General features: G+C 35.1%; 2 long non-coding RNA genes across 2 annotated transcripts; one reads left to right on the top strand and one right to left on the bottom strand.

The window, feature by feature from the left end:
- The first annotated feature begins 46475 nt into the window (after positions 1 to 46475).
- Positions 46476 to 48154, top strand: LOC125662741 (uncharacterized). Its single transcript, XR_008800235.1, has 2 exons — positions 46476 to 46631; positions 47647 to 48154. It is a non-coding gene; the product is annotated as an uncharacterized LOC125662741 (long non-coding RNA).
- A 350-nt stretch (positions 48155 to 48504) lies between these two features.
- Positions 48505 to 50552, bottom strand: LOC125662742 (uncharacterized). The gene is made up of 3 exons (XR_008800236.1): positions 50308 to 50552; positions 49253 to 49356; positions 48505 to 48835 (listed from the first exon to the last, which is right to left on the bottom strand). It is a non-coding gene; the product is annotated as an uncharacterized LOC125662742 (long non-coding RNA).
- Between the last annotated feature and the right edge of the window lie 21440 nt (positions 50553 to 71992).

Genomic DNA, 71992 nt, shown 5'->3' with positions numbered 1-71992 from the left:
CAGGTGTTGTTGCACAAAACATGCCCTGAGCAGGTGCCCCCTTCTTGCTCTGATTTTCTGTCATTTGGGCTAAATCCGCACCACCCCCACACCATCACAATACCAAGCGAGGGGATATAGACGTTGTGCACAATCAATAACCCTGTCTGACCTTCTTAAAAATCTACCTGTTATATGGGGCCATCCACCTTCCCTCTGAGCTACCTACCTTTTCATGGACCCTAAGCACTCAGCTACATTTGAAATGTATCCTAAAATTATTCTACACATTTTTACACATGTAATATCACTTCAAATATGGGGTATCTCCATTTTTTAAGAAACTTGACCGGGCCTTTAATGCGAAACTGTCCCCTGCTACCTTGCTTTATAGTAACTTGGATAGTTAAGACAGACGAATATACAGAAAAAATAATGATAAAAAAATTCATATTTAACAAAACAACAAAATCTGCGAGACAGTCTCATTAGGCTATAAAACAGATATAGAACAACAGCTGTTTTGTTTGACCTCGAACCTGTTGCCGTCAATCTATATGACGTGTTAAGTGTATCTGCTGAAACGGCGTGCATTTAATCAGAAATTTATATAGTTTTGGAAATAACTCGTTAAAAATAAACTTCATTCCAGTACACTGTAACATAAGTAGGCTATACTATTAATGTTAGCCATTACTCCTTTCATACTTCCACCTGTTCACGCATGCGTAAATACGCAATGAATACAAATACAAATATTGCCACCACCATCGTACCGTCGTCAGCGTAGCATCGAGTAATCATCATTGTAGCGGTGATGGTACGATAGAGCACTTGACAGCCATATGATTCCATAGCAAAAGAATGAAAGCTGTGAATTTAACTCGATAGTATTTAAACTTATCTAACCGAACTGGAATGATTTCGTCCAAAATATTTGACAAAGATATCTATGGGAATTTTAGTTCACATATATAGCATTGATTTAAAATGAATATACGTGTGAAAATCAACAGGGGTACGATTTAAGGGGATATGATGCTGAGATGAAAGTAATTAGATTTTTCTGAAAATCATTTTATCACAGAAAGGAGGTCTCTCCTGTTTGAAAAATGACAATTTTTATACATGTCAATGAGTTCGTTTCCATGGAAACAACCCCTGAACCTAACAATGTTGAAAAAACACAAAAGGCCAAAATTTAGCAGTTGTAGATCCAAAAATATGTGCAACAAACAAACAGGCTGTGATATTGCTATATTTAATGGCCATCATACAAACAGTCTATGTGGAGACACTATTATGTGAAAATATTTTCCACGTAACGCAAAAACAAATTGCCCAAAATTCAGTCCGAATTTCCTCAGAGCCTCTAAAAAATATCTTTTTGAGGATAGTTTTTTAGGAAAATGGTCAAAAACATTTACTGAATGTAATTAGATTTTAATTATTTTACTATGCTGTAAAGATGGCATCCATAGCTATAGGACTAACCAAAATATTGGCATGTCAATGAATTGGATAAAAAGATATGATGAACTGAAGGTCATCTGAGGTCATTGAAAATTGCTACAAATATTTTTCTTTCTCTGAAACACATTTTTTTTAAACATCAAACAACGTTTAAATCTTATGTTCTTAAAAGTGGTTAATTTGTAAAAATATTTTAGTTGGTATAAAAACGAATTCAATGTGGAAAGAAAACAGTCTGAATTTCCTCTGTCCCCCCCCCTTTTTATTTGCATTTTGGGCGTAAATTGTTCAGATAAACGCCAAAAACTCATATCCTGTATGAATATATATAGAAGTTTTGAAATTTCATATAAAGAATGCATAAAGGTACCAAAACCAAACAAAAAACAACACTTAAAGCAATACAAACTGTAACTGACGGTATTTTTTCAACTATCCAATTATTCACCAAATAACACCTACCAATTTAACTAATATAATCCCCAAGATCTGAAGAAAAATTCTGCAAAATAAACAAGGGAATATTGTTTGAGAGCACACCTACAATGAGCGTTTCGTATAAACCGCCATTGTGTCATATACTCGGACATGGGAACGATGATTGCCGAACATAATCGGGTTGCTGAGACCGAGGCCATATACAAAGACGGAAACTGACGCGAGTAACTACACGCGTGTCGTTTGTTTTAGAATATTACGTTGTTTCATGAATGACTAGAAATACTATGCAAGTGTAAAAAGGTAATAATTACGCAAATGTGCCACTCAAATGAAATTTTGATTGTGAATTTTCTATGAAATTGGCATGTTAAACTGTTTACAAATCTAACACGTGCTCAGTGCCTCTCTTTCGCTTTTTCCGAACTGGTGACCTCCAAGGTCAATGCACATCGGAGGTTACGATCAGGAATTACTGACAGGATGACAATAATTCATGAATCTATATTTTCTGCTAATTTGACGGGTTTATTGCTTCCGAATCACTCTGATTCTATAAAGTTATATATATTCAATCACATATATGTTGACTATTTTTTCTTTTATTTTTTGATTTATTTTCCGTCAGTTACAGCTTGTATTGCTTTAAAATCATATCACCGACCAACCTAAATGTTCTGATCTCATTAAAACTTTAATACTTTAGTGAATCGTTAACCACAATAATCAAATGTTTGGCTCAAATTGTTTTGAACACAGTCTTATTTTGCTTTGAAAAAATAATTCAAACAAGTAGCAATCTGACATCCGATATTGATACCGTAATTGCACATTAGTATTTAATAATCAAAGATAGTCTTGTGCCATTAGTTGTAATTGAATCAGTGCATGTAATTCATTATAGTAAAAGTGTAAACTGTGAAAAATGCAATAGAATTGACATGAATCAACGGATGATGGACACATACTAATTAGATCATTAAAATGATTCAACTAGATACTCACGTAAAGAAATTACGTATCGCAGATCTACATTATGTACCCCTCTGCAAATATTGTTTTAGATGTATGTGTAAATTATTTTATTGCTATTGATTCTAACTATTCTAAAATTTCAACTGCTATATTCTGGTGAAACCTATTAATGTTTCGAAAAGGGAGGGGATGTAACAAGTTGGGCGCACTAAACATTTTCATAAAACTATTAATGAAAGTTGAAGAAAACGAACAGTGATCAATTTCATAACTCCTATAAGGAATACAAAATAAAGAGTTGGACAAACACGGATCCCTGGACATACCAGAAGTGAGACCAGATGCCTAGAGAGGGGGGGGGGGGGTGTACTTCATCTCCTCTAAATCCCCTACTTTATTATTTTAAAAATTTATACAAGAATTATAATCACATGTTTGGTTTTCTTTCTACGCAATCTGCGGAGGGGTCGGGATTGGGTCTATTCAAATATGGAATTTGCGTAACAAATATGCCCGTTTCAAAGTAGAGGAGAGGCAGTCTAGAACACTCGTTTAAGTCAAGCCCCCCCCCCCTCCCCCTGATCTGCAAATGAAAATTAGATGGGTAAAATACACGTACTATGTTAGATTTAAAGCATACAATCATTATTTGATGAGAGCAGCTACAGGATGATAAAGTAAGTTTTGATTTTGCCTATTCCGCATTTCCTCCGTTTTATGACGTCAAGGTGTTTCGACACGCATCGTCCGATCTAATTTCAAATCCAAACATCTAACTATATATAATTTTGATTCAAATAAGCAATTAAACTTACGTACATTTCAATAATTTTTGCAAAAAAATGCATCCACACCTCATTTGGACTTTCTTTGATGAGTAAATCCATCGGTAATTAAATTCCATCATGCATATGCAGAAACCAGTGCTAAATAATTCGTAGCCTGCTTTGTATATCTCTACTTATTATGGTACATGAGGTTACATGTATCATAGATGAACCAATGAATTGCATTAAATAATTCACAAGACGCAGACAGTGTATACATGTACCTATGTGCCGACAAAATATTTAGTCCTCGGGTAAATATATTTTTCAATTATTTTTATTATTTACGAAATCTCGAAATATAATACAAAATATTTATTATTACTCTGGCATGATAAAAAATTTGCAGAATTTTTAGCCCCAAGTTTATTGTCGTTCAATTTGGCTATATGTACTTTTAAAATTGTGCAGAGATTCTGTTCGACGTGTTGCGACTCCGTCTTTCATTTCTATTTTGAACAGAATACACAGGTCTAGAAATATATAATAACATGTGATACCACGACATCTGTCAAACTCTGTCTGTTGTCAACGTAAGCAACGTAAACATGGCGTCAAAAATCACGCGCTTGTGTCGTTACCTGATATTTTCTAAAAACACGTCATAACGGCATTCATACAAAATTATTTAATCAAAATAAGGCCCCAACTGTTATGATTTATGCTTTTGTATTTCGAGAATATGACTTTAGTCAAAGTCATAATCAATATATGTCACGACAATCAAGACCTACGTACGTTAGTTCGAGTTGCGCAGTGACTTCAAAAACGTTACAATGATATCTCTTTAACTGGTAATCTAATATGTCTGTGTCAACAAACGAAAGGAAATAAAAACCCACTGCTGTAAATCGAAGGAGTGGATTTGGAGTTTTATGGGATGTCCCATTTTTTCCAGAGAGTCATACCCATAGTTCTGCACTTGTATGTTACTTTCCTAAAGTAAGATGAGTCAGTTAAATGTGGAAACGCAAAACATCCATTCCACTAGCCCCAAAGAAACTGAAACAGTTTTTATTTGATTTAACGCCTAATTTTACACAAAGTATTCAATGGCGTTGTACATGTATAATATAAAAAGCTTTAAAAGAATAAACAATACATCATATACATGCAAACACATTCTACATTTACTAAACTAAAAACATGTACATTAAAACTGTCTAAACAAATGTGTTTTCAGTTTGGCTTTAAAAGCATGTAGAGATTTGGACTGTCTTATTTCAGCCGGTAAACTGTTCCACAGTCTCGGACCAATGGTTCCGAAACGTCTATCACTGAAAGTTTTACGCCTGTTAAAAGGAACAATGTAGCAACTCTCAGAAGATTGAGCGGAGTGCAACTTTTTATTTGGTACCTGTTTCGTTAAAAGTTCTGTTAAATACAATGGCGCTTCGTCCACATGACACTTATACATGAAGGTCAATAATTTAAATGATATTCTAGAATCGATAGGTAACCAATGTAGGTCAATGAGAGCATCCCTAGAGCTGTCAAATTTCTTACGATTTAATACCAGTTTCGCACCCATGTTTTGGATTCTTTGCATTTTACATATTTCAGTCTGTGCTATGCCGTATAAAATCACATTACGATAGTCCAAATGAGAAAATACTAAAAATAAAACCAAAATTTCTGTAGATTCCTTTGTCAAATATTTGCGAATACGTTTAATCCTAAGATAATTGATCATAGCTGTTCGGCATTTCCTTTTTATATGTTCCTTAAAATTTAGAGTTTTATCCATATATGTACCTAAGTATCTTATATAACGTTCTGGTTCAATTTCATCACCATTAATGTTAATAACTTTTGTGCTACATTTATCCAGTTGCCTCCTGTTGCCAAATAAATTGAATTCGGTCTTTGATGTGTTCATTTTCAGTTTATTTACATTCATCCAATCGTTAATGATTTCAGAACATTTTTCAAGTTCTCGGATGGCTTTGGTTTCGTTGTGAATGGAGGTAGGGTTAAACCGTTTATTTGTAGTATAATCATCCGCTAATCCATAGACTGAAATTGTCGGAGGAATAACGTCGAACAATGTACCCACATACGTAAGGTACAACCAAGGACCTAAGCAGCTCCCCTGCGGAACACCACACTGTAACTGACGCAGTGATGATGACGTAGAATTAATGCACACTCGGCAACTACGCGGCCGCACGTATGAATCGACCTAAGTCAAAGCCGAGTCAGTAACATCGTATTGTTTTTTGAGCACATCAATAAGTATTTGATGATCCACTGTATCAAACGCGGCGCTGAGATCGATCGCTATGAGAGCCGTAACTTCCCATTTCTCCATTGCATTTAACAAGTCATTCACGAGTCTCAACAGAGCGGATTCGCAAGAATGAAAACGGCGATATGCAGACTGGTTTTTTGGAAGGAGTTCATGGTCGTTAACATGCTGGTTTAGTCTGTAGAGCGCGGCTTTTTCAATAAGTTTTGACAGAAACGGCAAATTACTAACTGGTCTATAGTTCGCGTATTCCAGTTCAAGACCCACCTTCTTTAACAAAGGCCTAACGATAGCTTGTTTCCATTTTGACGGGAAAACACCCTGCCTCAGCGATAAATTCACAAGTTTAGTTATAGGTGGTAACAATTCCTGTAAATGCGATTTTAGAACTCTGGTTGGTAAAATGTCCGATTCGCATGATTTCGTATGTAGTTCACCAATCAGTTTCTTTATTTCGTCATCCGATACTTCCCGAAAGAATCGAGCGGTGGCACATCTTTAGTAAGAGGTTCAAAATTACTGAAATATTGTAATGACTGCCTAATTTTGTCAATTTTGTTTATGAAATAATCTGCGAATTTCTCCGCGAACACGCTATCGCTATTTTCATTGGACATAGGGTTGTCGGACTTAGTACCAGTAAGTTCAGCAACTAATTGATACAGTTGTTTCGAATCTCCTTTGCACTAGTTTGCAGTTTAGGACTTTTTCACTAAGGGTTTTATTTTTCTCACGATAAAGTTCATAATTGTATGTGTTCCGCACTGTTTTCATCGCTTCGTACTGATTAGGTTATTTGTATTTTCTCCAGACCCTCTCTGCTTTGCGTGAAGCGTGTTTAGATGGAGTATATTTTCGGTCAACCACGGTTTGGGTTCTCGGATGATCTTTGTTTTTTCCTTTATAGGAGCGTGCTTATCTAAGATTTAACCGATTGTCATTTCAAAATGCTCTACAAATCCATTCATATCTTCACATTCGATCGAGATTTCATTTAAATCCTGCCCAAACGCTGACTTGTCGATATCTTTAAAAATTCTCCGAGAAACCGTTTTACTTTTGATGCTTTCCTTTTTAACGTTTGTAATGATTTTGACTACACAATGATCTGAGATAAATATACCCGGTTGACAAGATCGTATTTCTTTACCACTGATTACTTCCGTGATGACCAGGTCAAGGGTGTTTCCACCGATATGCGTACTAAGGTTGACATGCTGCTCTAAACCCATTGCGAAAAGTGAATCCTTAAAATCTGAAATTACAGCGATTTCTTCATTTATATGCAAATTAAAATCACCCAGGATCAATAAATTTGAGTAGTTTGGTATAATTTCCTCCATAAAGAGACAGAATTCTGTAACAAATTGCCCTGTCGTCGGCATGGATGGGGGTCTATAAATTCCGACTATGTTTAATGTTATGTTCTTGAAAATTAGTTTCCATATACCGTATTCAAAATTCCATGTACCGTATTCAAAACAACGATTCACACCAGATTTCATCTTGCGCATATTCACACCGGTTCGACATGTTATCGCGATACCGCCACCGATTCTGTTTTACCGATTGGTTAAGCTGATTTTGTAACCGTTTTGATTTAAATCACACGTTTCAGATTGATGCTGCTTGTCATCGGAACACCATGTTTCAGTAAGTACAAAGTCCACTTTTTCCTCTCTTAACAACTGACCGATGATAACGTCCTTATTCACTAAAGATTGGCAATTGAGCGTAATTGCGCTTACCTTGTCTTTAAGATTGTTCAATGTATTGCATATGTTTGGATACGAAAGATTGCTAAAGTTTACACCTTTTTGACCCTTGTCTTTATGGTCTCTAGGGCGACCAGAACGTTTACTTCTGTATCTCAAAATTCTAAATCGTTTTAACCTGGCTAAAAGATCTTTGTCAGGTAAAGTTAATTGCCTGGGCACTGAGCGAAGACTCACCAGTTCCAAAGAACCGTTATTGGTCAAAATTCCGGAGCTTGAAGCGACGGGATATTATAGCTTTCGAACAGGACATTGGCGTAGCACTGTCACAGGCAATAGCCTATTCAGAAGCCCTCATTGTGACTAAAGCTGCCAAAATTTTAGATGAAAATGCTTGAGCATAAGATATCCTTTAATACAATTTTGATATAGAGTCCACTGAAGATTTCGTCCCTTCAATACTTTTAAACTTTGTTTGCATGTAACAACATGAGGCGGACCTAGAATCACAACTGAGATTTGGTTCATCAAAGACAGATTTTACAATGGCCCAACTGCTACAATTCAACTGCTATTCGAAGTTCAGATAAGGCTGTAAGATATCTAAACATTCAAGTGATTGTGAAACGCCTTTCCCTATCTGACTAGTTACATACCGATTGTTAGGCCATTCTTGGCACACTGATTTTGACTACGGAATATTCCTTTTAACCTGATCAAGATATAGGGTTCACGGCGGGTGTGACCGGTCGACAGGGGATGTTTACTTCTCCTAGGCATCTGTTCCTACCTCTGGTATATCCAGGGGTGTGTGTTTATCCAGCTCTGTGTGTTGTATTCCTTTATAGGCGTTGTGAGATTGATCTTTTTTGTTATCTTCTCCTTTTCCTATATATCTTGGTTTGTCACTTTATGATAAAACAATATTGATACGATTGGTAGAAATCCTCCACGAACATGGTCTAAGTATTTCTTATGACAGAGAACTGGAACTGTCCTCACAGCTAGGGGATGCAGCTGTTAATACATGTATGTATACGGCTGATGTTGTTCTATGTCCATCTGATTTACGAAAGGCTATATTCACAACAGCTCCAATGGAGAATATAGACTAAAACCCTTCATCAACAACAACTACGACCTCGTTGCATGGTACTAGTATATCGGTTTTCCACCATCCATCGTCGGAAAACGAAGGTCAACCACGGAAAATAGATCATGTCGTTAGAAAACCATTAAAAAAGTCCCATAACTTCCAGATTCTTATACTAATATACATCCTGACTTTTACTACGACAGTCAGAACCACCTTCAATGAACAATCCTATCATCCTCCAGCAGCTAAACTTAGAACCTGAATTTGATTGGTTGAGAAGAGTTAGCCTTGTTGATTCTGAAACTGACAAGATTGTGCAACAACTCAACTTTATGACAAACGTGATGATTTCAGATTCTCCATCGTCAACTTCTCATTATTAAGTAGCAATATTCCATTATCATCTGCATATGGTGTTTATATCTCTCAATTGATTCGATACGTAAGGGGTTGTTCTGCGTATGATCAGGTTTTAAATTGAGGCAGGCTACTGATAATCAATGCTTACTCCTCCTAAACACCTGATACCACCCCTGGTATATCCAGGGATCCGTGTTTGCCCAACTCTTTATTTTGTATTCGTTATAGGAGTTATTAGATGGATCACTGTTCGCTATCGTCACCATTCATACTGCTATAATGAGAGGCATTGATTTTGTAGCAAGTATAACGTCGTTTCTTCCATTACTCAGGGATGAATCACATTCCGTTGCTACCATACGACATGTTCTCCACAGAATAAAAGAAATTATGTTCAATCTAAATCCCGGACAAGTCCCTGTTACTGCTGATGATCATATATATGTATGCAACAGCAAAGTAGATACAATGGCGTTGGCCAGAAAGTTATGGTGAAGATAAGTTTATCATTATGTTTGGTGGACTTCACATTACGATGACAGTTTTAACGTAAACCCACCCTTTTGTGACGTCATAAGATTTCTCAAAGTCAATGATGTAATAAGATTTATGCATGACAGGAACATAAATTTTGTTGGAGTCTTTTTCAATAGTTATTGTAAAAATTCTTCTTGGCCATAAACTATTTCAATATTCTTAGTTATATATGAATAATCAATTATATGTTTCAAAATATTGAACCCAAAGGAAATAACTCTGTTTTCATTGAATTATTGATCAGATCCATTATGCAACATATTTCCTTTATTTTTCACAAACTTTTATATATGAATAATCAATTATATGTTTCAAAATATTGAACCCAAAGGAAATAACTCTGTTTTCATTGAATTATTGATCAGATCCATTATGCAACATATTTCCTTTATTTTTCACAAACTCTTTGCGTATTTTTTTAAGGAACAGTTTCATAATTGTTATGAATACTATTGTATTGATTTAATCAGATTCTGTAAAAATTTGATAATGCTGTTTAAGGAAAATTGCGATTTTCTGACGCTGATAACAGGTATATATGTGTGTTAATTGATAAAAAAAAAAAAATATTGATACCGCATCATACTTATTTTATCATTTCTATTTGTTACTAAGATATATTATTTGAAGAATCAAATATAAGATAGAACCTATTATTCTAGAGGGGTGGAATTACCTTAAGATCATTCGGTACTCTTGTTGATAGTGGGTGGACCGGTGCTTTAGTCGAGTCCGGTGTAGCAATCTTTTTGTCGGCGTCTAGTGTAACATGAACACGTCAAATGCACCAGGTAGCAGCTTGTTGCCTCTTTAAACTTCTACAAGATGCGTACAATGAACAGTCGATAGTTGGAAGAGACAGAAATCTCCCTCAACTTGAAATGAATATTATTTGAAACTGAACTGCTGAGTTACTGCTTTGATAACACTATATTGCTTTACATGTGTTATTTTTACATTAGCGACCATCTTTTAAAAGATTCATAATCTTAATTTTATTACTGCAGAGTTACTGTTTTGATATCATATTTTGTATTATTGAATATTCTCATCCTCTTCGTAGTCCGTTGTTGCGTTTATTATGACCAGACGTTTTTGGTTTTTATGCATTTCTGACACCAAAAAAAAAGCCTATTCAATCGAGATGGCCTATGTCAATTTCATGTCGGTAGCCATCTTGGATTTAAAATGACCGCCAATGTAAAATATTCCTGAGAGAGAGAGAGAGAGAGAGAGAGAGAGAGAGAGAGAGAGAGAGAGAGCATGTGTGCAAAGTTTCATGCTTCCATCATTAAGTGCAACATTTTTACAGATTCTGTCTAGTGTTGTATAATCGGAAAAAAAATCATAATCGATTATCGGATAATAATCGAATGTGTTCAATCGATCGATAAGCAGATTAATCGAAATCTTTACTTTCCAATGTTCTTTTAAATTTATTTATAGGAAATAAATGTAAAGGGTTTCCATCTTTTATTTTAACATGTAAACAAAACTACAGAATGCAGATGGGTCTGTAAAGTTGCTACTTGCAACTATAATAGAAACATGTCAATAAATGACAATAAAAGTCTTCATTAAACAGATTTGTTGTGTACTTTCCTGGAAGAAAAATAAAGTCTCCATGTTCAAACTCAAAGACTACACAGTATGTGACCAAACACATATTTTAGTGTTAACTAACTTCATCATCATTGCATTTGTTACATGCAACTACCAATATTTCAAATTCTTGTTCAAAAATATCAACAAGTCCACATGACTATGATGCAGCCTGTTTCATTTCTTGTTTACAATTTCACCTGCAAGACTGAATATCCTCTCACTAGACACAGAGGAAGCAGGAACACAGAGATATTTTTTGGCGATTAGAGCTATTCTGGGGAAGAAGATTTCATTCTTCTTCCACCACTCTAAAACATCTTCTTCAATAAATTTGCATCCAAAAAAAACCGCTCAACTTCCAAATATGCAGTATTCTCTGTGGGTTCCTTCGTTTCTCCTGCAATTACAATATCATCTAGCCAATCGTCAGTATCTGCAGATTTTAGTTTTAGAATTTCTGTCCCACTATATAAAAAGAATGCACTCTGTTTTGAAATATGAGTGACTTTTGGTCTCGTGTCGTGAAGATGACTGCCTGTCACGCTCTGTCCTCTCTCAGATTTTCTTACTCTTGCCCAAGTTTAGTCTCTTCAATCTGTACAAAACAGACACCACAATGAGTAACATTTTTTTTTAAATTTTACATATTACGACTGAAACCAAAGGAATGCAAATTGTCAAAGATACTAGTTTATATTTTTATTCCTGTATCATTAGAAATAGTGAATTTCGTAATTTCATACCTTTTAAATATATGATAACTTTATCAATAAAGTAAGTTTTTTTGTTGTTGACATATTACACTACTATAGCGAATTCTAATTAAGAAAGATAATAAATGGAGAAATAGGTTTTCACTTTCCCTGTTCGCTAAACACAAATCCACGGATCGAGTGTACAAACTTTAACAGTTTTATCGGAATTAATATATTTCGTTTCTGTAAATTATGTTTAAAGCATGACTTCCATCAGCCGATCACAAAAATATAATGATGGTTTTTAGTTTGAGAATCTCTGTTTTCCTGGGGGAGCGTTGTTCCTCGGGGGATATAATTGATCCTTGATGGAAATATTGACCAATATATAACAATATACATTAAGCTCAATTTTCCTCCCGTAAATAGTGCTAAACTTTTCAGCAGCAAAAATCACTTTCCTTTTATTTCCGTTCTTGACTTCTTGTAAATGAGTAAAACACACATTGGCGAAAGTTAATCGCGGATACTCGTCAGGGTCTGAGTGAAAATTCAACATTATGGATGTAGATCGTATCTTCAATGTTTTTATTTGCGGAATAAAACGGTGTTCAACTGATTCTACATAATTATTCTCCATTTAGGGTATTTAATGTTTTCTCACCAACTCCTTCCATATGCTCTCTTCAAAATTGATTTTTGAATTCTACCGTATTTACTTCTCCTATTCCTGGCCATTAACACACGACTGGCACATGCTATTTCTACCTGTCTCAATAGACCTTTCTACTTTTCCACAATGCCTTTCTACCTTTTCCACAATGCTTCGCTACAGCTATCTTCTCCAGAAAACCCTCCAATGTTTCAAAATTTATGTTTAACCCCCGCGAATTTGCTATCACTTTTAAGCTCGCCATCTCTCGCACAAGACCTTAAAGCTTACTATTTCTCCCATTAGACTTTCTGTGAAAGGCGAAAATAACGAACAGTGATCAATCTCATAACTCCTATTAAGGAATACATAATAGAGAGTTGGAAAAACACGGACTCCTGTATATACCAGAGGTGGGATTAGGTACCTAGGAGGAATAAACATCTCCTGTAGACCGGTCACACCCGCCGTGAGTCCCATATCTTGATCATGTAAACGGAGTTATCCGTAGTCAAAATCAACAGTGGCGGATTTAGAGGGGGCACAGCCGGCGCCCCCCCCTCCCCTAAAATTTTCAAATTTAAGGTAAATCGCGGTATCTTGTTTCGGAAAATGTACTAAACGATAAAAGAAGCAATAATTTCTTCCACTCCCGGAGAAATGAATGACAAAATCTTTTGATTTCTTGAATTACTTTATTGGGAGAACTTAATTTTTTTCCCAAAAAAACCCTTAAAATTTGGGTCATTTTATTAATTTCACCTTATTAAAATGATAGAAAATAGTACAAATGACTAAGTTGGAGAAATATTTCAAGCCCCATAAAATCTGTAAAATCCAGGAGCTTCTGGGGGCTTCGCCTTCTGGACCCACTGCCTCATAAAGTGGCGCCCCCCCCCCCCCCCCCCCCCCCCGCCCCGTAACCCCTGATCAATGTGCCAAGAATGGCCTAACAATCGGTATGAAACACGTCAAACAGCATTTGACCCAATGATAGGTTGTAGTGGCAAACTAGATCGTTATAAGGACCCTAGAATTTGCGAAATCTCTCCTATAATACGCCCCGATCTCTCTCACAAGACCTCTATATCTCTTCTACAAACTTCTCTATATCCCAATAAAACCTCTTTATCTCCCCCTTATAACTCTATCCCCCGTTAAAAAACTCTCTATCACCTTCACAAAGCACCCAAAAGACACCTCTGTCATAAAACATCTCTATATACTCCTCGGTTTTGTGTCTGGACTTAGTTTTGGGTCATTGGAAATCTTGGCTGTCTTGCTTCCTCTCGACGAACGTTCACCTTTCGTTACAATAGCACTGCTGCTTCCTTTACTGGCATCTTTTTGTCCTTTTTTTTTTTACTCTGTTCTGTGCATTCTATATGTATTTCCCAGGGAGACGTTGTGAAAGTTACGCGTATTCCGGCTGTGGTAGTTTGTTTCATAGATTGATACAGAAACAACAGGTATAGAGTGCCTGGGGTTTTCTCCCGTGTTTCCGGATCATTATACATATCTCATGTTTTACTCAAGCGAGTGTAGATTAATACAAATGACAATTTTTTGTAGATTTGATGTCGTCAAATTGATGTGCAACATGATTACTGGTATAAAGTAAATACAGCGCTCCAGCAGATAAATAAAGTGGTAAAACAGAACACACATCATAAAGCTTTTTATTCATTTGCTTCCAATACTACGGTCAGTTTTCTAGCTAATGGGAATAATTTTGCAAGTTTAGTAAATGTATATTTTGTTAACCACGGATGACAGATCAGCAGTCGACATGTAAACCTAATGAACTACCCAGCTAGGCGATTATATTTAAAAGGAATGTACATATATTGCTGATATTTATTATATAGTTGAAGTATTTTACAATCTTTGGGCAATGCACTTCCTCTCCTTTGTGATTGGTAGAAAATGCATGATACGAAAATTCTAATTTATTTCATTCGTTGAAATTCTGTTCAACACAAGGGAGATAATTTGCTGGTGATCTTATTTACGTACGACTTCACAATTTCACAAGATTTTCAATCTTAAATAAGAAAGAAAACGAAGCACAGAAAATTGCAATGTACTTTGATCTTATTCTTAGCAACTATCAAACACGTTTCTACAATTCAAGAGATAACAGAAATAATCTTTATGCAGGTAGTCTTTAAAATTTTTCTCGAGAAAAATGTGGCAATTATAAGCTAATCAGTGTATTTTATTTCTTATTGTGTACGTGAATTTATTTTAAAACACACTGAACATCTGCTTTTCACTTTTTTCCTTGCAGTTCAGAAAAACCCTATGCTCTCTATTTTTATTACAAATACCATGTCTGCTTCAAGGTCATACTTCAAAAAGTGTTATACAGTAGTTTCTAGTAGGTGTTTTTAAAAACCTTACTTTACATGAGATTTACCATTATAGAAAATTAATATTGTTAATAGATATATCTAAGTGTCAAATAGACACAACAAGAGATACTTCCTTCTCACGTAGGAGTTTTTGAATAAATTCTCCTTCATAAGATTATAAAAACAGGTCAGCTAACAAAGGAGCACTATTCGTGCACGTGATACATTTATATCAGTTTACAGTTTACTGTCGCAAACGTACTGTGCGACTACATATGCCGGAAGTGGTGTAAATCAAATGTGGATTCTAAAAAATTCTAAAGAACTTTAATTTTAGTAAACCTGAAATCAAAAAACTATTCTCAAATCAACAACATCAAAAGGTATGACTTTCCAACTCTTTACACGACCATTCTTCACGATAAATTAAAGACTAGACTTTTGGACATCATAGACAGTTGCTTCTTCGACAGAAATGGAAAACGCAAATATTCCTATCTAGTGATCAGTCATCGAAAAAATTTACTTTGTTAAACGCCACTCTGATTCCACGCACAAGTACTCTGAAGTTGAAATAAAAAATATACTGGATTTCCTCATTGACAATATCTTCAGAGGTTCCAACAGTTTCGTTTAAAATCAGCATTTCGCAAATTTTATGGTCGTTATAACGATCTAGTTTGCCAATACAACCTATCATTGGGTCAAATGCTGTCTGACGTGTTCCATGCCAATTGTTGGACCGTTCTTGGCACGCTGATTTTGACTACGGATAACGTTTACCCGATCAAGATATAGGGCTTACGGCGGGTGTGACCGATCAACAGAGGATGCTTACTTCTCCTAGGCACTTGATCTCCCCTCTGGTATATCCAGGGATCCGTGTTTGCCCAATTCTCTGTTTTGTATTGCTTATATGAGTTATGACATTGATCACTGTTCGTTATCTACGCCTTTCATAGAAACACAAGCTTAGTTAAAGCCATTATGACGATGTAATGTATAATAGAGATTCATCAAAGGGAAATAACTCTAAATATTATTACTCATGGGGAGCTACCTGTATAAAATACCAAGTGACAAAGGCAACCCATTATAATCTTTGATAGTGATTTTCTAAGTTTATAGAAATTATATGTCAGTGGCGTAGCTTCCATTAAGGCAACCGAGGCAGCTGCCTCGGTAAAAAAAAAACACAACACCTTTTACGTTGTTAAAATGTCGATAGCTTCTGGGGGGCACAGCCCCCCAGACTCCCTGCCTCGGTAATATTCGAACCCAAGCTACGCCTATGTATGTGATGTTTAGGCTGACATCAATACTTTTTTTTTTCAAAAATTGAAGCGCAGAAAAGTAATCTTTTCAGCACATACATGTAAGTTAGAATTTGTTTTGTACAATAGCAAACATATCTGTCCTCACTTCAATGATCAGATTGTGATATCTGACCTTGAAAGTGAAGGTCAAGGTGATACAATATCCTTTCTGAATCCACTTTAGAAAATAAATCGCCTATAAATACGAGGTCCGTTTTATTTTTAAAAACTTGCTCACAATATCGTCATCCCCGCTGTGGACTTAGTCATGTACTGATGGATCTCAGTTAACAATAAAATATAAAGGAGCATTTCGTATATATTTCACAGGAAAGGAAAGACTGTGTGTTTTTGACGTGTAGTGGTAAATGATTTGAAGCTAAATCTAAAAAAAAAAGAGCATTTATTACACAGGAAGGGAAATTTTGTCTTTGGTGGTGAATAATTTAATAGTTCTTCAAAGCAACTGCTGTGCTGTCAGCTTATATGAAAAGAAGTTGAGATGAGAATATCAATCATAAAAGTATATATATATAAAGTGGAGATAACGAACAGTGATCAATCTCATAATCCCAATAAAAAATACAAAATCAAGAGTAGGACAAACACGGTCCCCCGGATATACCAGAGGTGGGATCAGGTGCCAAGGAGGAGTAAGCATCCCCTGTTGACCGGTCACATCCGTCATGTGAACTCTGTACAAGTATTTCAGATAAACAGAGTAATCTGTAGTTAAAATTAACATGTAAAGAACAGCCTCACAATTGGTACGAAACACGTCATACACCATTCGACCTTACGACAGGTTGTATTTGTGAATTATATCTTTACAACAACTATAGAATGCTGACTTTAAACGAAACTGTTGAAACCCATGAAACATCAACTTATTTGTCATTAGCCTGCCTCGATTTAAAAAAAACCCTGATAATATACAAACCGTTCTCTTGCGTATCGAATTAGTTGAGAGAGATATACACCATATTGAAGTGATAATGGAATCTTACTAAATAAATAAAATTGAGTTGTAACATATATATTTAACTAAATATCCAGGTATGAAGCATATGGGGTAAAATGTGATGTCTTTTATTCGAGTTCACTGGGATATATCGAATTGACAATGAATGAAAATGAGTATTCTTATTAGATAAAACGTCGTCGATATATCTAAATGTCGAGATTAAAGGGACTGATTCACGATTTTCCTCCAAATTTTATTTTTCATTTTAAATAATCGAAAATCTACAGTCTAATAAGTTTAGAAGGTTTCACCAAAAAAAAAATTAAGTTATTCAATATGACAGAAGCTATTATAGAGAGTTTATTTTTTGTTTTGAAAACAAAGATTGAGGTGTGTTATTGTTTACGGGGTTTTCAAAATAAATGGATATTGGTCCAAGTTCATCATATATATCACATCTCAAGTATACTTTAGGTAAAATGTGTCATTTAAAAGTTAAAAATTGTGATTGTACAAAATGAAGATGCTTTAAATTACAAAATTAACGTTTCACTGGTTTGTTTGTTTGTTTACATAAAAAAGACTCGAGTCTTTGTTTACATAACACAGAATCAAAGCTAACATATTGCTCTTATCCTTGCATTCAGACGGTCTAAAGTTTGGTTGTCAACATTAAATGAGTTACATTTTTAATTTTTGACATCAAAAATGAAAAACATTTCTTTCGAAAAACGTGAACCAGTCCCTAGCAAGAGATGTTTTCTTCTCATGTAGCTTTTGAATAAATCCTGCCTCGTAAAAGTATAAAAATATATATAAATAAGGAGTGAAACTTGTTTGCCTTATTTTTATATATCTTTAGTAGGCTTGAGTGTAAGCGTAGAAAGGGGGGGGGGGGGGCATAGCACATGGAGGAGCCCTATGTGTGCCCACTGCCATATACCCGAGTCAGAATCACAGCAGATCACGAGGATCTAACTCGGGTGGAGATAAATCTGTTGTAGAATCATCTTACTTACGATGGCAACTTGTATATTTGACATTAAAGTAACAGGATTTTATTACTGAATAAGTAAATGAACTTGAAAAAATATATACTCATGGTGAATTCCATGCAATAGTGTACGGTGTACAATATTTTAGAATCCCAATCTGTATACCTGTACGAAGCCAGAGTTAAGCCGATTACCCGCTGGATAGCGAGACGGAAGACTCGTTGACTTGTATTATTCATAAGATATCGATCTCGTCTACGTTTTCATGAATAATTGCCTCCTGCCAAACTCGTTATTGTAATACAACGCACAAACTTCTCAAAATAATGAGAAAAACATCTTTGTTCAACAATAAAATGGAGATGAGTTTTGAAATGTCAAATCTTTAAACATAGGCGTAAGCATCGTTCTAAATGGTTTCTATTATTATCCAAACCACAATGAAAACCATTCGTACCAATTTGCAAACAGACTAAAATTTGACTATAAACTATAATTAATTTTTAGGTGTCAAAGATAAAACCTGAAATTGATTAACAGTGATAATTAGCCGCGATGCAAATTTGAAAAAGAAAGATACAGACATAAAAAGAAACTGTTTATTGTAATGTATTTATAACACCATTGTCATAACGCTACAATGGGATATTGATGAAGTGTTGAACGCAAGAAAGCGGAAATAACACTGAAATTAAAATCATTCTTTTAAAATGACTTAATGTTGATGACCACAACGCTGTACGGATATGGATTCCTTTACACCTTGGATTTTTTAATTGTACGAATAATAATTTATTAGTTTTATACTCGCTCAATATTGACAATAATCGTTAAATTTTATGTATGCCATAGAAGTTAACAATACCAGAAAATTAAAACATTTTACATCACTAATAAAAACACTGTTCGATAGTTCGATGCATTATTTTCTTTTTAGATCATGATTAGTTTTGCGACCAAAGTTGAGATTGTAAACAACTCTTGGTACCACTTTAAGTTACATGCGTGACATTATACATCAACTATAACATACAGTTTACTAGTTCAGTATACATAAATTCAAATTAAAAAAAAAAAACTCTTCGGTATTTAAAATATTTTACAAACTTCTTACATATTTTGAAGAATGTTAAAGTTTGCCATAGAAAGATACAGAGGAGAATCTACTGGTTCGGTACATATGTTCACAATGAAGAGAGAGAGAGAGAGAGAGAGAGAGAGAGAGAGAGAGAGAGAGAGAGAGAGAGAGATTTTCTACCCACATGTGAACATCATAAAGGTTGATGTAATAATACAAGGGTACAGTTGTATGATGTTGCGGTGGTGATTTCGTTTCCAAATTGCGTGACCAATTAGAAAAGAAATGCGTGTCCCATGACAATAGTATAATTCTGTAACCATATTTCTCCATATTCATCTTAATATGCAGCATTCATGTTAGTACAGAAATCTCAAAGATTTCCTTAATCACATTTTTCTGAAAATGACAGCAGATGCTGACGTGCAGCGAATATGTTGAAGAACATAGGAATGAGCTATTTCTGTTTCAAAATAAGATTACAAAGGAAGTATTTAAGTGAAAACATTCACAACGATTAATATAGACAGATAGATAGATAGATCTAGATACTCACACAGATATATACAATACACACTGTGGTTTTTGACATCGTAATTAGTTCAGTTCAGTTTTGACTCTCGTTGGTAACAGACGTCTTTTTTTGCTTACACTTGATAATAGTTCAGCATATAGACGTTTTATTTTTTCCTCGGACTCTGTAGTTTAGTTTTAGAGTTAGTCTGTATTTGTATCTAATTTTCTTTTCTATGTAAATAGTCTATTGTCGGAAGAAGGGACAGATTGTCCAGAACATTTGACAAGTTCTTACTTATTGCTTGTGACGGACCCCCCCCCCTTTTTTTTTTTTTTTTTTTTACAGGACCGTCCTTTTTTGACAACGTTCATTTTACACGAACGTTCTTCCCCGCACGATGTAAGAATTCGAAGTTTCGGCGATTTTTTTTAAATTTTCATTCAGATCTTCCATTCATTGGGGATAACAGAAAAGAATGATCACGGATAGCGCAGAAACTCACATGCTGAATGGATCGTGTTTCTGTGCTTTTTGTTACCTCCTTTTAGCTATATTGAGTGTGTTTTTAGCATTTGTACATGTTTTATTGGCTGGGCTTCTTTGTATCATGTGACTAGTCAGCCTGTTTTAAACTCAAACTAGTCAATTTTCTGATTTAAGCCCAGTCAATTTGAAATTGTTACATATGTAAAATTATGTAATATGCAATTATAACTTTTAGTCATTTGTTAGTTTAATTGCCTCTGTTCAATACCCAGTGTTGTTGAAACAGTCGATATCGTATTGCTATCATTTCAATATTGTCGATATCGTATCTACATCGAACTCCAAAATTATGGATATACAATACATGAGAGTATCAACTGTGCACGCTTCACGTTGGTATTACGTCATGAAGCGTGTTAACTAGCGTTGCAATATCCATACCTTTATCTATTTTCCATAGTGAAATATTTTTCTTATAGTTACATTCTACTTTCATTTCTGTAGGAACTCCGGCCGTTGAAATAGACGTGCTTCGTGTATAGTTATGAAGATTCATTTTCGCATTGTTTACAATTGCATCGCGTTCATGAGGAAATATCTGTCATTGTAAAGATGTCAAAGGCAAAAAAAGGGGGGATGTAAATACTATACATTGATCACTCTGGGAATAGCCTGTCACATCAAAGAAAAACATATTCGAGTAACATTTGCAGCAACCATTTCGACTTTGTACTGTCGACAAACAAAAACTCCCAGTGAACAATTTTTGATCCAATTACTTTCATTAAAATAAAATAATATCTTGATTCTTTCCTGCAATTTTTCCAGAATATATTGGAGACAGATCCCCGTCTTCTTAATCATGTACTTACATTAATGTGAAGTTATAATCTGATCAGGGATATCTGGACGGGTAATCATCATTAAATTGCTCACGAAGCCTGATAGATGAAGCAATTTTTCTCCTAAGCTGCAGATTTTCAACACAATTTTATGGAGTAATCATATCAAATCAAGTGAAATTGACAAATATATATAACCGAGAACGTGTTTCCTACGGGGACTTCTGCTTATCAGAAATTCCAAATTGTAAGTTGTCTGTTTTGTAAGATGTCATTTGAATAATTCAGAAGAGGGGATGCCACTAAACTCGGGACACTTTGTCTATCCATCAACTCTTTTTTCTTCTCAAAGTGGCGAGAGTGGGGGGTGGGGTGGGCGGCTCTATATTTTTTGTCTACCTGTGGTTATATACAGATATTCAACGCATGCTTCCAATATTATCTGTGTGTGTAAATGAAATCAAATGAAATTGATTTGGGGGGGGGGGGGTGTCACATAAAAAGGAAATCTAGCTAATTATTTTCCATGCTTTTACGGTTAAAATCGATATTTATCTTTAGTTAGTTAATTACTTGCATGTAGAGGTATTTTCCAAAACTGATTTGTAAAGTCAAGTTGGTTTTCATATGAAATTCTACCTCAGTATATGTACATGTAACAATTATATGTATTTGACTGGAATCGATATTTCATTGGGGAATGAGTTAAAATGCTCAGAAGTAGCATTCTTTATTGGCTACTTTTCATGCCGTTTGTGCAGCAAGATGATGTTCATTTAAAAACAAAACAAAACGCACGTCAATCACGTACAAAGGAAAAGCTCGACAAAAGGATACGATTTTCAGGAGAAGGATCTGCCAACAATTTGTCGTTTGTCCATGAAATATCAGTCAAAATGTCGGATAACTCCAATGAATACTTCGAAGTAAGTAAAATACAAACCGATCACGGTTAGGTGGGAAGGCTATAAAATAAGCATTCCTAAAAGGGGGAAGTTTACTGTATACAATGTAGTTAATTTTTCGGGGGACAGTTCGCTTTGGGTGAAGCTTACTATATGACAGAGGGAAACTGCAAGATATTTGATTTCTCCTTTTTAATCTTATAAATGTAAACTTGAATTTTTCGAGGTACATGTGGACAAAACATGTCTATATATTTCTTGGAATAAGATATTCCTGTATTAAGATAACACATTCGTTTTATACTCGCATGTATTAGTGAGTATGCTGTGAACGATTTTCCTCAAGAACATTAACCGTGGTGTCTATTCGATTTCGAATGCGAGATACACAGTAAACATAGCAAATAAATAAACAATCAAATGCCTTAAGTTTTGCCGAATTCTCCCTCCCCTTTCTGTAGACATTCGTTTATACGCAAATTAGTTAAGACATACACATCCGGAGAGTAGATGAACACATGAAATACTTATCATATCACGTTATTTCGTTGATTGTACATACCATATGTAGGATATTACCTGCAAATACGATATTGTTTTAATGTTTTCACTTTAGCATAACATTTTTTTTCGATAGTATTTTATATTTCCTAAATCTAGATTTTTGAATAGAAGTCGTTTTAAATTTTTTATCGTTTTCCTCACTGGCTGCAGAGTCAGTCTGTCCCATTGGGACAATCACTCTAAATGCTCCTCTTATATCTAGAAACGTGCATATTCTATGATGTTTTAGCGGCGGATCTAAAAAGGGTTGCATGTTCTCCCTTTGGCTGGAAGAAATACCCTATAAAAGTTATTTAGTGCCAGTAAGGGGATGTAACTCCCTTTTGTGTTGGAAAAGAACCATTTAAAGTTGTATCCTCATAGGATTTCTCCCCAGTGTTTGATTCATTTGGATAGTGAAGGACATTTTCAAAACCTGTTAATTTTATTGTAAAGTCGTTTGCCTATGACCGAATAGTATTGTAATGATGATTGCTAAGTGATATGACCCTAAGGAACAGTATCCTTTCATGTGAGCAAATCATGTGAATCCCAAAGGGCCTCTCATTAGATTTGATCACATACCGCCTCACTTCATAGTCCTGTAAATTTAATAAAACGGTTATCTATTACTTATATTTATATTAAGACGAACAGGTAAACATACCGCGGATAGGTTTTATCTCCGAGTAGAAAGAGACGGCAGCAACAAAAAAAAAGGGGGGGGGGATTAAGCGCCGTGTAAAAAACAGATCATGGGAAAAAAAATCATATATACGCCATGTAGAAACCGCGAAAAGGGATTTTATTTTATACAAAGAAAAATACCACAGAAAGGATTGCACTTGTTTGGAAACATACCCCGAAACGTTACTCCGCGATTAGAATTATACCCCAATTAAACCAGACCGCGAAAAGAATTATATACACCAAGTAAAACAGACCGCGATAAGAATTATACGCCAAGTAAAACAGACCGCGATAAGAATTATATACCATGTAATATAGACCGAGAAAAGAATTATACACCAACTGATACAGACCGCGAAAAGAATTATACACCAACTGATACAGACCGCGAAAAGAATTATACGCCATGTAAAACAGACCGCGAAAAGAATTATACACCAAGTAATACAGACCGCGAAAAGAATTATACACCAAGTAATACAGACCGCGAAAAGAATTATACGCCATGTAAAACAGACCGCGAAAAGAATTATACACCAAGTAATACAGATCGCGAAAATAATTATATGCCATGTAATATAGACCGCGAAAAGAATTATACACCAAGTAATACAGACCGAGAAAAGAATTATACACCAAGTAATACAGACCGCGAAAAGAATTATACACCAAGTAATACAGACCGAGAAAAGAATTATACGCCATGTAAAACAGACCACGATAAGAATTATATACCATGTAATACAGACCGAGAAAAGAATTATACGCCATGTAAAACAGACCGCGATAAGAATTATACACCAAGTGATACAGACCGCGAAAAGAATTATACACCAAGTGATACAGACCGCGAAAAGAATTATACACCAAGTGATACAGACCGCGAAAAGAATTATACGCCATGTAAAACAGACCGCGAAAAGAATTATACACCAAGTAATACAGACCGAGAAAAGAATTATATGCCATGTAATACAGACCGCGAAAAGAATTATACACCAAGTAATACAGACCGCGAAAAGAATTATACACCAAGTAATACAGACCGCGAAAAGAATTATACACCAAGTAATACAGACCGCGAAAAGAATTATACGCCATGTAAAACAGACCGCGATAAGAATTATATACCATGTAATACAGACCGAGAAAAGAATTATACGCCATGTAAAACAGACCGCGATAAGAATTATACACCAAGTGATACAGACCGAGAAAAGAATTATACACCAAGTGATACAGACCGCGAAAAGAATTATACACCAAGTGATACAGACCGCGAAAAGAATTATACAAAAAGTAATACAGACCGCGAAAAGAATTATACGCCATATAAAACAGACCGCGAAAAGAATTATACACCAAGTAATACAGACCGTGAAAATAATTATATGCCATGTAATACAGACCGCGAAAAGAATTATACACCAAGTAATACAGACCGCGAAAAGAATTATACATCAAGTAATACAGACCGCGAAAAGAATTATACACCAAGTAATACAGACCGAGAAAAGAATTATACGCCATGTAAAACAGACCGCGAAAAGAATTATACACCAAGTAATACAGACCGCGAAAAGAATTATACACCAAGTAATACAGACCGCGAAAAGAATTATACACCAAGTAATACAGACCGCGAAAAGAATTATACACCAAGTAATACAGACCGAGAAAAGAATTATACGCCATGTAAAACAGACGGCGATAAGAATTATATACCATGTAATACAGACCGAGAAAAGAATTATACAAAAAGTAATACAGACCGCGAAAAGAATTATACGCCATGTAAAACAGACGGTCTGCCCGCGAAAAGAATTATACACCAAGTAATACAGACCGCGAAAATAATTATATGCCATGTAATACAGACCGCGAAAAGAATTATACACCAAGTAATACAGACCGCGAAAAGAATTATACACCAAGTAATACAGACCGCGAAAAGAATTATACACCAAGTAATACAGACCGAGAAAAGAATTATACGCCATGTAAAACAGACCGCGAAAAGAATTATACACCAAGTAATACAGACCGTGAAAAGAATTATACACCAAGTAATACAGACCGCGAAAAGAATTATACACCAAGTAATACAGACCGCGAAAAGAATTATACACCAAGTAATACAGACTGCGAAAAGAATTATACACCAAGTAATACAGACCGCGAAAAGAATTATATGCCATGTAATACAGACCGCGAAAAGAATTATACACCAAGTAATACAGACCGCGAAAAGAATTATACGCCATGTAATACAGACCGCGAAAAGAATTATACGCCATGTAAAACAGACCGCGAAAAGAATTATATGCCATTTAATACAGACCGCGAAAAGAATTATACACCAAGTAATACAGACCGCGAAAAGAATTATACGCCATGTAATACAGACCGCGAAAAGAATTATACGCCATGTAAAACAGACCGCGAAAAGAATTATATGCCATGTAAAACAGACCGCGAAAAGAATTATACGCCATGTAAAACAGACTGTGAAAAGAATTATACGCCATGTAATACAGACCGCGAAAAGAATTATACGCCATGTAAAACAGACCGCGAAAAGAATTATACGCCATGTAATACAGACCGCGAAAAGAATTATACGCCATGTAAAACAGACTGTGAAAATACTCATACGCCATATATAACAGACCGCAGTAAGAATGAAGTATACGCCATGTAAAACAGACCGCGAAAATACATATATAGCGGAAGATACCCCATCTTTGACACTTTTTGTATATATACAATTTGCCAAAGTATCTGCTCTTATAACTTGAGGTTTTTCCTAGTCATAATATTATATTTATGATTTTTTTATATTGTAGTTTTTAGGATTGTGGCATTTTTGTAATGTTTTATTAGTCACAATTCCTTAGCATGAATTGCAGTATTGTGTTCTTAGTTTATTATTTTTAACTGTTTTATATGATTTTTTGGTGTAATACTTTGTCATTTATTAGTTAATAAATGACCATTCTAATTCCTCAAACTGTGTTATGTGTTTAATTGTGTCAAACAGAGCACCACCCTACCAGTTATCCATAATGAAAATTAAATTATGCAGTGTAGAAATTGACCGCAAAAGTAATTACAACAGGGACCACGTAGATACAGACCCCTTAGAGGAATATACGTCGTGCGGAAACTGACCGATTAACCTACTGAATCATCTATGGGTACATCGTATCTCCCTCCCCTCCCTCTTTCTATCCTTATAACATATTGGAATATATACTTGATCCTTTTCGTAAATGCGATCTAATGACTTGTATAATTAGACCATTTGCTAGTTCAGTACCGAGCTGCGTGAGCACAATCAGGGCAACAATTCGTGAACACAGGTATGATAAAGCAACATGCTTTACATAGATTATTGGTAATTACAACATTATTAAAATAAAAACCAGAACCCGGTGACCCTAATGATACAAACAAATGTGTTGGAAACAGGTACTTGCCCGGTCACCAGAGTTACTTCATTGTTTGACTCCTCTATTGCTAAAAAGGATTCAATTATCATATCGTTATTGTTACAAGAGGATGATGTATCTGAGTACATGCCACACAAAAAGTTAATGAAAATCCGCCAATACCTTTTTCATATACTTTGAACAATAATGCTAATCTCCATACAGTATCAAAATCCTTTTAAAAATTAACATAACACACATACATGTACATCATTCGCTTCTCTTCGTGTGAATACTTAATGCCAATCGTTTTCAATACAAATGTGTTATTCCTGGTTCGATTATTCCTTTTTGAAACCAATTTTATATTGACTTAATAATTATAACTCATTAATTTCCAAATAGTTGTTCAAGCGTTTCTGCAGTAAACCTTTGTCAAGTTTCTACATGTAAGACAACCTAGTTACGCTGAAACCTCTGTGATTTTTTTTTTGGTTTCATTAGGATCACCCTTTTTATAATAATGTCATTATCGACAAATTCAATAATTCTAGATTTTTTCCACTCTCAAGAATCGAATTAAACACTTTTTCTAAAGGTGGCAACACAATATCATTTGGAATTCATCATGGGTTTCTAGTGACTTCCTATTTTTCAGATTTACTGTTTACATATCTAAGTCTTCTGGAGGATTGTGTTGTATTGATAAAGGAAATCAGCAAATTCATTATTGTACGCATCAACTATAGTTGCATAAAAGATTTGGATTCTTAGAATTTGGTCCATAATTATATTAATTTGTTTGGATTTGATGAATTGATCTTAAACACCAGAGAATTGTAAAAGTGTGTTCTGTGATTGTGTCAACACACAATTATTAGCATTTCCGGTATTTCTTCGTCCTAGATATACAGTGCGTCAACAGTAATGTTTAAAAAAAGGGGAGATTGATTGATTGACTGTATATTGATTATAAAACGCCTCTCTCGAGAATTTTTCACTCATATGGAGACATTCTCAATGCCCGTGAAGGGCTGCACAATTTAGGCCTATCCTCGGCGTTTACGGTCATTGAGAAGGGGGGGGGGTGATTTTATTGTGCCACACGTGCTGTGACACGAGACTTCAGTTTTTGCAGTCTCATCCGAAGGACAAGCAAGCAAAATTGGGGACATATTCTAACTCTACAGAACTTAAAAAGGAGAAGATTTACTTGTTGTTAGTATTTTACAATTTTGTCTATACATTGTACTTGTAGAATCGAATGTTTATGAAATCGTGTATTTATATCTATAGAAGCGTGTGTGTGTGTGTGTGTGTATCTATAGAATCGTGTGTTTGTATCTATATAATCGTGTATGTATATCTATAGAATCGTGTGTGTATCTATAGAATCGTGTGTTTGTATCTATAGAATCGTGTCTGCATCTATACAATCGTGTGTTTGTATCTATAGAATCGTATGTGTGTATCTATAGAATGGTGTGTTTGTATTGATAGAATTGTGTGGTGGTATCTATAGAATCGTGTTTTTGTATCTATAGAATCACGTGTGTGTATATATAGAATCGTGTGTTTGTATCTATAAAATCGTGTGTGTGTATATATATATATATATATATATATATATAGAATCGTGTGTTTATATCTATAGAATCGTGTGTTTGTATTTAGAGAATCGTGTGTGTGTGTGTGTGTATAGAATCGTGTGTTTGTATCTATATAATTATGTGTTTGTATCTATAGAATCGCGTGTTTGTATCTATAGAATCGTGTGTTTGTATCTATAGAATCGCGTGTTTGTATCTATAGAATCGCGTGTTTATATCTATAGAATCGTGTGTTTGTATCTATAGAATCGTGTGTTTCTGTATCTATAGAATAGTTTTTAAGGTCATCTCCGATGACCCGTGACATTCACACCTGATACCGAGCGTTTGGCGATGAAACTGTCACTACCTGTTTTAACGACTTAGGTCTGTCGCGGCCGGGATTTGAACCCCGGCCTTCCGCATGCGGGACGAACGCTCTAACCTCTCGGCCACCGCGGCAGTGTGTTTACGACGATGTAGAATGGTATGTATGTATCTATAGAACCGCGTGTTTCTATGAAAGGTGAAGATAACGAACAGTGATCAATCTCATAACTCCTATAAGGAATACAAAATAAAGAAGTTGGACAAACACGGATCCCTGGACATATCAGAGGTGGGGTCAGGTACCTAGGAGAAGTAAGCATCCCCTGTCGACCGATCACACCCGCCGTGAGCCCTATATCTTGATCAGTTAACGGAGTTATCAGTTGTCTAAAATCAGTTTGCCAAGAACGGCCTAACAATCGGTATGTCAGACAGTATTTGACCCAATGACAGGTTGTATTGGCAAACTAGTTCGTTATAACGACCATAGAATTTGTGAAATGCTGATTTTAAACGAGACTGTTGAAACCCTTGTAACATTAACTTGTTTGTCAGTAGCCTGCCTCAATTTTTAAAAAAAATTATCATATGCAGAACAAGCTCTTGTGTAACGAATCAGCTGAGAGATATAAATAGCATATATATGCAGGTGATATTGAAATATTGCTACATGTACATAATTGATACTGATACTTATCGTAAAACGTAAAATGATGCAAATGAATAATCAATCGTTTGAAATTGTGATTATAAAATTCTTATCGATGAGGTCAGCTGCCATTTTTTGATGACGTAATATACACTACGGTCATCGGCTTAAACACAGTGATTGTTGGTGAGGGGCTGCAAAATTTAGGCCTATGCTCGGTGCTTACGGCCTTTAAGCAGGGACGGATCTTTATCGTGCCACACCAGCTGTGACACGGGGCTTCGATTTTACGGTCCCATCCGAAGGACCGCCACATTTAGTTGCCTCTTACGAAAAGCAAGTGGTACTGAGGACCTATTCTAACCTGGATTGCCACAGGATTACGGATTTGGACTGTGGATTACTCCGTAATATAGGGCTCATGGCGGGTGTGATGGGATAATTAGTCCTCCTAGACACCTGATCCCACCTCTGGTATGTCCAGGGGTCCGTGTTTACCCTTCTCTTAATTTTGTATTCTTTATAAGATTTATGAGATTGATCACTGTTCGTTGTCTTCATTTGTTCATTGAATACGATATTCTTTGTTTTGCTCCTGCAGCCTCTAATCACGCAATCACACATATCTACCTAAAACAGGAATGAGTTGGTATGCCAGATTTTCTATAGAAATAATACTCCGACAGTTCTGACGGTGGCGCAAAGTGAAATGGTTCACCTTTATGACGAAGGTGACTTGACACATGAACCGACAGTACTTGAAACCCTCCGAGTTTCTAAAACAAACCAGAGAGAATCCAGGAAAGGTACATTCAGTCAGTCTATATGTTTTACATATATTTGTGAATAAATGTCCTCGTAGATTATGACATTTGAATTAAAGTCTGAACATATACCCCCCCCCCCCCTTCTCTCTCTAAATTTTGATTTATCATCTTAGAAATTACATATTGTAATTTAAGATGTAGTTTTATTAACGCATGGGATTATGGCACATACTTTATGTATATTACTGTAAGGGGGGTTATTAAGACGGGGGGGGGGGGGGGTGTAAAGACATGGGAAACATGGCTTGACGATGAAAATGAAGTTTTTACAAAAAATTGTTTGTGCATTTAAGGTTTTATATATACAAACACTCCACCAGAAAAGTTTCCTCTTTTCTTTTCTGAGGAATATTGATAAATGGTGGTAAAAATGTGACATCATTTTAAATAAACCAACTACGTCGCATAATATAAATAACTCAACAGTCATCAAACTGGTGGTAGCTTGTCATGGTGGCACAGTGGTTAGCGTTTTGCTGGGTGTTTTGCTCCAAACGCCCGGTATTTAGGAGTGAGAATCGCAGGTATTTCGGACGAGGCCTAAGAGAACGGAGGTCACGTGTCAAAGTAGGCGTTGGCACGTTAAAGAACTCTCATTACTATGGTCCTAAGTGCCATGCTCAGGTCTGAATTTGTGGCACTTCATCTGTAGCTGGTGATATGAGTGGAACATTTTTCGAAGGATGTAAAACATAAAATATGAACATTTCAAAATATCAATGTTTAAAAATATCATACATATAATTGTAATCTATTCACAGCAAGTATCAATACCAATGCTAAATATCACAGTGGCTAATATGCCCTTATTAAAAGAACTCGATGTTCTAAAAATATTGTCAGGGTAATCCCCACCCCCCACCCCCAAAAAAACCACAATAAAAGCGCCAAAATTTCTATTCATATGAAGGTTACTCTTCTAAAATTAAATTCCGCTAAATTATAAAGCGCTAAGATTTCAAACTATAGATTGATAAAAATCCGCCAAATATTCATGACGCCAAAATTATCCAATATACGGCACTGTAATTCTAACTTGAACAAGGGCAAGATAGTTAACATAACAAAATGTCTCTCACCGCCAGCATACCTACTGAACATAGCATCATACTTCCTGAACATAACATCAGACTTCCTTCCTGAACATAACATCCGACTTCCTGAACATAACAAAATGTCTTCATAACATCAGCCTTCCTGAACATAACAAAATGTCTTCACACCATCACCAGACTTCCTGAACATAACAAAATGTCTTCACAACATCAGCCTTCCTGAACATAACAAAATGTCTTCACACCATCACCAGACTTCCTGAACATAACAAAATGTCTTCACAACATCAGCTTTCCTGAACATAACAAAATGTCTTCACACCATCACCAGACTTCCTGATCATCAGACTTCCTGATCATAACAAAATGTCTTCACACCATCAGACTTCCTGAACATAACAAAATGTCTTCACACCATCAGACTTCCTGAACATAAAAAAACTATTCCTTAAATGATCTGTGTCACCTATAATGCTGCCAACGACCAATTTAAGATACTTGTAAATAAACAAATGTACCTGTAGTGTATGAGTGACTGATGTGTAGTAAATATTAAGCATGATTAGTGAAGTCAAACATCCACGTCCTTATTGTAAATCGTGAACATTTTTAAACTTCGACTTGTTAAAATCTTCAGCTAGTCAATTAAGAAATAAATTTCATTTTTGAAAATGCATGAGGGTATGATTTGAGGCGCTTCAAGCCGGTATATTTCATATGCCGATGTAACATGTACCTGTAGTGACTCTTATGCCGATGTAACATTAAATAGTGAAAAAATCTTACGACCCCAGGGGTCATTTTTTAAAAGTAAAAGTTGACCCCGATCAAATTTTAACGTTACATTTTGCTCAAAATTTCAGCCATCTTTAGATTGATTTTCATAAGCTTTGGGGCAAAATAATGAAAAAAAAACAAGAAAAATCACAGATTTTAAGAAACAATGAATAACTTTTATATCAAACTAGAAATAACAAAACTAACAATTCCATTTTTTAGAATTCGCATTATGCTTCTGCGACATACTTAGATATTTTATTGAAATTAGACATTAACGGCAAACTGACAACTCAACTGTATGACAAACGGGATGATTTCAGCTTCTCCATTGTCAACTTCCCATATTTATGTAGCAATATTCCATTATCACCTGCATATGGCATATGGTGTTTATATATCTCAACTGATTCGATATGCAAGAGCTTGCTCTGCGTATAGTCAGTTTTTAAATCGAGGTAAGCTACTGACAAACAAGTTGATGGTACAGGGGTTTCAACAGTCTCGATTGAAGTCAGCATTTCGCAAATTCTATGGTCGTTATAACGATCTAGTTCGTCAATACAACCTATCATTGGGTCAAACGCTGCCTGACGTGTTTCATACTGATTGTTAAGCCGTTCTTGGCACACTGATTTTGACTGCGGATAACTTCGTTTACCTGATCAGGCTATAGGGCTCACGACGGGTGTGACCGGTCGACAGGGGATGCTTACTCCTCCTAGGCACCTGATCCCACCTCTGGTGTGTCCAGGGGTCCGTGTTTGCCCAACTATCTATTTTGTATTGCTTGTAGGAGTTATGAGATTGATCACTGTTCGTTATCTTCACCTTTCATAAGAATACACTGAAAAAAAAAATATGACCAATAAATATGTTAAAATTTCTCTTCGGGGGGGGGGGGGGGGGGGGGGGGGGGGGAGACAACACATACACAAAAAAACCACACATTTCTAGAAACAATGAATAACTTTGATGTTAAGTAAAAAATGACAAAACAAAGAATTCCGATAAATCTTAGAATTCATTATATCATAATATTAAAATTCCTCATTTTGACGAAAACAACAGATTTTTACACCCCAAAAAAAGTCACAGATTTCTGGAAACATTGAATAACTTTTATGTTAAATAAAAAAAATGACAAATAAACCCAATTCCATATTTTAGAATTCATTATACATGTATAAGATTACACTGAAAAATAATTTATGGCCAATGCATATGTTAAAATTCTTCATTTTGGGGGGAAAGACGGAATTTTACACAGGAATTTTACACAAAAAATCACAGATTTCTGGAAACAATGATGAACTTATTTTGTCTCCCCTCTTTCAGGGGAAGACATCTTGTTTTGTACTTTCTGTCCGTCTGTCTGTCCGTCCGTTTGTCTGTCACAGAATGGTGTGAACGCTTCTCCTCTTATATGGCTTATTGGATAGACTTGAAACTTTGTACAATGCTTCATTGACATTTTTAGATGTGCATGTTGTCAGGACAGGAGGATCCAATTATTTTCCTCAAAGTTATAGTGGATCTAAGAGGGGTGGATGATGTAAAATAGGTTGTGTACACTTCTCCTATATGACTTATCTGATAGATTTGAAACGCTGTACAATGCTTCATTGCCATTTGTAGATGTGAATATTGTTGGGGCAAGAGGATTCAATTTCCTTCCTAAAAGTTACAATGGATCTAAGAGGGGTGGAGGATGTAAAATAGCTTGTGACACTTCTCCTCCAATATGGTGTGGCTTATCTGATAGATTAAAAGTTTTGTACAATGCCTCATTGCCATCTTTAGATGTGTATATTGTCAGGACAAGTTATAGTGGATCTAAGAGGGTGGAGGATGTAAAATAGTTTGTGAACACTTCTCCTATGACTGATTGATTTTATCTTGATACAGTGTTATATACATGTAACATATTAAATAGTCATACAGTGTTATATACATGTAACATTCTAAATAGTCATACAGTGTTATATACATGTAACATACTAAATAGTCATACAGTGTTATATACATGTAACATACTAAATAGTCATACAGAGTTATATACATGTAACATACTAAATAGTCATACAGCGTTATATACATGTAACATACTAAATAGTCATACAGTGTTATATACATGTAACATATTAAATAGTCATACAGTGTTATATACATGTAACATACTAAATAGTCATACAGTGTTATATACATGTAACATTCTAAATAGTCATACAGTGTTATATACATGTAACATACTAAATAGTCATACAGTGTTATATACATGTAACATTCTAAATAGTCATACAGTGTTATATACATGTAACATACTAAAGAGTCATACAGTGTTATATACATGTAACATACTAAATAGTCATACAGTGTTATATACATGTAACATACTAAATAGTCATACAGTGTTATATACATGTAACATACTAAATAGTCATACAGTGTTATATACATGTAACATACTAAATAGTCATACAGTGTTATATACATGTAACATACTAAATAGTCATAGAGCGTTATATACATGTAACATTCTAAATAGTCATACAGCGTTATATACCTGTAACATGCTGTAACATCCTAAATAGTCATACAGTGTTATATACATGTAACATGCTGTAACATCCTAAATAGTCATACAGTGTTATATACATGTAACATACTAAATAGTTATACAGTGTTATATACATGTAACATACTAAATAGTCATACAGTGTTATATACATGTAACATACTGTAACATACTAAATAGTCATACAGTGTTATATACCTGTAACATACTGTAACATACTAAATAGTCATACAGTGTTATATACCTGTAACATACTGTAACATACTAAATAGTCACACAGCGTTATATACATGTAACATACTAAATAGTCATACAGTGTTATATACATGTAACATACTAAATAGTCATACAGCGTTATATACATGTAACATACTGTAACATACTAAATAGTCATACAGTGTTATATACCTGTAACATACTAAATAGTCATACAGTGTTATATACATGTAGCATCCTAAATAGTCATACAGTGTTATATACATGTAACATTCTAAATAGTCATAGTGTTAGATTCATGTAACATACTAAATAGTCATACAGTGTTATATACATGTAACATACAACTGTATCGTATTTTGCATCACAGGATACTTTCGTTATATCCAACCAATGAAAAATGTCCTTACTTTAATAGAACGCTATTGCGTCATCGAATATACCAACGTTTTACACGCCTTAAATGGGGATCATTGTATTTGAGAAACACTTTATTTCGGGGAGGGGGGGTAGTGTCATTTTTCAAAGTTGAAATATGACCCCCAACACTTGACTTAGACATGGACTGTACAGAAAACCTTTTGCATATTTGGGGCATTCTTTTAACGTTGAAATATGACCTCCTAATACACATACCTGACTGAGATATGGATAGCAAAGAAACACCGTGTATATTTGAGGTCATTTGTCAATGTAAAACAGAAAACATTTTGTTCATTGAGGGTAATTTTTCAATGTTGAAATTTGACTCCACCAGAGATAGCATGTCTAAGAGTCATTTTTTAACAAGGGTCAAAATTTCACGCTTGGGAGGGTAGTTCATTAACGGTGAAAAATTGACCTAACCTTCGTTGAAAAACGACCCCTGGGTTCGTTTTTCAATTTGGTCACTATTTAATGTTACACCAATGTGAAGTGTCGCAGATAATACATCATGCATTTTCAAAAACAAAATTCATTTCTTTTATTTATAATCTATGTCATTTCAATCGGAATTCCTTGCCGTTGAAATAGAAGTACTATATCTATTTGTATTCATACGCGCATTATTGACAACTTAACTGCAGTGCGTTCATGAGGATATAGCTGTCATCGCAATTTATGGATATTGGAAAGTAAATATCATGAAATGAATGTAGAAACTAAAAATATATTCCAAAAAAGTAGTCACAGGTCACAATCAATACCCATTACATTTAGCTGTACCTAAAATATTAATTTATGACCCGATGGCGGTAACTAAGTGGTTAGAATGCTCGCTTAGCAATTAAGAGATCCAGGGTTGGATTCTCGATCCCTGTGCCGCGTCACACAGGCAGTGGACATTCCCTTCCCAAGCACATCACAGGAAGTGAAAGTCCCTGATCATTGGGATGTGACCATAAAAACGACAAATAACCATCACTGCTACACGGTCTCACGTACAACGCACAGGTCAAAATGTAGGACACTTCACCTAAAGTTGGTGACGTCTCTACATATCTAGCAATATTACATCATCACCTGCATATGATGTTTATATCTTTCAACTGATTATTCAGTGGAGATCCGAGTTAGAATAGGTCCTCAGTGCCGCTTGCTTCTTGTAAGAGCCGACGTAATGGGGCGGATTTTCGGATAAGACCGCGGAAACCGAGGTTCCGTGTTACAGCACGTGTGGTACGATAAAGATCCCTCCCTGCTCAAAGACCGTAAGCGCCGATCATAGGCCTAAATTTTGCAGCCCTTCACCGGCAATGGTGATGTCTCCATATGAGTGAAAAATTCTCGAGAGGGACATTAAACAATATACAATCAATCAATCTCAACTGATTGGATACGAAAGAGCTTGTTGGTCAGTTTTTAAATCGAGGCAGGCTACTGACAAATAAGTTGATTGTTCAGGGGTTTCAACAGTATCGTTTAAAGTTAGCATTTCGCAACTTCTTTGATCGTTATAACAATCTAGTTTGCCAATACAACCTATCATTGGGTCAAATGCTGCCTGACATGTTTCATACTTATTGTAAAGCCGTTCTTGGCACACTGATTTCGGCTACGGATAACTCCGTTTACCTCATCAAGGTATAGACCGGTCGACAGGGGATGCTTACTCCTCCTAGGCACCTGTTTCCACCTTTGGTATATCCAGGGGTCCGTGTTTGCCCAATTCTATTTTGTATTGCTTTTCGGAGTAATGAGATTGATCGCTTTTCGTTATCCTGGCCTATCATGAGTGAAAAATTCTCCAATTGGAATAAAAACTACAAACACTACAAAGGTAAGTGCTCGTGAACGTAATGATATTAACCATTTCATTAAGGTGAACTTTATAATATTAACGATTTCATTAAGGTGAACTTTATAATATTAACGATTTCATTAAGGTGGACTTTATAATATTAACGATTTCATTAATGTGGACTTTATAATATTAACGATTTCATTAATGTGAACTTGATAATATTAACAATTTCATTAATTAACGATTCAATTAGTGTGAAGGTTATAATATTAACGATTTCATTAATGTGAGCTTTATAATATTGACGATACCATTAATGTGAGCTTTATAATATTAACGATACCATTAATGTGAGCTTTATAATATTAACGATTTCATTAATGTGAACTTTATAATATTAACGATACCATTAATGTGAGCTTTATAATATTAACGATACCATTAATGTGAGTTTTATAATATTAACGATACCATTAATGTGAGCTTTACAATATTGACGATTTCATTAATGTGAGCTTTATAATATTGACGATACCATTAATGTGAGCTTTATAATATTAACGATACCATTAATGTGAGCTTTATAATATTAACGATACCATTAATGTGAGCTTTATAATATTAACGATTTCATTAATGTGAGCTTTATAATATTGACGATTTCATTAATGTGAGCTTTATAATATTAACGATACCATTAATGTGAGCTTTATAATATTAACGATACCATTAATGTGAGCTTTATAATATTAACGATTTCATTAATGTGAGCTTTATAATATTAACGATACCATTAATGTGAGCTTTATAATATTAACGATTTCATTAATGTGAGCTTTATAATATTAACGATACCATTAATGTGAGCTTTATAATATCAACGATTTCATTAATGTGGACTTTATAATATTAACGATTTCATTAATGTGGACTTTATAATATTAACGATTTCATTAATGTGAACTTGATAATATTAACAATTTCATTAATTAACGATTCAATTAGTGTGAAGGTTATAATATTAACGATTTCATTAATGTGAGCTTTATAATATTAACGATACCATTAATGTGAGCTTTATAATATTGACGATTTCATTAATGTGAGCTTTATAATATTAACGATACCATTAATGTGAGCTTTATAATATTGACGATTTCATTAATGTGAGCTTTATAATATTAACGATACCATTAATGTGAGCTTTATAATATTAACGATACCATTAATGTGAGCTTTATAATAATAACGATTTCATTAATGTGAGCTTTATAATATTAACGATACCATTAATGTGAGCTTTATAATATTAACGATACCATTAATGTGAGCTTTATAATAATAACGATACCATTAATGTGAGCTTTATAATATTAACGATACCATTAATGTGAGCTTTATAATATTAACGATACCATTAATGTGATCTTTATAATATTAACGATACCATTAATGTGAGCTTTATAATATTAACGATACCATTAATGTGAGCTTTATAATAATAACGATACCATTAATGTGAGCTTTATAATAATAACGATACCATTAATGTGAGCTTTATAATATTAACGATACCATTAATGTGAGCTTTATAATATTAACGATACCATTAATGTGAACTTTATAATATTGACGATTTCATTAATGTGAGCTTTATAATATTAACAATTTCATTAATGTGAGCTTTATAATATTAACGATTTCATTAATGTGAGCTTTATAATATTAACGATTTCATTAATGTGAGCTTTATAATATTAACGATACCATTAATGTGAGCTTTATAATATTAACGATACCATTAATGTGAGCTTTATAATATTAACGATTTCATTAATGTGAGCTTTATAATATTAACGATTTCATTAATGTGAGCTTTATAATATTAACGATTTCATTAATGTGAGCTTTATAATATTAACGATACCATTAATGTGAGCTTTATAATATTAACGATACCATTAATGTGAGCTTTATAATATTAAAGAATAACCCTGTGACATAGTGAAAATGATAAAATGAAAAAGGAAATATGTTCAAACCACCACTCTATCATGGCGGTGATTATTTTATGGGATGTATGACAGTAACCGGATTCCATAGAAACTTAATGTGTTGCTGCCCTCTTCCTGCCGTGCCAACTTCTACTCTTCTAAGTATTAGTAGGACATAAACCTGTAGTATACAGCCTGCGTTAGCTGCAGAAATACATAAAAATATTTTATTTCAAAAATCTTAAACTGGCATCAAGGTTAGCAGTTTTCTAGGTTAAACACCACGAGTCACTCACAATGACCTCGGTGTGATCGGGTATAGCGCGTCGACTGCCGTAAGACTTATTATCTAGGATGCGCAGTAATCAGTACAAATTTCGCTTTCAATGAACTCTGATGCTATTTCTTTACTGGGTGTATCTCTGTTTTCGCATCATAACAATAACGATGATTAGCTTATTTATGGAAGAGATCTTGCCTTTCAAATCAGCACAGTCTCATCAAACGCAGTTCAGATATGATATAGAAAGTTTGCAATGAGGTTAATTCTATACAACAAAGGTTCTGTACCTCAAATGATACCTTAGATCCCTCTAATATTACATTATCTTCAAAGATGTGTGTGGGTTCACTTAAACGTTTTCTTTTATTCTCTTTAATAGTTTGTTTACAGCTCATTGATGAATTTGATTAAATTTCCTACTGTAGATTATATTCATGAAGCATAACAACCGTGGCAATTATAATAAAGAGATGATTTATACACAGCAAACCACGGAACTCAAATTCACTTTATCTCATAATTATATTTACTTGGTTTCTAATAGCAGGTTCATCTGCAAAGTATAATGTTTTCACTTAATATGCTAAACCAGCTGTCAAACCAAATTCATTCTAAAATAAATAAAATATCGTCCTAAGCAAGGAAATGATAAGTCAACACACGCTTCGTTAAACGTTCCGTTAATGTTACTAATTACGGTTTATAATTCCATAACTTTCCCAATGCATGATTAGCGGCCGTCCAAACGGCATATTGACGTTTGACGACTGTGTGACATATACGCCAGTAAGTATCTTCACGACAACCGTATTGACCTTTGAACATGTGTGTAAATTACAATCATACTGACATCAGACCACGTGTGTCAATTCATACATGTACCTTAACGACAACCATACTGACGTCAGACCTCGTGTGTCAATACATACTTGAACGACAGCCATACTAAAGTTAGACCACGTGTGTCAATAATGACTATAGTGCGGGAAATAATCCGAGCTAAATCTAAACCTTTAACAAGAAAAAAAAAATGTTGACACCAATCCCAGAAGTCCCTTGTCAAAAATGGCGGAGATTTCGCAAAGTCACACCTTGGATTATGATTGTGAACTTACGTGTATTATCATCCAAATCTTGTGGTCTCCTAGCTCGAAAATTCAATGCACTATAAAGGTGTAATGTTTAACGAAGTGCAATGTTAATGAAAGGCAGGATAAGATGATGCGTGACGTCATGTCTACGTTTTGACGCACGTGATAATAAGACTGAAATTGGCGGATCTAATTACTTGTTATTTCCATTTGTCGTGCTACTGGGACAATATACGTACAAACATTAGGCATACGTAATATGGCATCGACTACAAGTTATGTATAATCGACACCAAACCACAAGATACATATATAATACCATACATGTATATGGTAGATGTCTTTGCTTATCTTGGCACGTCCGATAATGCAAACCACGATGACCCCCCCCCCCCCCTCCCCATGATAACCAACCATGCTACTTGCTATTAACGACTGAAAAATCATTAATCAATTCTAGTTTTGTGAAGGAATCTTAATGTATCCTTACAACAACAGTGGAGAGGGGCTCAAATATGTTGCAATTTATTTCACCATTGTGTTAAAACTAGGACTATGTACAGTATCATAAATATCATATATATTGTACTGTTTTTCTTTTCTGGAACATGCTATTGCTACAAGGGGATTGTTATATCAATTTTCATTTTTTTTGATTAGATATATGCGCGGGGGGGGGGGGGGGGGGAGGCAGAGAAAAATTCTGGATTTGCGCAGGTATATACAATAGTGTTGAATTTATCGTTTTATTTAGAATTATCATTATATTCAAATGCGTTTTATGTTCAAAGGCAGTGCTGCTTATATAGTTTTACAAACTTGAAAGATTTGCAACAAGACTTGGGTATTTTATCAATTAGTGGCTTGGAAAGATTGAGAGTAGAAATAAGGAAAGTAGACTGGGCAGTCGAGAGTTCAGAACAAGTCGCGCGTCAAAGGTTAGGCAAGTCACAGTGAAGGCAACAGAAATATAATGTATAAAGTTTAAAACTATTTCAATCACATTCAAGTACATGTATATTATATTTGTGAAATATTCATGCTAGGTATTTTAGAGTGATCTAAATCTCGCAAGAACCTAATACAGGATTTAATAGAGGGCGAAGCCCTCTCACGGCCCGAAGGGCCGTGAGAGCGGAGCTCTCCCTATAGGTAACACGTATATACATGTTTAAAAGGAAAATATAGGAAAATAATGAAAAATTAAATCATACCTATGGAACTTGAAAAGTTTGGTACTGATGGAGTCGATTCGAATATTAGCGCGTGGACATGTATTCCTCCGTTTTGAATCTCGTCTACCCTAGTTCACGTCGTTCTGAGATGTTACATAAAATCCGTAAAAGCATGTAAATCTTATTTTCTTAATCATATATAATCACTCCACGATTAACGCCATGTTTTTTGTTGTGGTTCAAACGCTATGTTTGTAAATTTGCTAAATAACGACGCTGAATATGACGTCACAATGTACTGTTTACATCAATTGCGTTATATTTCCCGCGTTCAATATATAGGCGGATCAAATGTCCAAAATTAGGATGCTTTGATACAGCTCCGTTCGCGTGCTAACTTCGGGTTGTTTTTGTCCTGTTTTTGATATAGATACTAATGCCAAAACTTTTTTGCTTCGCCCTCAAACACGGTCGCGCCGTAAAACATATTAATATGTCTTACGGCATGACCGTGTTTGAGGGCGAAGCAAAAAATATTGGCATTAGTATCTAGATCCATAACAGGACAAAAAATATCCCGAAATATTAGCACCTAACGTGTGAGGACAGAGCTCAATCAAAGTATTCTAACTTTAAACATTTTTGATCCGCCTATTCATTGAACGCGGGAAACGCTATGTAACTGATGTAAACAGTGAATTGTGACGTCATATTCAGCGTCGATGTTTAGCAAATAAACAAACATAGGAAACGTTGTACAACTCGCGGTTTAAATCGAGGAGTGATTATATATGACTAAGAAAATAAGATTTACATGCTTTTATGGATTTTATGTAACATCTCAGAATAACGTGAACTTGGATACACGAGATTCAAAATGGAGAAATACATGTCCACGCGATAGTATTCGAATCGACGCCATTGGGACCAAAGTTTTCAAGTTCCATAGGTTTGGTTTAATTTTTCATTAGTTTTCTATATTTTCCTTTTAAACATGTATATACGTGTTACCTATAGGGAGAACCCCGCTCTCACGGCCCTTCGGCCTCTATAAACCCAGGGAGAAAACTAAAAGTTCTGCTGTCTAATTCCATTCATGTACTGAGTATCTATTTGGCAAATAGATATTGTTTAAATATGAACCTGATTAACGTATGAACATTACAAATTATGTGTACATGTAGCTGCGCTCGCTCAAACGGTAGCACCGTCAACATATTAGAGAGCGAAGCGTGATTTGCTCTGAAAAATGATGGGGACTACCCATAATGCTTCCTGGAAAATGTTGCCGTCACTGCGGTATACTTCATTGACAACCCCGTAGATAAAACAAATAAATAGTTTGCAAAGTACCACAAATGATTTTAAATTCCAGACAATCTTTCCCATAGCTTCGTTCGTTTTGTTGTAGATAATTGCTTGATTTGAAAGAAAAACAATCGAAGTTAATGATGACGTCACAATGCACTTTTTGCATCAACCGCGTTATATTTTCCCGCTTTAAATGAATTGCCCCAAGTTGTGTTGTACGATGTTATGGGCATTTGCTCGTCTCAACGGTCACACCGTAAACATATTACCTTAACGACAACCATACTAGCGCGATTTACAGAGAATTTGCCCCAAATACAAATCCTTTCATATTGACCATGAACAGCTCAAAAGTACTGTTCAATTCTTATATTTATATTAATTTACTAAATCATCGTTTGTATAGTCCTATTGCACGTACCAATCGTAACTACTCGGCTATTTCCGTAACCGCAAATGAACGTCGTATGTGGATCGACGCCATCAGAGTTGGTTGCTACGTATACATAAACGTAACTATGACGTCACAGTCGTACGTTACACTATGAAAAGTGAACTTTCAAATGCATCTAAGATATTATACACATCTAAGGTATTGTACCACTATCAATTTCCACTTACATGTTTATGTATTAAAGTGAATAAGACGTTAATGATACCAAAACTGAATTTGTGGTGAAAATATAAATACATGTAACACGTTATTCAGGGATTCAGTTCTGGCCTTTTAACCTCACCTCATCCACGGGCGCGCTTCCGGTAAAGAAATGCATCGATTTGATGCAATTCTTGCGCCGATCCACGTCCGAGTCTTCTTACCGGTTACGGAAAAGGACGAGCGCGTGATCCGATTGTTGCACGTACGAGATCGCCATGTTGTTACAGCTAATTATATATGCATGTCAAAGGTCAATTGGGGATAGCCGTGTTAACGTAAACAACAATGGATGCCTGCGTTATTCTTGAAGTCGTACACCGCGGGTCTTTTTGATTGGCATTTTTTAATTTTGGTATATAATATATAGATATATCTTTAAACAAAATGGATACTGGCGATCAGACTTGTAATCTGGATGATTTCTCTCATTGGAAAATAAAGGCGTTGCGTTCATTTCTGAGCAGCAGAGGACTGTCGATAAGAACTTATAGCTCTCGCTTTTGCCGCAAGTAAACTGCATATGCCTACAGCTGTAGAAACAGAGAATCGAAGTTAGATTCCTACAATTTTTCTTAAGAGTTGGTGAAGTTGTATATTGCCTGATCCTTTGTTAATTTTTGATAAGTGTGTGTGTGTGGGGGGGGGGGGGGGGACGAGGGGGGGGGGGGGGACGAAAAACAAGGAATGTCTCCTTGACCACCAGATTTTATAACTGATGTAACTTACCCCCATGCCTGCCAGGAGGGGTCAAGGTGGCATGAAGAAGTGTGAAATCTTGGAATAAGGTACTAAAACCTTTGTCTGCCATTATGCAGTCAAATGGCTCTAAAAGATCCATAAATCCAGAATGTGGGGTATATTTTTGTCACTGGTCATTTCACCCCAGCATTCTTTTTCAATTTATTGTCACCATTATTACATCCACTGACACAGTGTCTCCCGGGCATATTTGTGAAAGAATTTACTTCTAAATGTGTTGATAAAAATTGCAAACTTGCACACAAAACCAAACAATAAAAAATGAAAGGAATGGAAAAGGTAAGAACTGTCAAAATGTATGCATTTCTTACTATCATGAGATCTAACAATTTATTTTGCAAGCAAATGATAAATATCAGTGATGACTATCTGAAATTCTTACCGTAAAGAACTCTCTGATAATAAAATGGTCCCCCATTCCATTTTTTTTTTTATCAGAGAGCTATATTGTAGCCTACAGTACAGAGTGGTGACAAAATGAGTAATTTTTTTATTTTTTCACTATATACTCATTATTTTATTGAAATCCAACTTTTTTCAAAAACTTTTCTTGATGTCATTTCTGGACTAATATAGAATTGAGGAAATTTTTATTGACTTGCAGAATTCCTTACACTTTCTTGTCATAATATTGAAATAATTTTCAGACCATCCATCCTAAGAAATGACATTTAAAACACAAGTATAAAATTTCAGAACTCGTCACTACTATATATCCTTAGTAAGCTGAGAGCCGAAATGTTTCATGCTAAATCAATATAAACTCATTTCTGAAATGGATAGGTGAAAAATCAAATGTAAGAAATTCTGCATCTATTTGTAAATTTCCTCAAAATTGAACCAAAAGTAACACCAGATTAAATTTTGGGAAAAAGTTGGATATCGATTAAATATATATTGGAAAAAAATAAAAACAAACACTCACTTTTGTTACCACTCCGAAGTATATAACACGTAGTTGCACTCCTTGTTGGTTTACCACCTCCCCCCCCCCCCTTCTCCACAGAAAAAAAAGTCTAGAGAACAACAATGCTGAAATACGATTACCAATTTAATTAAAGTTAGACAGTGTCCTACTCAGGATTAAAAAAAAGATATATATATATATATATATATATATATATATATATATATAAATTCACGGTGAAACACGGTGTGATATCACGACAATGTTGGTGTGGGTGGCACACAATAGCCGTGTTTCGAGTTCCTCCGGAACACGGTTTTTATTCTGTGTTTAGTCACGCCACTTCAAAAATGTTCAGCAGGGTTACTTCCGGTTTCTTGTTGTTTACCAACACTTCGTGTATTAAATATTTGTTTGGGATGTATGGGGGTACGTATTTGTTTGTCAACGTTTGATAAGCTACCAGTGGTCAAATTCAACGGAAGACTTAGACAAGACGACGATGTTGCAGTGTAACTTGCAGATCTATGCAGAAGGTCTGTCTAGGAACCCTAGGCCCTATCTAGTACAGTAGTACCCATAGTGGGACATGAAAAGAACGTATTAGACTCGGTGAAACCTACCAAATAGGTAAATCAAGATAGTTACAACTTTTTGTAGAACGTTGTATATTATTAAACAAAACACAATGTCTTAAAGTGATTCATTAAGCCGGCATCGTGCCAAGTACTGCATATTGACTTCTGTGGAAACGAGGGGGTTAGGCTATTTATACAATGTATTCGCTCATTTCTAGTGCGGGTGTAAAGTCTCACAAATATTTCGCTACATTTTTCTGAGTGCAAAACTAGACCTGGACAGCTTTTTGTTTTGTTTTTTCTATAAACAAATTTAACAATGTCATAATTTGTGGAAAGCCTTTTGAATTTTACTGAATTTAGTATTTTAATCAGATTTGTGGTTTGCAATAGATTATAAACAATTTGTATTCGATGCCATATTACGTATGCCTAATGTTTACGTATATTCAATATTGTCCCGGTTGTATGACTTTTAAACAAGTACGTATTTAGATCCGCCACTGTCCGTCTTATTATGACGTACGTCGAAATGTAGACATGACGTCACACATCATCTTAGCCTGCCTTTCATAAACATTGCACTTCGTTAAACATTTCGCCTAATGGTGCACTGAAATTTGGAGCTAGGAGACCACACGATTAGGATGAAAATCCACGTATGTTGACAATCATATTCCAAGGTGTGACTTTGCGAGATCTCCGCCATTTTTGACAAGGGACTTTTGGGATAGGGTCGGAAAGTCTCGTTTACTTTCACTTTCGATTTACTACTTCCGGGCAGCAGTCGAAAAATGTCACTTTGTTTTGCGTTGGTTATGCTCAGATGACAAGTGTCAAAATGAACCTACAGCCTATATAGATTCCCTACTTATGCAAAAAGAAGAAGAAGTGGATTTATAGTTGCAGGTAAACAAGTCATAATACTTATATTTTTATAGTTAAATCACCGATTGAGAACTCAGAAGCAGTGAGCTCTACCCACGACCGGGTGATTGATCTAAAACATATTTTACTGAATATTTTCGATAATAAACAGCTGTCAAGTTAAAGGGTTTAGTTTTTTATGAGTTAGAACTAACATTACACGACACAATTATGCAGTATGTTACTTTTGATAAAGGAGACAAACTGAATGCAAAAGGGTTCGGGGGGGGGGGGGGGTCGGGAAATATATGCAGGTATCTATTTGTACCATGTTTTGTCAATCTCCCTGATTAATAGTTGATCATATAAACTTCTAATAACACATTTTTATGGGATGCTGATAGGGGGAGGGGGGGGGGGGGGGGGAGGACACATTTATAAGGCAATCAGTTTCTCATTTTCATTATGTTTTAATTAATAATGATATTGCTATGTTTTTATTGTGACCCTCACGAAAAATGCTACCAATTTGGAAACAAAAAAATTTCAGGCGATTGGGATCACTGAAATAACATGTTTTTACAATATTTACATTAAGAAACATAATGCAGGACCCAGAAAAAGTTTTTGATACACATGTACTTCATTTCTGTATATGTGTTTGTAAAACACTATGCCTCTTGTGACAACAAAGAAATAGTAAACATTCACCCATACATTCAGATCTTAAATTAATTCAATTTAGATTGTGGCATTTGAATTCTTCTTGAAAATGAAAAGTTTGATACAAGATGTTTATTTACTGTTTAATGATGCAGTGTTGGGACAAGAGGGGGTGGGGTTGGTGGTGGTGCCATCCCCCATTTGGTAGTTCATATGTAACAAATATGGGGGATTTGGGTTGCAATTTTGATAATTTTAATTTACACACATACATCTTTTAGGGGGATAGTATAAATTACACTTGCCCCCCCCCCCCCCCCCCCCTTGCAAATCTTCTTGATCCACCCCTGCAATACTTTTAATGATATTCACTTGATGTCTATGCTTGTTACAGATGCTGTTATATACATCATTTCCTTCAGAAGTATCAATGTGTTGGCGGCTGTTATGAAGAGAATGGGGCCCATTTTAACAACTTCTAGGATGGGCAGTACTTGGGTTCATACCAGTGATCAATTTCTCATGACTCTTATGAAGTTGCACCTAAATCTAAGGGATCTACATTTAGCAGGCCAGAGGGCTCAATGCCGAATTTACCTCTGAAAAAATCGCAATGGATACAACAAACATAACACTGAATTTAACTTTAAAATTGAATAACTAGTCATTATCTGACAGCAACTACATTGTGCAAAATTTGTCACACAGCAAAGGCTATCACTTGTGTAGCATAATTGTTCTGAATTCTATCCAGAATCCACCTCTGATGGTGACATTGTTGATCACTGAGGTGTATTGGAGATATTGAAGCCATATGATATATGATTCTTGCTAATAAAGGATTTGATATATTTGATAAACTTTAATCAGGAGTGACATTAAACATATCACCTTTTCTTTCATCAAAATCTCATTTCAGTAAGGATGAAGCACAGCTGTTACAAGACCAGGAAGAGTCAATTTTATGTGGAGTGTACAATTGAATAATTAAAAACATCCATATTCTAAATCATATACCTTCACAATACAGACACATATATATATATATATATATATATATGTCCACTAAGATTTTCAACTCTGTGTGACTCTTGTACATTTGCAAATCCTCTACTGAAGGAAATAGCTGATATGAATTCCACAATTTATCAAATCTTACCTTTGGACTGAGATACTGAGATACTATAAATGTACAACTTCTTACTCACATTATTCTGCATTGTCAAATTGTATTAAATGCATACAAGTAAATGATAAAGTGAACATTTATTTAAGGTTGCTAGTCAAAGAAATTGTTACAATGGTGATTCATGCACATCTTTACACTGATCAATTGTAGCAAAAACAAAATAAAACTAATGGAAGACATTTGAATTTTCACAAGTCTGTTCTAGTTGGTTATTGCGGAGAGGGCACAAAGACTCAATCATGTTTGCCAAGTATAATTCCCATAATTCATCTCAAAGGATGAGAATCACTTCCATGTTCATTGGTGTTCAAACTATGAAATCACAAGTGGTGCCTGTGAGGTAAAGCTGATGGAAAACTGATGCCAATAACTATGGCTCTCTTTGAGCTGCACTCTGAAAACTTTACCAAAACAAGATATATTAAAAAAGACTGGCATCCACTATGTCTATATATTCTTTCATAAAAATACCAATACTAGATAATTCTTATTTGGACATTCAACATTTTTTTTATAGCATAATAAAATTTATTTACTTATACTGCTGTCTGATCGAATTTGTAAAGAAAAACTTTATAATTGACATCTGCATTTATCTAGTAAAAATCCCTATATGTTTGTACAGGCATCCTTTGCTGTTGCAGAGAAAGGACATTTTTAAAATTTCTATATTGTCTGGAGATGCATTCATTTTTGGTGAACCTTTATATTTTGGGATCACCTGAATTTACATGTATACAAGTATTCATTACAGAATGAATATCATTTAATATTGATAGCTTGACGAGCATAAAGAGCTCTTGTGAGTTACCTATATTCTGATTGCCTGGGTGGATACATTTCTCTCATTGTCATAGCTTTACGAAGTCCAGACTTAAGATGCTTTATCCAGCTGTGTTGTTTGCCCTTTTATATCTGAAAGATTAACACATTAACATTGTAGTCATTGTCACACAAAACATGTAGATTATGCACACTAAAATGCAAATTGACTACCTGGACTAGTCAATATTTCATAATAGACATATCACGTTCTATCAATTCAGCTGAAATTCAGATAAATCAAAATTCATAAGATATACATGTATTTATATCTACCATCCATGAAATATGTCAGTGGCAGGTTTAAGGGGAGATAGATCTCCACCTCATGAAATCCCCCCCCCTTATTTGAATCCCTGGGTCTGCAATACTAGTATATATAGAATTGCACACTAAAATGTTTGTTGACTATCTGGATTAGTGATAATTCAGCTGAAATTCAGATAAATAAAAAAAAATCTTAGATGCCAGTCGCGGATTTAAAGCCCCCCCCCCCCCCCCCCCCCTCCACACATACACTCACGAATTTCTGGATCTGTTCATATATGCAGTTTTACATACCAAATGTATATACTATAATATTATAAATTACTGCATCTACATAGTGGAAACAAAACTGACTCGTGGGATTTCCATATGTCACTGATATGATTGGTGTCAGTAAAAAGTTCTGTCTTTATTTTATAGAAATATTTTTATGAAATAATTTGAATAAATTTCTAAATGAAACTGTAAAACGTTCAAAATCATAGAATAAAATAGGGCTATATATCCATGTTATACACAACAGGAAAAAGTTTTATTCTTTTCTAGTGCTCTTGCGTTTTCACTCGATGCAGATTATTAAGGGGGGGGGGGGGGGGGTTGTTACCACAACACCAATCAAGAATCAGTCTAATCAGAACTACGCAAATATATTGCTGAGATTTGATCGAGGACTTTCGATATCTTGAACGAAACTCGGAGATATAGATGTATGGGTGTATATGATGCAAACGACTGTACAGTGCATATGATGCAGACGACTATATAATGTAAACATACCTGTACTTTGTTGGAAAATGTCTCGTATTGACGCTTGGACAACCTTTGTAATAACTCAGAGCTCTATCTAGAACACATATTCTCAACCCAGTTGTTATCCACCGCTCTATCGCTTTTTGTAGTAAGCTCTATGTGGTTTTGAACGTAGCGAGTCTAGTACATTATTGATAATGCCATCCTGACAACTGCCCGGAAGTACGATTTCACGTTATTTCTCGCGAGTCACATGACGAGACTTTCCGACCCTATTGACGTCAACATTTTTTTTCTTGTTAAAGTTTTAGATTTAGCTCGGATTATTTCCCGCACTCTAGTCATTAGAGCTCGCAGTATGATCCAGCACATCGCGCTGGCTCGCTGCGCTCGCTTTTATATACCCAAAAAATTGATAGAAATTAAAAATGCATATTTCTATAAAGGTAAAATAAGCTCTCCAGTATTGAAAATGCTACACAAGCATAGTCTGGTCCCTTACATTCCATTTCAATAGTGAAATGTAAAATCAGAGTTGAACGCCGTGAATTTAGTTCAATATTCAAACCTATTTAAATGATTATTATTTAACCGAACTGGGGTGATTTCATCCAAAATATTTCGCTAAAATATTTGTAGGGATATTAGAGTAATAGTATGGAAATGAACAGGGGTTCGAATTGACTGGCTACCTAATATAACTACGTCAACAAACGAATTCCGTTGAAGCTCTGAGTTTTCGGGTCGCATAGGGCTTTAATTAATATTTGAAGGTATGTTTGGACGCGAATATAGTAGGAGAATATGTCAATATATATATATATATATATATATATATATATATATATATATATATATATATACACACACACACATATATATATTAGCTTTATAAGACGGAGATACAAGAATACACCGATATAAGGCCTCAACCGAGGGCATTTTTTCTGCGCCGTAAATTGAAGGTTTTTACAAGGAGTGGATCTGTAGCTCTCTGATGTCCCCATATTTTTTCAGAGAGCTACAATTCTGTAGCTTTTTCTGACCACACATGAACTTACACAGATATACACGTTTGTGTCAATACAGGCATATACCATACCAATACTGACCAATGTGTATATCAACACAAATTTACATGTATATCTGTATGACCCACACTTTTAATATGTATCGTTCTTACTTCGCGTGTAGCAATGCTCACCTATATGTACACAGTAATAACAACTACTGAATTTTATGAATTTCTTAGAAAAATAATAGACAAGAAAATCTGCTGACGTATTTGCTCACTCCGTGGGGAGTAGAGTGAGAGCGTGATGTTAATAATTCTTGACAAGGAATCAATTTATAGTTGTAAAATATGAAGGGCTCATCTGCCAAGAAAATTTCAAAGTAATCACTTCTTACAAAACCTAAGGTTTTTCAATGCAGATAATCCCTTATCGCTGTCTAGATTCCGACAACTTATGTGTTCACCGGGGTTTCTTTGATGTAAACTAAAACATTATTCATTATTAAGATTTGTTTACCTTTAAGTTTTGTGAGGGAAAATTGAGATCATTTGTATTACTAATCGGGATCCCAAAAATATGCTACACTTGTTTCCTTCTCAATAAACTACAATAATTATTTTATGAATTTCACTGTCATGAAAAAGTTCACTAGGGGACACTGTTATGTCATTTCCTGTGTTATTTTTATGCTTTGTTAAACAATGTCCTTCCAGTAATTCTCTGTGGTTTTCGTGGTGCATTGAAACATATTTCATGTATATTCCAAGTTTCTGTAGATTGAAATCGGCACCCATTGATTACTGTCATCGATAAGGATACCTTTTTGAGAATTGATTGTTGAGAAAACCTACACCTGTGACTGATCAAAGACAGGTTAGTGATAGTGCACTCCGTTAATCATAATAAAAAAAAACCACAATCAATTTGTTCTAACAGTTTGATCCTCTTTATATTACAATGTCTATGTGCCACTTATTAGAGAAGTAGTGGAAATCAAATATGGATTCTAAACATTCCAAAGAACTGTCTGTAAAGGAAGTCTTGCTGATATTGCCCCCTATTGAGAAGTTGCATGTGAATTGTAAACTTAGATGTAGATTATTATTTAGTAACCCAAATCGTATCTATCTCGAAATAAATATCAGACATACCGGTATTTCAAGCTCACAGGAAGGTGGCCAATAGTTAATTAAAACATCCGAATTTCCTCATCTATGGTCAAAGATTTACAAATGGTCAACTCATAATTTTGCCTGCTTAAACCTAGCAGACAGTTACTACCTACCAATACAGAGCACACACTACCTCTCAAACTTACATTTTACGCTCTTGTATTGGCGGCAACTTCGGTATAAACATGACATGCACGTGCTCCACGCCTTCCTATAAAATTTCAAAAACATCTCCCAAAATCTATAATGTTTTATTACACTTTCACATAAAGTACTCAAATCTGAACGGCCAAGAAACAGTTGAAAAAAAAAGAATATTCCCTCTGAGAATAGAAAGCACGCGCTCCAGGGTGATAGCATCTAGCAACGGGTAACATTACTTGACAACGGGTGATATTATGAGAATTATTCCATGCATCAAATTTACGCGCGTACGGTTCACCGTAGATTCTTAAACGACGTCGTTCGAGTGTTTGTAATAAACGCGAATACCTACAATGATATTATATAAATATTGCATGTAGTTGAGGGTAACATTGAAAATTTTCACCCCGAGAAAACCATTGTCAACCGAGGCGTAGCCGAGGTTGACAATGGTTTCTCGAGGGGTGAAAATTTCAATGTTACCCTCAACTACATGCAATATTTGTTTTATTATACTGAATGTTATGTAAACTGGAAAGGAGAAAAACTTACGTCTGTTGACATTTGATCAATCACTGTCATGCGATATTTCGTATTTCGATGCGGGTACTCGCGTTTATTACAAACGCTCAAACGACGTCGTCTAGCAATCTACGGCGAACCGTACGCGCATAAATTTGACGCATGTGATAATTTTTTATAATATCACCCGTTGTCAAGTACTGTTATCCGTTGCTAGATACTATCACCCTGGGGCGTGTGTTTTTTGTTCTCAGAGGGTAACAATATGTTTTTTCAAATGCTTCTCGACCAATCAGGTTCGAGTATTTTACATGAAAGTATAATAAACAAAAAATATTGCATGATAGTGATTGATAAAATGTCAACAGACGTTACAAGTTTTTCAGCTTTGTTATTTATATAGCATTCAAAATTGGATCAAATGCTGTCTGACGTTTTTCATACCGATTGTTGGGCCGTTTACCTGATCAAGATATAGGGCGGTTGTGACTGGTTGACAGGGGATGCTTACTTCTGCTAGGTACCTGATCCCACCTTTGGTATATCCAGGGGTCCGTGTTTGCCCCTTTCTCTATTTTGTATTGCTTATAGGAGTTTTGAGATGAATCACTGTTCGTTATCTTCGCCTTTCATTCATTCAGTATAATAAAACAAATATTGCATGTAGCGGAAGGTAACATTGAAAATGTTCACCCCTAGAGAAACCATTGTCAACCTCGGCGTCGACAACGGTTTCTCAAGGGGTGAAAATTTCCAGTGTTACCCTCAACTGCATGCAATAATTATAGAATGTTCTATAATTCTAAATTTGCTGAAATCTATGATACTATTATGGCTATAGCCACTGAAATATATATTTTTTACTAAGGCATCATATTTAGATAAGTTTTACTAAAATTGAGATATGGTTTTAAGTCTATTTTAAAATTAAGTGAAAATAGGGGCCACATAGGGACCTTATCCTTTGAAATCGCAAGACTTCCAAAATTAACAGTATCAAACCGTATATATACGACTTTGCAATACATTATCTTACCATTGGTGGCGATTAATTAAAGACTAGGCCTTTTGAAATCATCATTTTTGTGTGTTGTTTACATCTTATTCGAGAAGATTTCACGGATGTAAAGATATCAAGAGCTTCCATACCAGGAGCAGACACTAATGATGGATAAAGGGTCCACCAGCGCGTCCCTTTTTAGTAAACCTTTCAAAGGTATTTAATTGAAGTCAAGATTGAGAGCACACGCTTAGGAGATTCAAAACAACGAAAAGACGATAAAGTACACAATGACACAAATCAGCCACCATACCTAGCCCCTAGGCTATCTGCTACGACCTTGAACTCTGCCTTTGATAAAATATGTAATTCAGAGTTTATATTATTTCAATGGAATACACAAATCTCGCATAGAAACCGTTTTTAAAAATGTCATATCACCGATCATAATATATCAACCGTGATATGGCATTTTTAAAAATATTAAAGTATAATAATTTAAAGTAGTGTTCAATATAACATGGACACGATAGTCATCAGTGCGTGAAATCTGATTCATAAGACTCTGTATAAATTCTATAAAATGTATATGGACTTCCCTTCCAATGAACTGTGACAGATGCACATGCTGTTTTCTGAATACCAATTAAAAGACGGCAATAATACAGGAGGATTGATTACAACTGTTGAACAGATTTTCCTCCCTTAACGCAGACCTGAGTCCATTGCTTAATCACATTAAGCAAGTTTCTTTTATCGCTGCATTTAAAATCATGCACTGTGTGTGGGTAGATATAATTGATACCCTGATAACAAAGTTTGATAGAGCATTACTAATTTAGAATTGGAATAATTTACCACTAAGGCTTTTAGAAATTAAGGACAGAGTCCCTCCCTATGTAATCAGGATATGAATCCCATCCACCCCCGAAATGATATGAAGTGTTTATCAATTAAAGGTTTATAAGGTCGCAATAGGCAAACTAAGCATTAAAGAATGGAACAGAAGGTTCATGGGCTACATCGCACACCTGGGCAACTGTATTTAACGCACACCTGGGCAATTGTATTTAACGCCGGTGTATTTAAAAACACATAGCTCCATATATCCTAGTATCGGGGTCATGGTGTATAAACCATGATTCTACACTTATGGTGTAGAATGTATATCCATATTAATTGATTTGATTGATTGATTGATGTTTTCCGCTACACTCAAAATGTTTTCAGTTATCTGGTGGCGCCCAGTTTTTATTGGTGGAAGAGAGAACCCAGATACAATGTACCTGGGAAGAGAACACCGACCTTCCGAAAGTAACTGGGAAACTTCCGCACTTACGCGAGCGTACATGTGAATAAAATATTCATAGTGTCAGAATTAGAATGCATAATTATTATTATTAATATATAGAGCCTAATGTAATGATATAATTATCCTAATAACATATAAAACAATTTAAAACAAACCATAAGAATGATTGAATACATAGAAAGGACATAAGTATAATAACAAACTAGCAAAATAGCAACAGAAGTTTGTTTGGGTTTTTATTAGTTTTTTTTTTTTGGTAAGAAAAAATGTAAAAGCACTGTAAGAACTGTAATGTAAGAGCACCAAGTATGTAAAAAAAATCACAAATTGAAAGCTAATCTTAAAAGATGCGTTTTAGGGTCCGCTTTAAAACTAGACAGTCAAGTACATTGTCTGAGTTTGAAAGGCAGCGAGTTCCAGAGACTCGATGCGGCCTTATCCAAACGTCGATCCCCATGTTTTCGTACGTGTCTGAGGTACCTGGAGAAGATGCAGAGATTCGGATCTTAGTGATCGTGTGGGATTGTAAACTGTAAGGATATCATTTATGTAAACTGGAGATAGGTTGAGAGATTTGAAAGTATGGAAAATGATCTGATATTGAATTCTGTATTCAATTGGGAGCCAGTGAAGATCTATCTGTTTGTATGTCTGTCAGCTTTACAAAATAAGATATTACACCTTACATCCTTGTGATCCTTGAGAAGACGACTATTAGAGACTGTTCCTACATGAGGGTGTATGCTTATTAATTAAAATATAACCCCTACGGTTCGTAGGAATAGTTCCAAAGAATTTCCACCTTACATTCGTATGCAAAAACTGAAATTCGCTGAAGTGACCAACTACAAGCCTTTGGGTTTAGGGTGAGAATAAACTTTAAATTACATTACAAGAAGATGCTTACATAACAATTTGATATATTATACCCTTATGTCTATTTATATAAAAAAAAAATTTTAAACTACCGCCATATTCTGATTACATAATTCTTGACAAGATTGATTCAAGCAGCCCACCCAGTTCACAATTTCTAACTAATCTCCCCTTGAAAGGGAGATTAAGCCTTCAGTTGAATATATTTCAATATCCCAATAAATTTAGGATACGCTGTGACAAGTTTGGTTGAAATTGGTATCGTAACTCTTGTAAAGAAAGGAAGATGTCAAAAGTAAAAGCCGACAGACAGACAGAGAGACAAACAAACAAACAGATAGATTTTAATAGAAAAGCTCATTTGAGAAATAAAGTAGAGAGGTTGTTTAGAGATGGTATGTTGACGCAGTGATAAATTACAGACTCTTTGGTAAACACGATTTAATGTCTGTTTCTTGTTTATGCCTCTGCAATTACTACATTAGAGCGTTGTGGAACTCTCCAATCCCACGTGATATCATTCCAGTAGAGACCCGCATTGCTTTAATTGTTTACATTAAAAAGGCCGAAGATAAGTTTGGATACAAATTGATTTACTTCAAAAGAAAAGATTACAATCACCGTTACGATTTACACAACTTGTATTAAATGGCGAATAAAAAAATCTTTTTAATGAAACTAACTGGGAACAAATTGAGGAACAAAATGGATGAAAATGTCACGATATCAATGACATTACAAAATGGACCACAACCATCAAAACAGCTCATATGTTTCTTAAAGCCAGCATGATACAATTCAAATATCTTTCTGATTATAAAGTGACGAATGGACGAGACATTTTTATTTAGATACATGTATATACTAATAAATATACAAGTACTGACATTGTTCATGCGGTAATCCGTTAATAACACAGCGTTATTTAAAATGAGATTTTAGGCATAATATGTATAGAGACACTCTGTGTTTGTGTGTTTTTATTGCATTATTGATTTCACCATAGTTGTGCATGTAAAGAAGAACGAAAAACAATGGAAATATGACGAATTTTATTGTTTATGGTTCCACAGCTTCTAAGTGTTGCATGTTATGACAGCGTTATAAATCAGTGACATTTTCATGCGCTTCCTTGACCAGTCGCGGTCACAGACAATTTTATATCGCTTGGGTTCGAATTTACTATCAAAGAGTAAAGGTATAAAACTCTAAATATAGGTACATGTACCCAAGTTCACCAATGAAAACACAATCATCCAAATGATGTTAAATTCTACTCTGTATTCTAATATAATCACACATAATCAAACTACATTAACTGTTACTAAAATTTATCCCGAAATTCATAAGTGGCTATCATAAGTGAAAGTGCAGACGGTTTTACAAATTTCAGTCACTTGGAGCTATTACGGACTTCAGTTTATGAATTAGAGTAAAAAATAATAAGGATTTTTCTGAATTCATTACTGCCTAACTTGGGAAGTATACGGAATTTCAGGATGAACTTTTGTAGTAATGTAGATTGATTAGGCCTATGTGTAATTATATCAGAATACAGAATAGAAATTTATACTATTTGGTTGATCCCCCCCCCCCCCCCGTAAACTTGGGAACCTATATCTAGAGTTCTATACCTTTAAATTCGAAACCAAGCGATATAATAGCCTGTGGTCGCGGTGGTTCATGCGGTGGTTCATGCGTTAGTGTAATCGTTCCGTGCTCAGGAGGTCTGTGGTCGCGGTGGTTCATGCGTTAGGGTACTCGTTCCGTGCTCAGGAGGTCTGTGGTCGCGGTGGTTCATGCGTTAGTGTACTCGTTCCGTGCTCAGGAGGTCGTGGATCAGTAGTGACTACTCCTTCGCTAAACGCTCGACATTTAAGTGTTTAATTGTTTATTGACCAAAGGAGCCCTGTGACTCATAGGTACGCTGTGTACAATACAGGCAAATGGCAGAGGATTCAGAATTATTACAATATGTAAATGTGAGTTACGGGTCTATTAGATATGACATTAGAAAAATCGAGGGCTCAGGTTACGGCAGGTGTTCAAACATAAAAGAACCCTTACTGCTACGGTCCTGAGCGCCCTGCATACATCTTTAGTGTCACTTCACCCACAACTGGCGACGTCTCGATATGATTAAAAATCTTTCGAAGGGATGTAATACAAATAAATAAGTAAATAACAAACATAAACGTTCTGGTCTATAAATAGTGAAAATTCTATTTCATTGGCCTGTAGTTTGGTTTTGTGATATTTAACTTCCTATAGTCCATTTTAACTTGATTGAGGCTTCATTGTGTCAATAGAACCATCAATCGTTCACTTATTTTCCGTCAACGCACCTCTGTTTCGCCAATGTTGTCACATTATCAGTGAATTCTGTTTCTGGTGCCTCCAAATCTGTCTCTCAATGAGTGCTGAAAAAGAGCTGCAAACCTCAGTAGAGATGTTGAACCATAAACCGGATAATCCGAATAAGGAGCCACAAAGACGTGCACTCACTAATAAAACTGGTACATGATACATCGAATAACAAACCCCAACCCTTCATACATGAAGCAACCTACCCAATCCCCCAGCAATGAAGTCACCAAACCAGTACTCTAAACATGATGTCATGAACCAGATATTTAGGAGGAAATCACGAACCCGATCCTCTAGATTTGGAGTTACGAACCCGATCTACCTGACGGAGAATCGCTCATTCGATGACAAACTCCCCGTTGAGGCCCCAAACGAACTCTGGCGGAAGTTTGGACTCGATGAGTCATCAACCAAATCGACGTGAATACATCGACCAGATACTTCTGAGGTGGAGTCATCAATCCATCCCTACAGCTTCCATCTTCTATACCTGGAACTTCCGACCTAACATGGAGCCACCGACCCAGTCCTCCAGATACGACGTCACGAATCGGATCCTTAGTATATGGATTTAACAACCCGAATATCCATACATTCATGTGCCTATCCGATTTTGTAAACTAAATCATATTCTCCTTTAAGAAATTCTAATTATGTAAAGTTAGATACAGGCACCTTGGAAAAGGGTGCACTTCTAATGAAAAATACACGAATTCGAAATGAGTCACAACTGAGGCATTATCAATATACATATATTCATCGAATGATATGTAAGAACTGATAAGCAAGGGAAATTCGTATGTTTAACCTAACAAATATGTCATCCTCTGATCGGTGTTTGTTTGTTTACGTCCCGTCGAGAATTTTTCACTCGTATTGAGACGTTCACCAGTTGTATCAGTATACCCTGTATTTCGGCCCTGGTCCTACAGACATCTGTGTGCGGTCTACATGAAAATCCAGTTTAATAGATTGTTTCATGTTTATACCAATGCTACTTACACATGACAATAGATAAGGAACCATTCAATACTTTACTCTCTTGTTTTACATTCCAACATTCAGATTTACGTTGTAAAATGAGCACGAAACGGAATGCAAATCAAAGAATGCTTCTGGATTTATACATTGTGTTTCATATTCGAACCAGAACTATCAAAACTCGTAAATTTTGTCACATTATAATAACCAATGAGGGTATTTTTAAAGGGCTTATTTTGGACTTTAAGGGTATGTAAGACATCGTTGACATGTATTAGAGAGATTTTCAGCCAAAAAAAATATTTTCAAAAATCAACTCATGTAGGTTATTCAGAGGGGGGGGGGGTGTCTTTAACCCAAGCACAGGTCAGTTGTATGTCTGTGAACCAGATATTACTTGAGAAATGAAACTTCTAATTCTTTGTTTGATGCATGTATCAAACGAAACATTGGACGGAAAACTTCATCAATGCGCGTAGTTTTCCGTCCAATGTTTCGTTTGATACATGCATCAAACAAAGAATCAGAAGTTTTATTTCTTATCATTTAATTATATTTTTAAGATAGAAAAATAAATAGTTTCTCCCATCAAAAAGCTTGAATTAACGTTTTTGAAATGTCGCGTAGGAATACATTATGTAAGAATGAAAACAACAACAAAACGGCATGGCTGTACGTTCAGGTCAGGAACAGTCACTGTGCAGATTGAAATGGATTATACGCCAAATTAAAGGTGCAATGGTTAAAAGCTTAATTAAATATAAATGAAGATAACAAGTGGTGACTGGATTTATGCTGCATTGTGTTGGAGGAGACGTTGAACACTGGTTGTGTCGTTGGAACGGTGGAATGCAACTCGGCTCCATTTCAATATCGAGTAAAAAGTTCAACACCTCTTCATCTAAAACGCACTCGTTGACTGAGCCCCATATAATTTCATTAATATTTACCAGATCAGAAGTCGCCACTTGCTCCGTCATGTTATCGATCTCTTAAAGCAGACGATTCATACCGGGAACTCTTGTAATCTGTCTACTTCTACCAGTAAGTGGTCTACGTCATCAAGTTGACTATTCTTCCACGTCATCGCCGATGTATGTTGTTTCTTTAAATTAATTTGTATTTTATTCATATCTTTAGTTGTGCTTATTTTTGATTGCAATGAAAAACAAAAATCAAACGAATGCATGTCGTTATATATAATGCTTGTGTGAAAATCCCGTTCTATAAATAGCGCTAAAATTAGAACGGGGAAGACGTATTCCAGAGAAAAGTTGTCCCGCGTGCTTAGTGCAGATGAAATCCGAACGAAATTTTGACAGAGAAATCAAACGAATTTTTCAACCAATCAGCATTGTTGTTAAGTCATCACTTTAAAAGTTATTAATGATTTTGTTTGCAAAGCAAAGCTAACTTATATGACGTCACAATACGTACACTATTTACATCAACTGCTTTCTATTCTCCGCGTTAAATGAATAGGTGGATCAAATATCTAAAGTCATGTTGCAAGATGTTCAGGGTCTTCGCTCGTCTCAACAGTAACACCGTAAAACATATTATTGAATAAATCAATACGTTCCTCTGCCATATCCAAACTAGCAAAATAAGAGACACTGAGATACGTATGACTTTTATGTCGAGCACACGCTTATAGGAGCACATATAATAAAGATATAGTTCTTTTTCTTTTCTTCGTTTAAATAAAGAATTACAGACCATATTTTTAATAGATTTCTTATTAACAATGAACAAAAAGCAACCACGTTGAATGTCAGCGCATTAGCAGTATACTTAGCTGCATTCAAATCAATGTTCCTCTAAAAGTAATTGAAAATGAAAAATTTATGATGAAATATATATTATATTTTGATGCTTTAATGTAAAATCATTAATAAACAAATTCATTTTTCCCCTCCATTTATTGCAGAATCTCGAATTACTCAACGCTCGTATTATTTTGACTCATAGAAATCCCTCGCAGATACAAAAATAGGAACATGGACCTCTTCACTAAACTTCTAGTCTATATCGTATATGATAGAAAAATTATTTTGAAAAATCATTGCTGTTCCCAAGAAATAATTGTTCGACTGCAGGATTTAAACATCGTGACAGATGGTGATAATGCATGTGAAAAATGCTTTGTGTTATACAGTAAAATATATACATTCTGAGAGAAGATATGAATTTTTGATGCGCTGTTTTTGTTTCTAGAGATCGTGTTAGTGTTACTTTTTTTCAATATACGGACTATGCTCTGTGATAGATCAGTGTTGTATCGGGAGACTTTCTTTCAATCCCTAATCAGATCACATTACTTGTTAAGTGTTGTTATTGAAATATGCTATGGCTTCTCCTAACATCTATTTGTGATTACAAAATCACCACAAGTGGATTCAGCTAAAATGTTGCCAATGAACTATTCCTTGCTTTCAATATAGTGAAACGGCATTGTAGAGAATATATGATATCAAAATTAAATTTATCAGAAAAAATATTATTAGTATCGAAGTAAACAGTTTGTTGAAATACATAAGAGTGGGGCTTAAACCCCCCCCCCCACCCCACCCCCGGGTCCCCCAAATACTATATGCCACGCTATAAAATATTAGCCGCAAACATTTTATTCCTTGTTTGTCTTATTCTTGTTTAACGTTTCATTCAACAATTATTTTGACGAAAGCAGCTCATTAGTTCGTATTGATACTTCATTTATCTTGTATATATATTCATAAATCAAATATAAGTTCCTTTGCCATTTTAAGCTAGCAAAATCAGAACCCCTGGGATCGGAGGGATTTCTATGACGAATCCTAGCTCATGTGAACAATGCTAGCGATACATGATACTTTTCAAAGTTTTTAAATGTTATTGACGATTTAAAAAAAAATCACCTTTGAATGGTCAATTCCCCAGCAGTACACTTTGCTGAATTCAAATCAATGTTCTACTGGAAGTAATTTAAAATGGCGGGGGGGGGGGGATGGGGTGGGGGGGGGGTCATGATGAAAATGTTATATCATGATCATGTTGTTTTACCTCAATATCAATATTGTGCAGCAATGATTCTTTTTATTTCATTAATCACAGATACTCTCTGTAGATTCCTTATTTTACACGAGTACTCAATTGATATGTCGAAATCACTCACGTGAACATGAATTCGCATGTTGTCTGTGAATCAAGAGTTCTTGCATGTATTTTAGGAACAAAAAATTAAAAACGAGTAATCTTATTTCGTGAGTGATGCCTTCCGCGAAATTGCGCGATAATAAATTCCCCGTGTATATTTAGGAATCTACAGACAGTATTCAAATTACTACGTGACTGGAACTCAGAAACTCCTCGTAAAAACAAAAATACTAAACATTGATCTTTTGACTCCAAAATATTAGCTATCTTATACATGTAGCTATATATAGTCCTTGATTACAATCTCTATCGTATATAATAGGAACATTGCAATATCAAAGCAACTCCCAGGCGATAACTGGCATTAAAGAACTGTATGAATACTTAAATTGAAAATCGTGACAGATGGCGAAAATGAACACGAGAGTTGCTGTGTATTGTAGATTACAATACATGTATATATGATTTTAAAATTGACTTGCCTTGAAGTATTAGTTCTCTAGAGATCGTGTTCCTAATTGCATTGAGAATATGATTTTAGCAGAGTCAAAGGGCATCAGGAGAATTACCGGAATCATTTTCAATTTCTGTAAAGATAATAGAATTAGATTAACCACCAAATATAGCATGGCTTCTCCTTGTAATCAAAGCAATTGTTGCACTTCTGCATCTTTACTACCGGTAAAGATATCTTTACATGGATATGCATGATCTATAATATTATATGTACATCAACAAGATTTTTATAATCGAAGATTTTGAAACAAGAGACAGATATTACATAAACAATTATCACATACTACATGTACACACTACGGGAAAAAACGACAAATATTAATAATCTACATCGTTAAGAAAAATGATCAACTAATAAACTAAATTAAGGAATAAATAATATCTAACTGTAAAAGTGTACTGGAATTAGAATATATATACCAGCTGTATATTACATCAACTTTCTTAAAAAATGGAAATATCTTATTTGAAGTGATATCATATGTGTAAAAATGTATGCAATAATTTTAGCATACATTTGAAATGTAGCAGAGTGATTAATGAAAAAGTTGATATGCAACATTCAGGTGTCATCATGATTCGTAGCATATAGATGATTCAAATACGAAACTAAGACATGTGATCAGTTGCTGAATAAATTCAGGTGAAAACATGCATGGTCCAGCGAAAGGTCTGTAGCAGAGAGAGAAGGTGCATGGTCTCATAAGAAGGGCAGACAGGGTTCTTGATTGTGCACAGTGTCTAAATCCCCTCGCTTGATACTGTGATGGTATGTGAGTGGTACAGATTAACCCAAATGAGAGAAAATCAAAGCGAGAAATGGGCACCTGCTCAGATCATTTTTGTGAACCAGTACCAGTATGTATAGATTGCATGTAATTTAGGATTATAATTTATTAACTACACCTATATGAAATACAAATATTGGCATAAAAGGGAAATACGTATTTTTATTAGTCTGTTATAATCTGACTTTGATGTATACTCCTACCCACGTTTTAGATCCCCCCAAAAAACCCTGTCCCCTGCAACTTACGAATACAGACGCCGGTTTAGAGAATTCGTACTATCATCGGGTCGGGATGAAAATACATGTATATGAATATATATTTTTTTTTCAAAAATATAGAAATTAGGCAAGATGAGAGAGAACAATTACAAAACAAAGGGAAATAAATAAAATAAAACCAATGAAAGTTGATATAGCAATGTAACTTTTTCCGGAAAATTGTTCTCCCCTTTTCTTTTGTTATCCTGGTACCAAGTGGGAAGGGCATACATGTATGATCATATTCTGTCAAGTTTGAAGAAAAGCTTTCTCATTCTACCCCGAGACATCCGTATCTGGTCACACATCAATCATTACGTTCACTTTTCTAATGTCCACTCTTTTTATATCTCGTAATGAGGTTCATCGAATGGGAATCCTTGAAAACAATATGTGTTGTTTGTCCTTAAGGACACGTACCTAATAGGTATGGATGAAATTGATGGAACATGAGTAATGATGTGGTGTAGGAAATTGAAAATCATGCCTCACGGGACCAAAAAGCACTGTCTTTAGTTTGCCAGCCTAGGTTATTAATCTACTATGTGCACATAGACAAATAAAGAATATCTTGAGGACAAATCATATCTCGGATTTTAATTTGCATCTATGGCGTACTTCCGTTTTGAAAAAGAAGAGTAACAATGTGTTATTTCCTCAGAAGTTTGTGCCCCTCACTGCAATACTGATTTACACTCTTCAGTTTCTGATCATGGTCTTTCTTAGCCTCTTCATCAAACTTGTCACATTCTGCAATGATAATATCAAGAGCGGTGCCAAAGAAATCATCCATAGTTTTACCCACAGTGAAGTGGGGAATTTAGTGAGAGGAGAAGATAACGAACAGTGATCAATCTAACTCCTATAAGTAATACAAAATAGATAATTGGACAAACAAGGACCCCTGGACACACCAGAGGTGGGATCAGGTGCCTAGGAGGAGTAAGATATGTATATTTTACCACGTGACTCTCGTGATGTTTGGTATAAACTTCTCATTGTACAAAGTTTTAAATTCCATTCGAATTCTGAATTACGAATGAAATAGTTGGTAACTTTCAAATTAGTCTAATCCTTTTGGTTAAACCGTTTTGAGTTAATCCTGTGTTATATCATTTCGTACGTACATGTACCTAGTATTTCTGATAAATTGCATTGACTTCTGCTACACAGTCTGAAATCGAACGTTTTGCTTGTTGAGTTCTACATGTGCATTTATCTTTTTGCTGCCACTCTTTACGTCCAGACAATACGTTCGTATTGTCCTAGACCTCCTCTGACTCAAAGCGTTGACCTTCCTTTAGTTTGCTTTGAAGTGCTTCCGCTCTTTACATTGTTAATGTCGGCAACTTATTCATGACAATTCGCATTTTAAAAAAAAAACGAACTCCACGTCACATTCATTCTTCGCGAATTTTTCTTTTATGTATATTTGGTTTCATTTTTTGCTGAGGTTTTACTCTAAGATTGTATTCTTTGTATTTCTTTTCCGGGTGTTGAATGCTGTAGGAGTTCTAGCGTGGAGGGATTCTGACCTTACCGGAACTTGAACTCCCGGGTGTTTTATAAGTTTTAGGCTTACCGGGGTAATATCCGAAATATTCAATTCTCGTGAATGATTAATAAGATAAAGCGCAAATGAAAATTTTCACTTAAAAACAATAAACTTCACACAAACTGCAAAGCGCCATGTTTTAACAAACTGTCTTTTATTGGAAATATTTTTTCTTCTTCGTTTTGCAATACGTTAGACATTATGAACTGCATACTGGCATAGGACACATGCAGTTCAGAAAGACAGATAAAAGATTAATCGTATAGTTAAACAGTGTACATCATAAATAAAAGTCAAGACTTCAGAAATAAAGTTGATATGAGTGAATCGAATTTTGGTAAATAAACCGTAAATTACATTTTTTTTCCCCCGCTAGTAATTCCAACAGTTTGATAGAATGACGTTCAGTGACTCTTTGTACAATAAACAGATTTCTAATCAGTATTTTATTTTTCAGAAGTCTAATACAGGAAGGGTTACTTTGATCTGAACCAACTAAAATAAACCCATTGCGACAGTATAAAATAGTTTTGAGCAAAAGACACATAATCTTTTTTTCATTATATATATATATATAAAAAATAATAATATTATTTTGAAAGGAGAATTATTCCACCCATCCAAGATTTTGCAATTTCTCACACATTTACAAAACAGCGATGGTGTATGGTGGCTAATCTTCCACAAAAATTACAGAGTGGTGAACTTGTAATTTTCGTAATAAAAAGTAATTTAATTTGATTTATAAATCTGAACAGCAGTTTATCTTTTGAAGACTAGAGGCATGTTTCGCGAGAACACACAAAGCGTAACAGAAAAGGCTGCTGTATCATAACTTGTATTATCATTACTACATTTATATAAGCTGTGGTATTGATAGCGAAGTTACATGCTGTTATTGTAACTTGGAGATAATTAAGAAAATATATTTCAGTTTTGAAAACATGAGAGGGTATGAACTGCAACCCTTCGCGCTCGCATACTTCAGAAGCGCGTTTTAACACTTCCTGAAACGTATAACGCTGTTAAGTGTCGCAGTTCACACACTCATATATTTCAAAACTAAAATTCCTTTCTTATATTTACACTCTATTTCCATTTCCTTCGAAATTTCCAGCCGTGAAAATAGACGTACTATATTTATCAAGATCCATACGCGCATTTTTTTTTCACAGCTGTAGTGCATTCATAAGGAAATTACAATTTGTAATGTAAAAAATTGGAAATGTACAACTATTCGTGTGTAGCAAGTATGATGTGGTGAGAGAAAATCTGCCAAATGGCAGTGAGCAATGATAAACAAGTTATAAATGTATATTGGACAACAGACAGATATCAATTGCAAATTACTCGTAGATAGACTTATATTTCATTCTTATTAGGAGGGACCAAATACTCACGCAATACTCAGATTCCGTAAGTTATAGTATACATCTATTGCCTTTACATTATGCATTTATTGCCTGCTAATGTGAGAGCGTATAGAGGGCCGCGGTTTCGGAACGTTATTTAGACTGTTTCATATCCCATAAACTTACAGATAAAATAGTCTTTTAAAGTGAAACACTTCTAATGTGATATTCTATAGTTATGTAGCACGTTAAATTCCTGTACATTTTTAATAAATTATTAAAAAGATATTAACAGTATAAAAATCTTATTAATACTACTGTATCAAAATATATACTGAGTGTAGGTATTTATTTACACGTTTCCTCCATGTTAATCAGACAGTGTATAATTTGGTCATATAACCTTAAAGAAAATTTCCTATTGTAAGTTTTACATACTCATACAAAAATACATAGTCACATTGGTTACATGCAGCACTGACTTTGATCTGTCTTAGTTTTAAGACGTAACAAACCATCGCCTATTTTACATGGTTGATTGAATATTGTTTAATGCTCCGCTCGAGAATCTTTATGGAGACGTCACCATTGCTGGTAAAGGGCTATAAAATTTAGGCCTATGCTCGGCTCTTACGACCTTTGAACAGGGAGAGATCTGTATCGTCCCACACCTGCTGTGATACGGGGCCTCGGTTTTTGCGGTCTCATCCGAAGGACCGCCCCATTTAGTCGCCTCTTACGACAAGCAAGGGAAACTGAGGACCTATTGTAACCCAGATCCCCACGGATATAGAGATGGATGAAACGAAAGGTTTAATATAAAAAAAAATATAAGCTGGTCGTTTTGTCTTTTCCCTGAGATCAGATGCTCTTGAAAATGTTCGTGTCACTGACCATTGTTTGTAACATTTTATAAGTGGTATCTTCATTCGCGTCAAGGTCATCCTTTGACGGTTTGGAGGTTAAAACCTGTTTGACTGCTGGTCGTGTACGATCAGTGTGGATAACCTGCTTAGTCCAGTTTACTTTGTACGTTACATTAGATCATAGTTCGATTAGCAATGGTCCCCGCCAAGATGACGAGAATTTAAGTGATTTTGCCGATCTTGCGTTTTGGATTGATTGATTGTTTTACGCCCTGTCGAGAATTGTTCACTCATTAGAATTCACCAGCTGTAGGGGAAGTCCCGCATTGGACCTCCCCCACTTTAGCTGTAGTTTGTGGTCCCTTTTTATTATACCTCTTTTCAAAGAAAAATTGATTTATCTATTATACTTTTTGGTAAATATGAAATACTGATGTATCTGCAGTAAATGGACAGTCCTTTCCCCCTGGAATATTGGAATACAATGGTAGACAACTAAGTTTTAAATGGTCACCCTTAGCCTGAAAACTACAGAATTACTACCCGAGGTCAATACAGATAAATGAGGTAGAAAGAAAAAGTAAAGCTTTTGTAGATTTTTATTGTGTGAATTTCTTCACCAGCACAAAATTTGGATATAATTTTATCATACAAACGGCTTATAATAGAAAAGAGAAATCTGGACAACCTTGTGCTAGATATAAACAACTCTAGGCTTTAAACACCGGCTGTTCGATTAATATCAGTAGCGATTAAAAAAAGCAGACAAATGCGATTTCAAAAGATGGCACAGCTCTTAATTTTTACTAACTTTTTAGTAAAATAAAATGCCAAAACTCTAAATTTCGGTTTTAATGAACATCTTGGGGCATTGTAAACTGCATAAATCAAACTTTGATGCTTTACTAAATCATCGGGGGCCGTATGTCACAGCTAAAGTGGGGAGGTCCAAAGTTTAGACCTACAGTTTTGTAAAGTAAACCGACACAACTATGTCGGTTACCGATTTTAAATAATGGAAGTTCTACTAATATATCTGTAGCAATACACTCTTTGGGTGCATCAGAATTTACAACTTCCATCCGTGCCCCATTTTACTACCAAACTAATTTTGCGTCTTATTGTCAACACAAATCAACCATTAAATCAGATTAATACATACATACTCATATATTTTAATAATATATATGCAGAAGTTTAATACCCGTAAATTGGAAATAAATAACGATAGTTTGCACTCAAATATGTCAAATATAAATTCAGAGTTTAAAAACTATTCTTGGAGCACTGTCAGTTTTAAAAATTGCACATAAGTTGCCATTTCTCGTCTCATAATTCAAGGTAGAACATAAAACAATTATAGATAAAATGAAGGAATCATTTGCCACGAAACGAAATTTTCAAACAAAATTTCGGATTAATTTATAAAGACTATTTTCAGAATAGGTGGGCTGTTTGGAAAAATATATCGACACCCCCCCCCCCCCCCAAATGAATGAATTCATAACGTTTGAATCAGTTTCAAGTCATCACTGTTTGCATCATAAATTACATTGTACAAAATTGAAATTCAGGTTTAGGGCTATAAATATTGACTATGTACTAAATGAAATATAAATGTAGAAAATAATGCAGTTTTTAGTTTTTATTTAAAAATCCTTTTGACACAAAATGTAGTCCATTCCAAACCCTGTCAAAGTTTGAATTCTTTAGTAACAAATGTATATTAGGGCCTGTGATATAAGAATAGATCTAGTACCTTCACGCTTACATCATCGTGTGTGGTTGAGCATAAATATTAAAGGGATATGGACACGGTCGTCGTCGCTAACCACGGTTACTGAGTCCGGTAGTACCTACCCTACCTCAAACCGTGGCTGCATAATAAGAGAAACCCTCGATTTTCATGAATATAAATTTATGAAATGACACATTAATTTTTTTGACCAATCAACATTCACAATAACAGATTTCCGATATTTTAATGGTTGCGCCCACAACTACAACGTGCAGTATTTGTTTACAAGTAATAACGGACAAAAAGGCAGCAGATCCCTGTTTACAGAAGCGAGTAAAGTTTATAAGTATTTATTAAATGAAATTCGCATTAACAGCAGTGGTTACGTTTGTAAATTCTGTGTTGATAAACTTAATCATATTCTCAAACTTGATGAAGAAATTCGGGGTAAAGTAGATGTGTTGAAATCGTTGATCGGACAGTTATCTAAAGAGAACGGAGTTGTTACGCATATCATATGGTAAATTTATTACACAGATGAGGTCGACAAAGACGCGTCCATTATTTACAACATCTAAAAGATGTCCAGTTTGTTCTCAATCGGCAAACCTCGGATTATTCCGCTACGAGCACGCAATTACCTCTGAATGATTTTCTTTCCACCAAAAGAAAAAAAAAATCGTGAAAGATCACCGATTGGTTGAGTACATAAATATTCATGAAGTCGGGGATTTTTTCAATCATACATGTACATCCACGGCATTTGACGTAGTGTAAATGGAGACTATAGGCATGGCTTGCGACTATGGGACACGATTTGAGCTGGAAAATTTCAAATTTTATTTTTTCATTTTTAATGAACTAAGGAATTTCTAAGAGTCAGTAAGATTTGAATGTCAGTTGATGAGGTACATGGGAGATATAGAGGTCACAATTGTTTGTTATGTAAACAAGGCCCGTACTATGTTTTTGTTTACATGGGTTAACTGTTTACAAGTACAAGTTTCCAACCTAATTAAAATCAGACTTCTTAGATCCACGCCGTATACTCTGCGTAAGTAGATCTGACATAACCTGATTAGGGGTCATGTTCAGATGAACTTTATGTCAGCCAATCAGCGCGTCGGCTTTGAAATCGTCGGTGTTCACAATTCAAGGAAAATGGATGCGATTGTTCGGTTTGAAAGAAAACACATCACAGCTAGATGCGACGTCACAATGCACCGATTACGTCGACTGGAGTTATATTCCTCGCGTTAATTTTAAGTAAACCATCTTGAAAACTATTAAAATCGTACCCATCCCTATTCATACATAAATCGGAATTCACAATTGATTAAATTTGGGTGTATTTCATATCGTACGTTTTGTTGTTTGTATGAACGGAATAGATTAGGCATTACTGCGAAAGTTTAAAATTCATTATGCGAGAATATACAATTTTACAGTGTGGAATAAACTTCGTGGGAGAGAGATTACAGCAATTTGTTTACGAATTTGCCAGGAACCGCCTAAATAGCCATCATTGTCTGTATGGCGTAATTTGACTGGCTGATAATTCTCATGAATATTCCAAGCGAAAGGTCATGCGGAGATGACCATCTATGGGGTTATGTCAGATCCTACTGTAGCGATTGTGAGCATATTTTAGGATCTGATTTTAATTAGATTGTACAAGTTTCGTTTGAAGCAGATTTTTTTGTTTCAAACATGCTTTTTTCTATTACGCAATCTACATGTAAATAAAAACATTGCACAAACCTTATTTACATAACAAAGAATTGTGAGTGCTGTATCTCACTTATAACTCAACAACTGATATTCAAATTTTGGTTGACCATCAGAAATACTTTAGTTAAACATTGTAAACAATAAAAATTGAAAAATAGAATTTGAAAATTTTCATCTCAAATCGTGTCCATGCCCCTTTAAAAAGCTGACGTCCATAATGTAAACTTTAGAATGATGTTTATTTAGTTAGAAATTACAATTCTAAGACTTCTGTGAAAGGTGAAGATAACGAACAGTAATCAATCTCATAACTCCTATAAGCAATACAAAATAGATAATTGGCAAAGACGGACCCCTGGACACACCAGAGGTGGGATCAGG

The sequence above is a fragment of the Ostrea edulis genome, chromosome 2 (genome assembly GCF_947568905.1).
Source record: "Ostrea edulis chromosome 2, xbOstEdul1.1, whole genome shotgun sequence".
NCBI lineage: Eukaryota > Metazoa > Mollusca > Bivalvia > Ostreida > Ostreidae > Ostrea > Ostrea edulis.
Note: the sequence above shows the minus strand (reverse complement) of the source record. Positions and strands in the feature narration are given on the sequence as shown.